Source organism: Sarcophilus harrisii, chromosome 4 (assembly GCF_902635505.1).
Source record: "Sarcophilus harrisii chromosome 4, mSarHar1.11, whole genome shotgun sequence".
Taxonomy (NCBI): domain Eukaryota; kingdom Metazoa; phylum Chordata; class Mammalia; order Dasyuromorphia; family Dasyuridae; genus Sarcophilus; species Sarcophilus harrisii.
In genome coordinates this window covers 362634756-362706844 of record NC_045429.1, presented here as the reverse complement: position 1 = coordinate 362706844, position 72089 = coordinate 362634756, and the positions used below count along the sequence as shown (strand labels likewise).

Here is a 72089-nt window from a genome sequence, read left to right as displayed (position 1 = left end):
CTCGATGTCCACTAGCAGAAGTGAGAAGTTGCCGCTGTCCCCTTGTTCCAGTGGCTGGATCTGCAGGCTGAGGTTGCTATGCAGCTGGATCCTGCCCAGGAATCGTGAGTCATACAGGATCTCTGGTTCCCCATGGAAGAATGTGGCCATAAGTTTTTCTGAAGGCGACAGGGACCTCCAGATGGCATCACGTACTTGGAAACCAGGGGGTATTTCTGCTTTCAGCAACACAGAGCCCCCCATCAGCCCCTGAACCTGGGCCCAGACAGCTGGGAGCAACACTGAAGGGAAGAACAGTATCATCAGGTTAGGAGGATCCCTCTTTCTTCCTCAGGATCATAGAACATTAGAGTGCAAAAAATCTTGGAAATCAACATTCAGACTTTCCCTTCCTCCATTTAACAAGTAAGAAAGCTATGGGTCAGAAATATTATGATTTGTCCAAAGTCACATAGCATACAGGTATCAGAGCAAGGAGTTAATCCAAGGCTTCTGATTCCACATATAGTGCTTTTTATTTTTTGATATAGCACAAAGACTTTATTTTAGACCAGAATGAAATATGGCCTTGACTTAACAGAATGTAGATAGATGATAGATAATGCTTATATAGTATGTTAAGATTTGCAAAAAAAAAAGTGCTTAGTAAATTTTGTCTTATTTCAACCTCATAACAACTTTTGGATGCAGGTTGCTATTATTATTCCCATTTTACAGGTGAAGAAATTGAGGCACACAGAGGTTAAGTGAATTGCTCAGGCCTTCCTGACTTCAGGTCCTTGCTCCATCCTTTGAGGAACATAATCCACAATGGGGTACATAATAGATGATGATGATGATGATGATGATGATGACAATAATGACAATGAATAATCAGCATTTATGTAGCACTTAAGGTTTGTTTCAAAGCACTTTATATGTGCTACCTCAGGTATATTGAGAATTTGATATTTGGTTATATTAATAAATGATAATTGCACTTACTTCAAAGGGTTGTTCTAAGGATTAGAACAACTTTTTGAAATAAGTGCAATTATCATGTCTACTTTACCCATGAGGAAACTGAGGGTATGAAAGACTAAGGTCATAAAGCAAATAAGAATTCCAACTCACAGCTTCCTGACTCTAAATGCAACATTGTGCAACTTATCTGAATAGTAGAATATAATCTGTCCCCTGCAAGCAAAACAAATTTGCAGCTTTCTTATTCCAAAGAACATCTCTCTTTACCTTATAAGAGAGTCTACAGATTACAGCAGTTAATATTGACAAGAAGGGAAGAGCCTTCTATTAATGAATAAATTTCTTTTATTGAGCACTAACTGTGCACCTAAGTCTGTTCTAAATTGCTCGGGATTTAAATAAAAAAAATTAGGCAGCCCCTAATGTCAGCAATATTTGCAAGGAGTATTGACAACAAAGAATAGTGGGAACCAGATTTGCTCCGAATGACATGGATACCAGCCTTCTTCTGTATGTTTTTATACCCCTGCCCTCATCTTCACCAAGCCTGAGCTCTCTCACCTCTGTTACTCATTTGGATTTTCAATTAGGCCCACAGTGGAGAGGTCTGCCTAATTCAAGAATTTGTTTTCTTCAATTTCTCCAGACCCATGATGGCCAGTGACCACTCATCTGGCTCAAAGTTAGAAAATTATGGGATTCCCTATATTTAGGAAAACAGGTTGCTAGGCTATGTCTGAGATCTCAGACTGCTCAATTTAATTGAACAGACATTAAGAGGCCTACTAAATGGCAAAGGCAGATAGATATAGCATGTATTCTGCTCTTAAGAAATCTGTTACTTGTTGGGGGGTAGGTGGTAGCAGAAGGTAAGAAGGAAATAGTACAATGACAAGTTTGGGATCTTGGGTAAATAACTTCCCATTCCAAGCTTCAGTTTCCTTATCTATAAAATGAGAGTTAGATTAGATCATTCCTAAGGTATCCTCTGGCTTTAAATTTCTATAATCCTCTAAGGGAGAAAGGAGACAGTGAATAAGACCCAAAAATGCTGAACTGGCTGGATTTGAAGGAAAGTTAGATGATTGTATCAACTGGAATAGAAGGCAGAGGCTATCTAGCCTGAATCCCTCAGGTAAGGAACCAACAGACCCAGGATTTGAATCCAGATGCTTAGATGTAAATCCATTCTTCTATGAGATATGTAGAATATTACTTCTTGGTTGTGCATCTGTGTGTGTCTGGGAGTGTGAGTATGGGAATCTGAGTGGATGAGTAAATGTGTATGAGTATGAGTGTGAATGCATATATATGTGTATGTGTGAGTATGTTAGAGTCTCAGTGAGTAAAATGTGTATGAGTGTGAGTGTACGAATATGTGAGTGAGTATGTATGTGTAAGTGTGAGTAGGAGTGATTTAGTGTATGAGTAAATGTCTGAGTGTATGAATATATGTGTCTATGAGTGTATGAGTATATGAGTATCTGAATAAATATGTGAATGAGCATCTGAGTAAATGTATGTGAGTGTGATTGTAGGAATTTACATATATGTCTGAATATATGAGTGTGTATTGCTGTATCAAAGTATGAGCGTGTGTGTGTGTGTGTGTGTGTGAGTGAATGTATATGTGACTTTGAGTCTGTGTCATTGAGGCACAGTTAAGTGATAGAGCAGAAAAAGTCCTAAGCTGATAGTTAGGAAGACCTGAGTTCAAATTTATCCTCTGACATTTGCTAATTGTATTACCCTGATCAAATAATTTAACCTGTTTGCCTAGTTTCCAGTTTCCCCACCTGTACTTCTCAACATAGTTGTGAAAGTCAAATCAGATAATAGATATAAATCACCTCACAAACTTTAAGGTACTAAATAAATGACTTTTATTATTATTATTATTAATCTCTGGCCACTACGTCTGGTGATAACTTCATTTTCTGAGCCTTCTAGTGCAGTCCTATTGAGCTCAAACAATGTTTAAAGAGCAAAACAGGGGTACGCTGTAGGCTTAAGCTATTAAATTTAATCTGTTTTATGAACACTTTTAAAAGTCTAAACAATCATCAAAACAAGCCCTGATTTGTAGTGTTTTCCAATCTTTGAGGTGTAAAAGCTCACACTGAAAATTTATCAGTCTCTTGGCTAGCTGTTTAGAGCGGGTTCCAGCACACCCCTGACATCATTGGAAGTTAAAAGGAAAGAAGTTAGAGCCCCAAACCAGAAATTTGAAAGATTGGAAGAGAGAACAAAAAAGAAAATTGTTTCTTCTTTTAAGCCTTACAAATGGGCGACCCTTCCTGGCTGCGGGGCTAGTCCTTTTAGGTACATATCCTAATTCTTGTCTCAGGAAGCAAATAGTCAATCAGGAGGTTCTAGAGGCATGTGTGTCATAAGAAGGGACCAGGGTATATGCTCAGTCCCTTTGTATTTCCCCTTCTCCAATGCCCCCAAACTTCATGGGCTCTAACAGGCCAACCAAGAACCTCTGGCCAAGCACAAGAGACCAGTGATATATCCATCCCCGTACTCCATGGACATACCTGTTATACCTGCAAGATGAGATCACTAAACAAGACATCTTTTCCAGCTCTAAATCCTATGATAAAGGCTTAAGATGTGTTTCTCCCAGAAATCATTTGCATTTTTGAAAAGAAGTTTCTGTTTTAAGAACAGAAATGTCTTAACTTTCCTTCAGGGAGTAAATAAAAGCTTGGCAAGCTATCCCTGAAAATTTGCCAACCTCTAATCAAAACTCTTTTGGAATCCTGCTATATTTTCCAGTCAGTGCTACAGCTCAGGATAACAAGTGTTATAAAATATACTAAGTTCTAAGGGCACACTAGGATCATCTGGGATCATAGGCTTTAGATTTGGAAAGAGATTTATGAGTACTCAAACTAATTCATTTTACAAATAAGGAAAGCGTGGCCTAGAATAGGCCCAGGATCATGACATTTTATTATTCTTCCTAAAAGTCCCTCTTGCTCCAACTATGAGATGATCAATGCCAGTTCCAATGATCTTGTGATGAAAGAAGCCATCTACACCCAGAGAGAGGACTGTGGGAACTGAGTGTGGATCACAACATAGCATTTTCACTCTTTTTGTTGTGGTTTGCTTGAATTTTATTTTCTTAATTTTTTTCCTTTTTGATCTGATTTTTCTTGTGCAGCAAGATAATTGTATAAATATGTTTATACATATTTGATTTAACATATATTTTTAACATGTATAACATATATGGGATTGCTTGCTATCTAGGGGAGAGGGTAGGGGGAAGGAGGGGAAAATGTGAAACACAAGGCTATGCAAGGGTCAATGTTGAAATTATTGATCTTTATTGTTGATTATTGTTGAAAAATTACCCGTGCATCTGTTTTGAAAATAAAAAGCTTTAAAAATAAAGAGATTTGAAGGTTGCTTGTTAGTTATAGGAGATATTGGGCACATCTGTATTCACCTTTAGCAGTCAGTCATCTCTTTTTAGTTCTTATATTTCCACAGTAAGGAAGGCTAATCTGTTGGTTTCTAGCTAAAAGTAAATGGAAGTTATATTGTCTAAGCAAACATCAACTGTCCATGAGCTGAGGCAGGAAACTGACCTAAATTAGCCATTTTCCATGGACAAACTACAAAATGGATGTGTCACATGTCAGTAAATGAGAATTGATTAGAATCACCAATTCTACCATCTCCTGATTCTCAATTTCTGACTCTCACTGTGGGTTCCTGATTGGAGCAATAATGTATCCTCCCCTCCTTCATGTTCCCAAGCTTAAAAACTCAGTCTATCTTGGTTTTTTTTTCAGAAAAAACTAAATGAATGTTAAAAAGTAGATTTTTTTAAAAAAAAGATTATATTTGGTGCATTGGAAAGAATGATGGATTTGGAATAGTTCAAAGTGTAGTTCTTGGATTGTCCTTAGCTAAGTCACTTACTTTTTCCAGGCTTCTCTTTTCTCAACTATAAAATACTACATGTATACTCAGACTAGATGGACCAGATGGTCTCCATGGTTCCAATTGTCTCTCAATCTATGATTCTATTATACTATGAAAAAGAAATTCCATCCTGGCTTTGGAGGTGAGATATATTTGTGTATATACCATATTTCTAAGAGTTACTACTTTGTCAATGTAGGCAACTCCTTCTAGCAATTAAGTTTTTGACTACCCTTCTGTGAGTTGGTAGATGATTTAAGAATGGCTTTGGTCAAAGTAAGTCATTACCATTGACCAAACTTAGCTAGAGTGGATTCATAGATGGCACACGTATAGGCAAAAGCCAAGCACATTTCCAAAGCCTTTTCATCTATCAAAAGCTGCCAAAATTTCTGTTCCATTGGTTTAGATTTTAACATTGAGAGATTACTTATCCTCATGATGAGGCACTGAAACAGACTTTATTGGAAAAGTTGAAATACAATAAAGTTTAAAACAAAAAACTTTTGCTCAACAAAATGGAATAGCTTAAGCATGAAAAGGAAACCAATAACTTGAGAAAAATACAAATGACCACCATCACCCATCCAAAAGCTTCCCATCAAAAATAACATGAAGAACTAACAAATACAAAAAAGGAGTCAATGACCAGATCCTCTTTGAGGAATGTCAAAAGGGTAAATAGGCATTAGGAAATCAATTTTCTCTACTGAATAGAATGATGACCATGAGTTCAGGAAGACATGGATTTGAATTCTGATTCTGAAAACTACTAGCTATGTAGTTCTGGGCAAGTCATTTGATTTCTCTAAGCCTTTCCTCATCTGTTAAATGAAGGGATTGGAGTTGGTAGCTTTAATGTTCCTTCCAACTCTAAAGTTATCCACTGACTCTATGAATTATTGTTATTATGAATTAATCTGTGATTGTTCTAAGGCCTTGAGATGCTATGATGAGGACTCTAATCTTCTAAACCTATGCCAGTGAATCACCAACTCGGTAAAATACTGTGACAATGGAAAAGTTTGAATCTGGAGACAGACTATTTGTCACCCAAGGACCAACCTTAATGTGTTCAGAGAGGCTCATCAATAGAAAGCTGGAGGGAGGGAGGATCAATAAAGGCATGAAGGCTGTGTTCTAATGTATAGTGAGTCACCCACACAGAAGAAAGCACCAAGCTTTGGAAGTACTAGAAGAAGGTAATGTAATAATGATTCATATTTGTATAGTATTTTAAGGTTAACAAAACACTTTATTCTTTCCAAGGTTACTTTCACACATTATGCCATTGTTCTTAACAAAATTGTATGGTTACTGATACTATAATATCAGGATTTGACTTTCCCTTTTGAGGTTTTGGTATATCATAGTTAGGCATAAAAAATTGAATGGGATTTTTTGGGGAGTTTTGGGGAAGCTACAGAGATACCCAACGACAGCAGATGACACAGGAAAAGTTTAGAAACTCAAAAACACATAAACATATGTGGATAATTAATATTGATATGTATATGATATCAACCCAGATTTTACAGTTAGAAACTGTAAACACTCCATAAAGAAAAAGAAAAAAATCAGATTTCTTTTCTGGTAGGAAAGGAGGGCCAAACAATTTTACACAGATTTTCCAGATCGAGGTGAGAGGGGGCACCTACCTCTTCTAGCCTCCGTGATGTAGGAGAGATAACTATATTGTTAAATTAGTTTGAGCAAACTCTAGGATATTAAAAATATAGAAAAGTATGTGTCAAAGAGTATGTGAATCAGAATCTCAACCACAAAATCTTTAAAACTGGAAGAAAATGTAAGGATTATTGAGTTCAACCCTTTTATTTAAGCATGGACAAATAGACCCAAAATGATGATGAGACTTTTTTAAACTCACACATCAAAGATTAAATTGGAAAAAAGTTCCATCAATTAACAAAGTAAGTAGATGGCAGATAAGTCTAAATGCCATTACAGATCTGTGCCCTTGAGATCTATTAAGAGTTTGGGTTTGACACTCAATATACAAAAAATCTGAGGATCTGAGTTTGAATCTCAGATTCTGCTAGATTCCAGTTGTGATCATGGCACCTCATTCTAATACCATGAGTCTCAGTTTCCTATAGGATCCTTTCCAGATTTAAACCTATGATTCTTTGACTATCAGTTTAGAGAACTTGCAATAAAGAAACTCCTTTCCCCTAGGCAGATTGCAATCTAGGTAGCTGCCCAGCTGGCTAACTAAATATTGCTTTTAAGTAAATCGCTATAACTTTGTAAAAATAACACATTTACTAAGATTTTTTTTAAAGGAGAACTTGTTGATAGTTCCTTTTTCTTTGTAAAGTTGTGTAAATTCTGATTATGTTAAAGGAACTCTATAATAAACACCATGATCAAGTTTTTGTCCCTTGAAGATAAAAGAGGAACCGTGGGTCACTAATCACTTGGATTGTATGAACTTCCCAAACATTGGGGTTTTTGGTTAAAAAAGTTAGTAGTCTCATGTTGTCAATTCACCCTAAAGGAAATAGGTGAAATCTTTACTCTTTCAAAGAAACTTCTCTCATCCCAATAAGACAGTTAGATAACACAGTGAACAAAGTGCTACACTTGGAATAGAGGAAAGACCTGAATTCAAATCCTCCTCAGATACTTACTAGCTTGGTGGGCTGGGCAAGTCACTCTGTTTGCCTCAGTTTCCTCAACTGTAATGGAGATAATAAAAGCATCTATCTCTCAAAATTTTTGTGAAGATCAAATGAGATGATCTCTGTAAGATGCACAGCATCTGGTATATAATAGATACTATGAAAGTGTTAGCTATTATTATTACTACTAACACATATTCCCATCCTAACTTAAATCTTCCATTATTCTATGACTATAGACAAAGATGTTAAATACACAGAGCTGAGCAAAGAATAGCTGTTGATCATGTGGTGGCCAAGAGAAGACAAAATGGAGGATTCCACACCGGCTTTAAAAATTCACAGATGACCTTCTTTTCATAACAACCTTGTGGAACAGGTAGCACAAGTGTTACATTTGTTTTACAGAACAAGCTCAGGAAGTGAAGTTATTTATCTATAATCACATAGTTTGTGTTCCAGCTGGCATTCAAACATTGGGCTCCTACCTCCAAATGCCCTCAGAATGATAGCATTCCTCATACCACTTAGGTGTCTAAATAGATCATACACTGGACTTGAAATCAAGAAGACCTGACCCAAATTATGCTTCTGACTCTTATTAACCATGTCACCCATGATTTCTATGGTCTTCACTTTCCTCATCTGGAAAAATGATGATGTTAGTCTTGATGGCCTATTTTTATTCAAAACACTATATTGGAATAAACATAGTTCCTGACTTCGAGGAGATTGCCTTCTGAGTGTAGGGATGAAGGAAATACAATATGTATAGAGATAATTAACCACAAAATATGAACAAAGTTATATAAAGATATAACAAACAGCAGTTAAGAGATATAGTGGTTAGAATACTGGATCTGGGTCAGAAAGTCTTAAGTTCAAATTCTGCCTTAAGTACTTGCTAACGTTGTGACTGTGGACAAGTAATTTAACATTTTTCCTCCTAAGTAAAATGAGGATAATAATATTACCTACTTCTCAGGGCTGTTGTGAAAAACAAATAAGATAATAATTGCAAAATGTTTTGTAAAACTTAAAATGTTAGAAATGTTAGTTGTTGTTGTTATTGTTATTCATAAAGGTGATGAAATCTAAGCTGTGCTTTGAAGGAATAATAAATATTGGAGACACAGAGGACAGAGAACAGAGATTACATTAAAGGCAGTAACAACAAAATAAGATTAAAGAAGGTAGGTGGGAGCCAGACTTTGGGGGTTTTAAAATTCCAGCCAGGCTAGGGATTTTCCATTTTATTCCAGTTGCAATAAGAAGCCATGAATATTTTTTTTAGTATGGAGTGACCTGGTCAAATCAATGTTTTTGGAATATCAATTTGACAGCTGTGGGCAAAGAGTATATTGAAGTAGGGAGATGCTAAGAAGCAGGGAGACCAATTAGAAGGCTATTGCAATAGTCTGGGTGAGAGATAAGGGTATGAACCAGGGTAGAGGCTATGTGAGTGGAGATAAGCAGACAGATTGTGAGAGATGTATCGAAGAAGAATGTACAAGTCTTGGTAAATGATTGGATGTGGGGGTAAAAGAGAGCAATAAGTCAATGATAAAACCAAGGTTATGAACAGGAGTGACTGAAAAATATGGTATCACCGTCCACAGAAAGAAAAAAAATATGGCACGTAGATGCATTTAGGAGAAAGTAAAATGATCCATATGAGATCTTGAGCCTGAGAGGGGGATGTCAGTGGTGCTAGAGGACTAGGACAGGAGGGTGGCCACAGCCATAAACATAATTTTTGTTTTTTTTTTGCTTTAGAAGATAGAATTGTTTCAGTAATCTTTTCCATTCTATATTCTCTTCTTACCCCAACGCAGAAATCACTAAAATGGAAAACTATGGAAAAACTTTCCCCAATACTAGGCAAATCTACATGCAGGGCTATCTCCAGTCATCCTGATCTATACCTTGCTACTAACCCAGATGACTCTGGAAGAGAAAATGAGGCTTTTGACTTTGCACAGCCTTTCTTCACTTAAATTCAATTTACTTGGGTATCATGGCATCATCTCCCTGAGGTCATGGTCCTCTTCAAGAAGGATAAACAACAACAGGCAAATACCCCTTTTACCCTCTGGGGAGCTTTCATCCTTCTCTCCAAACTATTTTTAGAAATAAAATATTTTTGAGCTGTCTACATGTCCTCACTGCTCTTACATCATCTCTGTTCAAAGGTGACCACTATATCCTTTTGACATTGACCCCAAAGAGTGCTCTTGCAGCATTAGCTCCCCCTGGTACCCTCTCCATCTTCCCCCCATATTTCTTTATTAGTGTTTTCTCTTAGTGCTACTTTGCAATTAAACCCTGAGACCATCTTGGCTTTGGTAGCTCTTCCCCATCTGCCTTCAATCTCTCCTTGGTCCTTCAGATGCAAACTCAATTAATCATGGTTTGCCTAGATTTATTTGATGGGAAGTCCCATAGCTAATTGATATTCCACCTTCTGCTCAGTCCTCTTGGATCCTTCTCCCTACCCCCAAACTCCTCATACCTTCCCAGAGAAGGAGACTCTGAAATGTCCACACAGCCATCTTGCTTCAAAGTGGGTGAAGAAAGGACCCAAGGAATGAGTGTTTGGGGTGTGTGTGTGTGTGTGTGTGTGTGTGTTTTCCTTATACAGGAAACAGTTCAATAAGAAACTAGCCAACTGGAAACTGGAACATCCTAGGCTAAGAGGATGTGGGGAAACTCACTTTGTCAAATAATGGAAAACCCCATCCCAAAAAGGAGGAATCTTGACTCAGAACGAGATGCCCTGAAAACAAAAACACCCCTAAATAAAGTAGAAGTTGGCTTAGACCAGAGTGGACTATTTTAGGAACAGATTCTTATAAATCAGTCCCTTTCATACGCTTCCATTCTGCTAATGTAATCATGGCAATTTCCTGGAAATGTTATTGGGAAATATAATCGTTCATCTCAAAGCGTTGTCTCTTTATCTTTAATGTACTGGAACAACGTTCTACAAGTAGCTACTCTGTGCTGGTCAGCGCTAATAGAGGAAACCAGACTGCAAAAGGTTAAAGGGAATAGTTAGAAAAGAATATTTCAACGAGCTTTTTCTTGAAGTTTGGCATTGTGGGGAAGGAAAGAGATGGGCTAGAGGGGTCAAAGGTGTTTTTACAGGCTGATCCGAAGGAGTTGGTGGTGGGTGGGAGATCAAAGGCTGAAGGTGCAGACGGAGGGGCTGCCTGCCTGTTGGAGCAAGATTCGGGAGAGATGACCGAGCTAGTGGCAGGGAAGGGTTAAGTCTGCGGTTGGTCCTCCAAAGCTTCTAATCGCTGGTACACAGCACTGCTCATTACCCAGCCACAGGGGGGAGTTCACTCAGGTAAATTAGTTGCGGAGTTCAAAGGGGCCACTCCCAGCACTCCCTAATTAAGACAGCAGCTTGCAGTCGGAGCTTCCAGCTCCCAGCTCTCTATTCCTCAGGGCTTTTGGGGGAAGCTAAATGTCTGCTACAAATGCAAGCTCAGTAGCTCCATCTGCCACCCTCAACAGACTGGCTGCAGTTAAAAATGACTTTTTTTATTTTAGAGCAAACTGATGCGCAGAGGCTGGAGGAGGGGAGACCTTTGTAAACAGAGTCCTCGGACCACCCTCCTTGGCCACATCCTTCGATCATTAACCCTTTTGCCTTGCTTTCTGGGATTTAGAATAGTAAAGAATTTGTGATTACCCAGTTCAATTTCCTCATTTAATAGAAAGGGAAACAGACTAAGAGGGAGGGAAACTGTCTTGCTGTAATCATTAGTCAAAGTCAAGATTCAAACCCAAGGCTTGTAGTGTCAAGTAGCCTATTTACCAATACTTCAGAAACACTAATCTCTCAGACCCAGTGGTAATGTTTAATAACTGCCTTTGGGACCCCCCCAAAAAAAACCCCCAGATAATATACTATCATATTTAATTTTCATCATTAACATTTTCCTTATCGTTTTCTGAAGTCTAGACAATTAAAAAAAATCTACGGAGACTTCATTTAAAGCATTTGCTGATTTCCAGTTATAAATGAACACACTAAAAATTTACAATTCCTTTCTAGCTAACTAGGATTTGCTGGCTCCAGCAGATCCCTGCTTATACTTCCCAATGAGTACAATAGAACTCTATTAATCAATATTTGCAAACAATTCAAATATTAGCCCCCTTAAGAACACACCACCAACCTGCTTCTCAGAGGTCCCAGAGAAAGAATTTTACACTGATGCGCAGCTAGGGCCTATTATGTATCTCCCTCCACGGTGGGTGTCTAGCAGATCTTCATTAATCAGCCTTCCCAGAAAGAATTCTAGCATCTGAGTCTCAAATTTGTATACAAAGGTATCTGTCCCAGGAGCAGGCTAACAGCTTGAGTCTCCAGTGGATTTCTTATAGTTCTAGCTATAGGTGTTCCTAATTTGCTTACCACATAATTTGATTGTCTAGTCCATTATATAAATAATTTTAACATTTTTGCATTGATGATATTATTATGGGAGAAATATCTCCTCTCTGAGGTCATATGATAGGTAACTGCTGCCAAAATATATTTAACACAATGTAAAAATTATAGAGGTAAAAACCTAGGCTTTATTATTATGCTCAAGCATCGTTTCAGACTTCAGAGAAAACAATAAACCTGAACAACTATTAGAATTCTAGCAAGTCCTGTTATAGATTATTATATGATAAATTATATCAGAGTGACAGAGAAATAATTCTTTTACATAGTACAAACTTGTACATTCCTCTTAGACTATAAAAGAAAACGTGGAATTATAATCTTATGCTTCTTTCAATGTCATAAAAGTTAAACAAATTTGATTAAACAGTCATAATCTCATATATAAACAAAATTAGTTAAAAACAACTTTATTGGTAAACTAAGTCACATAAAACTACACCTAGAGGGTTCACAAATAGCCTGGTTGAGGGAAAAGTTTACATGTTGAAAAAGAGTCAGGGAAAATTAAGATTCTTCCTCTGGCTTCTAATCTAAGGAATGTTTAAGTCATTAAGTATATGTTACCATCCTATGGAACAAATTTGGTCTGTGAGGTTAATATTAACAGAAGACAGGTTTTCAGTTAACCAAAAATTCCAGGAGGAATGAAAGGAAGAAAACCCCAAATTCCCTTTACAATATGTTCTATCAGAAGTCCACATATGTTTATTAATGCTTTTTTTTTAACTAGACCATATGACACCAATGCTTATCTTGTTATTGACAAACAACCTATGTGTACATTTATAGCAATTCTTTTTGTGATGGCAAAGAATTGGAAATTAAAAAGATGTCTAAATGGGAACTAGGATTTCCTAGTTGGGGAATAATTGAACATGTTGTGGTATGTGATTGTAAAGAAATACAATTGTGCTATAAGAAATAATGAAAGGAATGATTTCGGAAAGACCTGTCTCAGTGAATAGAGTACCAGCCCTGAAGTCAGGAAGACCTGAGTTCCAGTTTGACTTCAGACACTTAATACTTCCTAGCTGTGTGATTTTAGGCAAGTCACTTAATCCTAATTGCCTCAGACAAAAAAAAAGACCTGGGAAGACATATATAAATTTATACAAAGTAAAGTGAGAGACTTAGAAGAACATTGTATATATAATAACAGCAATATTGTAAAGATGGCCAACTATAAAAGACTTAGCTATGCAGAATTCCAAAGAACTAATGATGAAAAATGCTATCCATTTGCAGAGACAAACTCCAAGTGCAGATTAAAGTATATTTACTTTCACTTTATTTTTCTTGCTTTTTGTTTGTAACATGGCTAACTTATAAATATGTTTTGCATCACTTCATATGTATAATAGATATAGTATTTCTTGCCTTCTCAATGGGGCAAGGGGTTGGAGGGAGAGAGAAATTTGGAACGGAAAATAAAAAGAAAAAAAGAAAAATAATTTGTAGGAAAAAACTTAAAAAACAACTCAATCACAAAATGGAAATTTAAAGCAAAATGCAAAAGACTTAAAATTTTGTAATGCTGACAAACTTATTCCTACTATTTTACTAAGTTATTAAACTTATTCTTACTACAGAGATATTCTCCATTACAACAGTCAGCCAATAAAGATTTGTTGAGTGTTTTTACAATTTTCTGGTCATGGTGCTCAGCACAGGGATGCAAAAGCCATGTTTCTAATTTCAGGGAGCTCAAACTTTTGATTACTATAGGGAAATCTAAGAAATCGAGTTCTGAGAGAAAACTTGATAAAATCCTGAGTGTTACAGGACAGCTAGTGAAGAGCAGCTCTCATTCTTTCTTTGGGGATATCTGGAGGTACAAAGTAGATACTGAAGGGTTGAGCAAGATGAAACAATTTGGTTTGCCTTGATTTTTATCCTGGGTATGTGCCCCCTAGTTGTGGTGGTTGGAAGAAAAGAGGAAAGTGGTGGGGGTGGCAGGGAGTAAAAAACAAATAACCAGGACTGGACTGGATTTGTCTCTCCAAACTTAACTCTTAAGTATGTGTATGTATAATGGGAGGCAGGCTGTGTAGTCCAATGTATCCTTTGCTTCAAGGGCCTTTTCCCCCCAAAGTCAGATGCCATTGGCTCTGACTTTTGAAAACAACATTGAGTCTGAGAGTAAGGAGGTGTACAATGGCCTTTGTCTCAAATTCTAGTCCAATAACGTGTTCATTGCTGGGTACCACAGTTTAAGAGCAACATTGATAACTACCCTCAGAAGAGGGTAACTACGACAGTAAAAAGCTTCAAGAATGTGACATGTGAGGACATGTTGAAAGGGCTGGAATATTTAGCTTTCAAAAATAAATCTTAGAGGTGATGGGATTAGCATTTCTCAAATATTTGAAAAACTATGGAAGCGGTAATTGACTCCAGCTCCAGAGGGAAGAATGGATAGGTAATTTTAAACTTTATTTTGGGAAAAATTTCCCAAAAATTAAAGCCATCCAGATGGCAAATCTGGGGATCTTCAAGCAGAGGTGTGTTGCAGAGGGCATTCTTGTTCAGATGTGGGTTGAACTAGATTAGATGGAATCTAAGATGCTTTTCCATCCTGAGATGCTATAATTCTGTCCATATGACTGGTTTCTAGACGGCAACTAGATATGGTTATTAGAACTTCCTAGCATAAAGGCAATTGTCTAAATACCACATCAAATTATGGCTACTTTTTAACACAGAAAGAAGACAACTCTCTAGTCATGTCAGGTTTATCAGAAAAATTCAGAAAGATGAAAAAGAATAAGAAAGTCTTTGGTCAGAAGCTGTGTGATCACTTGTTGGGATAGTGCTGTACAAATGTTAAAATGTTATATAAATGCTAGCTATTATTTTTATAATCTTCTAACCATGTCACTCTCTTGACCAAAAATCTTCAATGGCTTCTCATTATATTTAGGATAAAACACAAACTCATTAGCCTGCTTAAATTTAAACCATTGATTTAACCTACTTTTTTGGGTTTACTCCACATAATTCTTTTTCTCACACTGTGTTTCAGCAAACTGGGTTATTGGATGGTCTAGGATCTCCTCTCCTTTCCCATTTGTATTTCTAGCTCCTGTTTCCATCAACATCTGTGGAAATTCTTTTCTTTCTTCAAAGTCAATATCAGACATCTGCTTCTTAGAGTCGAAGGACCACACAGTAGATTAAGGGGTAAATTTAGGAGCTGGAAGACTCTTAATATATTAGCTGTCTGACCATGATGAGTCACTCTTAGCTTGTTTCTCATTTTAAAATGAGGAATTGGACTAGATGTCCTTAAAAGTCCTTCCTGCTCTGAATATATCATCTCAGAAACATTCTCTGAATTGCTTAGCTTATCTTTTCTCCATCAAAATTTTCTAAATCTTTCTTTTCCCTCCATCATCCCATTTTACATCATACCTACCTATTCAGAAATTATATTTTCTCCTACTAGATTGCAAATTTCTTGAAGACAGGATCTGTGCCATAATCATCTTTTTACTTGTAACAGAATAAATGCTTAATAAATGTTTGTTGAAGAGAACAAGCATTCATTAAGTACTTACTATGTGCTATGATCACAGTTGATCCTCACAACAACCCTACAGGAATGGTATTGCCATTGTCCCCATTTTATAGTTGAGGAAATTGAGACAGGTTAAGTAACTTGTCCAGGGTGACACAATTATTAAGAGTCTGTGGTTGGATGTGAATTTTGGTCTTCCTGACTCCAGGATAAATAATTTATCTCCTCTATCTAGCTTCCTAAGTGACAGATATATTAGAAGGGATAAGAAATGATGACATCTAGAGAAGAAACTTGATTTTGATGGTAAGAGGGGACTTTTCTCAGTGACTTGAAGGAAGGAGAAATGGGGATATGTTGAGGTGAAGTGAGTACATCTGGCAAAGCTCATTACTGCTTGACCCTTTTCAGCTTCTCATCTATCAATTCAATAAGTGAGGACTGATATCACCTATCATGTTCCTAACATTAAGCCTATAGGGAAAAGAAAGTTCAATAAGAGCCCATTTTGTGAAAGAGCTACTGGGTACAAAATACAAAAGGTGTAAACATCTGACGGTCAAACATTCATTTTTCATTCATGGCCACAGAATCAGTGATCACAGAGTGTGAAGGACAGAGTTATTTTTAACAAACAATTATTTCAAAAAATTGGAAATAAAACAGTCCTAGCAAAGCTGGAAATAATAATAAGAAGAATACAAATGGTGTGCCTGCTCTCTTTTTGCTCCAGCATGAATGAAATATGCTTCACTGCTGTCGTCCGTAACTAAATTGTAATTCCCCAGTGGGCAAGAACTGAGTCTATCATTCCATCTTGCGCTTGCTTTTGTGACAGCAGATGCTCAGTGAGAGAGATAATAGAAGTGTAGGCAAAAGCTGAGTTTCTGAAATACCCAGTGGGGTCATAAGGGGCCAGCCCTGAGGATATTTGGTCTCATTTTTCAGCCAGGGCTCAACAAAACAGCTCCCTTGCTATCTCATAACAGAGACAATGTGCCCAACCGAGGATATGCTGACATCACCAAAGAGCAATGGTACCTCAGCAGCACCTGAGAGGTGTTAAGTTGTAAAGGTCCTTTCTGTGGATAATATCCATGTATAATTTCTGGTCACACATGTCCCCTAAACGTGTCCCCTCCAGGAATATTTCCTGACCATGGGTGTTCTATTCATATGCCATCTATTTGTGTTCTTTGGTTTTTCTGTGTGTCTTTTTCCACTGATGATATGGTATCATGGATGTGATCCTCATCTTCCTACATATTCAATCTTAACTCCTCTCTCCCCTTTATCCTCAAAAATAATCTACTGCCAAGAAATACTGATTCTATTCTCCCATATTTCTTACCTTCAGATAAAAGATTATCTTCTCCTTTAGGCCTTCTTCTCTTCTTACCTAGGTTATTTTAATAGTTTTTTGACTGGTTTCCCTCCCTCCAATCTTTTTCTTCCAATTTGTCCTTGGCACTGCTAATAGAGTAATTTCTTAGTGTATAGATGTAATCATGACATCCTCCCTCTCCTATTCAAAAGCCTTCACTGGCTTCCTCTTATCTACCCAGTAAGAGATTAATTTCTCAGCTTCATTATCAAGGCCCACTGTAATCTGATTTTAACCCATTTTACAGCCTGATTTTATACTCTTCTTTGTGTGAATGTTTGTTGGGCAAGATTTACCAGTTTATATCTGAGATTTCTTGCATCGCTAACTACTTTGATCCTACCATTCTTCACAAAATAACAGAATTTGAGAGTTAAAAGGGATACTGATACTGAATCCTCACTATAATATACCCTACAAGTGGCCATCCATTTGAAGACCTTAAAGGAGAGGAACCCCTTACTTCTTGAGGCAGTTCATTCCATATCAGTTCTATATGGTCTACTTCTCATTCCCTGTTTTTATCTCAGGCCTTTGTGAGTACCATTCTCTTCAACATATCTTTGCCTAACGACATTTTTCTTTCCTTTGAGGTCCAGTTCAGGATCTACTTCCTTCATGAAACTTCCTGGTGCCCTGATCACCTCATCCAGATGGGATTCCTTCTTTCTCAAATCTTTCTTCTTTCAGAATTTCCTTATGCACTTCTTTTTCAATCATATCTGACTCTGTGATCCCATTTGGGATTTTCTTGGCAAAGTCACTGGAGCCTTGATATTTCTTCCTCCAGCTCACCTTAAAGGTGAGGAAGATGAGGCAAACAGGATTAAGTGACTTGTCCAGGGTCACACAAGTAGCAAGTATCTGAGGATGGATTTGACCTCAGGAAGAAGAGACTTCCTGATTCCGGGCCTGGTATTCTGTCCACTGGACCACCTAGCTAGCCACTCTTATGCACTAATCATAGTTTAATTTGTATTATAGTTATTTGTTTATAAATCTAACTCCCTTAAGAAATTGTAAACTATTAGAGGGCTGGGCTTGTGTCCTATTTATCTTTATACTCCCAGTACTTACAGAGTTTGGCACTAGTCAAATTATGTTGAATGGAGGCAAGTTTATGATGTTGTAAAGGTTATGCTTATATCCTGCCTCTTGGCATAGAGATAAATGAAGACTGAGCATGCAGTGACTCAAGAGACAGAATGGGTTTTTCCCTCATCCTTCTCGTCATATTTTTTCTTTAGTGCACAATTTGAGAAATGGAAGAAATAAGAGGCCCTATTTTATACTGGTTTTTAAAAAATCACTTCTGACAAATGTTGATTTGAAGTTTCTTGCAGTGTTGATATAGAGGATAAAGGGCCTTGGATGTCACATGGCTATAAACTTGGTCTTGACTTGGCCTTCTAGCCAAATCTTACATGAAGGATTTGCTTCATTGAGGTTGTTTAGGATATATAACCAGATGAGGTAGGGAGAATTTGAGAACTTGGAGAAGGAGACAGAACCTCCCTGGCTAATTAATTTTATGCATGCTTGATTCATTGCAAAATGGCTTATTTGCTATTTCCTAGTATTGCATAGGCTTCCCTCAATGCCTGATAAGTTCTCTCTTTCCCCTTCCTTTTAGAGTCTTTAGCTTCATTCAAAGCTCAGATTAACTCACCATACCTTTCCTAATCTTTCTAGTCATTAGTGTTCTTTCCTCAAATTGTTTTGTATGTAATTATTTCCTTGAAGCTTTCTCAGCATGGCTCTATTTTATTTCATCTCTACCCAGCAGAACCTTGAAATATATTCTTGAGTTTCCTTTCTCTGATAGGTGAGTTTTTCTGCCTCCCAACTTCTTTCTTTCCATGGCTCTACCCTCCATCCCAAAGTACATTTGGACTCCCCTTCCCCCTTTTCAACACACCTTGATGTGCTGTATTTTCTCACTGGAATATCAGTTTCTTGAAGGCAAGGACTCTCTGGCTTGTTGTGTATTGCTAGCACTTACCATAGAGCATGGCATAAGATCACGTTGGCAGTTTGTCTGTACTTCCTATTTATCATCTGTTTGTTTATATTTCCCTAAAGAATGTCCTCTCTGTCCTTACCCCTATCTTTTGGAATCCCTTCAAGGATCATCTAAAGGGCCATCATTTACAAAAGGTCTTTCCTTGTTTCCCCAGTTATTAGTCTCCATCCCCCTTAAAAATTGATTAGTATTTGCAAGAAGGAGGAGGTTTTCAGTGGCCAGAAGACAGCACCAAGACTGATAAATATGTATAATAAAGGCAGGAATACAAGATATGTAGTTGGAAATAGATCTTACCTCCTTTATTTACCTTTTGCTTTGGCTCAAATTCATTTATATCCCAAGTCAGAGAAGATCTCAGTAATATCCAATCCTAAATAACTTAGTTTTCAGTATGAGAAAACTTTGATCTTCTCTGGAAGTAGAGATAAAAAAGAAAAGACAGTCCTAGCCTGGAGAATATCTGTCTGGCTTATTATTTTTTTTTTCTTTTTAACTAGGCATGGCAGATAAAGCAGGGAGATATTCTAGCTGCTATATCCTAGCAGACTGCTTGCAAGGGCTCGTCTAGTTCTGAAAAAACAAACAAACAAACAAACAAACCTAGAAGCTATTTTTGGAAGCAATGATCTGCAAAGGTCACACACTTAGAAATCATCAGAGAAACACTTAGAGGATACCATGTGCTTAGTGGTCACCATGAGACCATCAGAGATGCCATGAAAGTAGACAGAAATGTGCCAGTGGAGACTACATACCCAGTACTCACCACAGATCAACAGAGATATCACTCCGGCATCCAGCAGGCTCAATGAGGGTAGTATGCTAATATCACCAGAAGATGTCTCTTTTTCTTCAGCAATGCATGCTTTTCTTTCTATTTATGTGCCCTGGCCACACCTAGAACCTCTATATGTGCTCCAGATTCACAATGCTTTTGCATGCTAATTATCTCACCCATGGGATGAGGATTAGGGGGGATAGTGAACCTTAGGCTTATGGGGGCAATGTTTTATTGTGAACTTTCTTATCATACAATTTTTTGAGTGCCTTTGCTTTTAATTAATCATGTGCTCTGGCTGGCTTGAGAAGAGATAAAAATATCAGCAGAGGACTTATGTTTTGTGTAGATCCTATACCTACACAAATAGGATATCAGGATATAGCCTACCTTTAACTTGGGATAGCTATTCTAGGGGCTCCATGTACATAATCCAGGGGCTACATACTTATTTAGCATTTATTGATCTGTATATATGTTGTTTTCCTCCAATACCTGTATATGCCTTAAGTATACAAATTTTATTTTATTTTTTACCATAGTGCTGAGATTTAGGACCTGGGTCTCTGCTTTCACTATTTTCCAGATAAGAAAACTCCCCCAGTGAAAGTTAGCACTCAATTTTAAAGAAAAAATAATGCAAAGCTAAGTATCTTTTTTCATTACTTTTTAAGGTCCAGATAATCAATAAAACAATCAATGAGTGCTGATTTGAGTCAACATGGTAAATTAGACAGGAGACATGGATTTAGTTTAGGAGAACCCTGGCTTAGTTAGCTGTGTTACCCTGTGATAGTGCAGAGAGGATTGGGCATCATGTCTGTCATCAACACACTCCTGAAGGAAATGGGGATATTTAGTTTGAGAAGAGAATATTTAGGAAGTCCAAGATCATTTTTGTGCATGTTATCTTGTCGACAAGGATGTTAGACTTGGTTTTCTGAGTCCCTGAGGTCTCTTGGGAGAGAAGTTACAAAGAGGCAGGTTGAGTATGATATAAAAACTTCCTAATTATCAGAGCCATCCAATAGTGGAATGGGCTACCTTGAAGAAGGTGGTGGGAGAAGAGAATAAGCATTTATGTAGCAACTACCAAGTGCCAGACACTGCTCGGTACCTTCTCATTTGATCCTTACAACAATCCTGAAAGGTAAGTGCTATTATCATTCCCTTTTACAGTTGAGGAAACAGGTATTAAGTGTCTGAGGCTGGATTTGAACTCTTTTTAAAATTTCAAGCCCATTTCTCTATTCACTCTGCTACCAGCTGTCTCCTTGAGAGACCATGTTGGGTTTGACATTCCTATGGGACATCTAGCTTCTCAGCTATGTCCCCTAAGAGGAAATTGCATATTGAGGATTCTATACATCATAAGACTAGCAAAGCTGGTCTGTTGAGTCCTGGTGAATTTCTTTGTTAAGCTTTCTCAGCAAAGCCTCAAAGGCCAAAGCAACTTGAAGCTCTGAGATAGAATGATAGAACACTAGGGTCCTTAAGGAGAGCGTCCAAGCTGTCCCAGGATACAGATGAGAAAGCAAAATTACTCAGAAGTGAAATGGTTTGCCTAAAGATGTACCACAACACAGTTAATAGAGTGCTAAATTGGAATCAGTAATATCTTAATTCAGAGCCTGTTTTAGACACTAAATCAAGTCATTTGACCTCTGAGTTTCCTCCCACATAAAATGGGTATATCAGTAGCACCTGCTTCACAGGGTTATTGTGAGGATTAATGAGACAACCTATCTCAAATGCATAACAAACTTCATAGAATTATGTAAATGTTTTTATTATTTTTGTTTGGTTTGGAGCATATAACTGCTTTTATTCTTGGCACAGAATCAATAAGCAAAATAAACAGTATATGAAAATGATGAAACGATGGATAACAAAATAATTATGAAGTGACTGGGTAATTACTTCTCTTGGACTCTGAGATTCTCAAACAGTACAGAAGTTACGTTCAACCCAGGATTTCTAGGAAATGTAAGTTGGGTGGGCAAAATAATGTACACAGTTAAAAATTCAATGTATGACTCACATTCTGTAGGATCAGTCATCAGGTCAGAACTCAGAGAATCACCTCTGAAGTTCTTTTCCAAGGGATGCAGAACTGAGCTGCCTTCCATCTTACAAATTAGAACACAACAAGGAGCCTCTCACCTGGCTATACTTCAGGATAAGGTAATAACATCCAGGGACAAATACTATTCTTGCCCAACACAGATACAGAGGGAAAAAAGCAGATAAGACTAGCTCTTAACTAGAATGAAAGAAGATAACATTATTTCCATCTTGGCCAAGGAGATTGCTATGACCCATTCTCAACTCTAGTTGCTTATCTTCTGGGAAATCTACCATGTTTCAGTCAATGATTCAGTGGTGGGTGAATGGCCAGGGACTCCTGTACTCTTTACAGAGGGAAAAAAGGCTCATTTTCATCTTCTGGTTTGCAGGAAAATGGCTCCCTTGTTGGAGGTGGTCTTTTTCCAGGTTCTCTGAAGAACATCATGACATAGAGGGTTGATGGTGGTGGTGGTGTGGGGAATTGGGGATCACCAAAGTAGAATTGTCATCATTCCTTGTATGTGCCTGGTGGGCTGGGTCTCCTATATTTATTCCCTTATGCAGGTGAGAGTTTCTGATTCTGTGGCAACCTCATCTTGGAATAGATGACAGAGAAGTCCTATAGAGAAAGTAACTTCATCAGAAGAAGGGAATAGGGAAATGGAGCAAATGAAAATACTGGGGAGCTATACTTACCTCTTTCCTTGGGGATGGGTCTTGGGAGATAGCTATGAAATGAAAGGAAAGTGCAGGGTCAGGCATTAAACCTCATTTGCTCATCCCCTTCACACATTATCCCTTGCTGTCCAGCTTGAGGGTGAATGAGACTACTGTAGAAAACAATGGAAAGTAGGATGACCCCAGGGGCATTAGGAGATTGACTTCTAATTTATAACATGTCATTGCCAACCACCCTTTTCCCCCAATGCTCTGTCCTTCCCTGATTTCTATGACATTACATTATTATCCTTCTTCCTTATGAACTACTCCATCGTATTTTCTGGCTATTTTCCCTTTCCCCTCTATAACTGGCTCTATCCTTGGTTTTCTTTTCTCCTTCCATTCTCTTTCTTGTGATATCTAAGACTTTTAAAAAATCAATATCTCCAGTCCTGACCCCTTCCCTGGGCCTTTGGACAACCTTGCTATAACTGTTTGTGAGACATCTTTATCTCGATCAAATTTCCACCTGCTTTTTAAGCTTTTCAAGCTCAAAATGCTGCTGCTCCCATCTCAAACCTGCTCTTTATGTTGTTGTCACAAGAATTTCCTTCTCTTCTTTAGTTCCATTGTCTGACCTTGGGTCAAATCCAAAGCCCTATCCCCTTGTTTTTGGTTATATCAGTTCATGATTTTGTGTGTATTTTATCCATTCCAGAGTAAGAATACACAGAAATCTTTCATCTGTAACTGTAAAACCAATTAAATTTCCTCTCTTTTGGTGCCCACTTAATTCTTCAAATCACAAAGTCTCTTTCCCAATATCCTCATATGAAAGTTAAGCTCTGAGAAGTCATGTTTCATTTATACTTTTGTATCCCTAGCACCTGACTTAGTACTATGTACTTAATAGGTATTTAATTTTTTAAAAAAATTGAATGTCTCATCACTACTGGTCATAGAGCAGGATAGAATTTGGAGTAGGAAGGGTGGATATGCAGAAAAAATCCTTCATTGAGTCACCCAATGTATTTGGTTCTTCAATGTTTATATCTTTATTGTGTCTCTTCAACAATCACCCATTAAATAATGGGTTGAATAAGGTTTAAGTTCCTTTGTCTGACATCCAACCTCTTTTACAGTCTGATGCCTCCCTGCCTTACCAGCCTATTTTATCTCATAGTGTTCAGTTCAATAAACATTTGTGCTAAATAAATGTTTATTGAACTGATATTAAACTGGGCAACTTACTTAATTCTGTTTGCCTCAGTTCCTCATCTGTAAAATAAGCTAGATAAGACAATGGCAAATCCCTTCAGTATCCTTGCCAAGAAACTCAAATGGGAGCAAGAAAAATCAGCTATGACTAAATAGCAACAAATGTGTTAGATGTTATACATACAAAAGCAAAAATGAGAGTCCCTGCCCTCAAGGAGATTATATTCTACTGGCATATGTAATACATACCTAATAAGAAATACTAAGTACCTATTATGTAATACAAAGTGATCTCAAAAGAGTGAGAGAATGAGGTGGGGGAAGGAATTAGGAAAAATCTGAAGCTAAAGATTCTAAGAGAAAGAGAGGAAGGTGGAGGGAATACATTGCAGACAAAGGCCAAAAATGGAGGAGGGAAGTGTATTATTATGTAAAATATAGAGCTTATGAAGGGAACTAGTCGGTCAGTGAACAAGCATTTATTAAATACCTATTATGTGCTAGGTGCTGAGGTAAGCTTTAGGGATAAAAAATAGGCAAAAAGAAAGACTGTCTATGTCCTTGAGGACATATAGTAATGGAGGAAGACAGTACACAAGAAGGAAGCTGCAAAGGTGTGTGTGGGGGAGTGCTGAGGTAGAAAGGCAAGGGCACAGTGGTTTATGTCAGGGAATCAAGGATAGCTGGTCTGGGCCCTTCCAGAAATGGAGATTCTAGGAAGGCTTACCATTGGGTGAAAAGGCCAGCAGGAGCAGAATCAGGAGACAGGTAATTCCAGAGAAAGAGAACAATTGCAGTTGTAAGATTGGAGAACATAAGAAAGGTTAGAGTTGGGTAAGTATTTCTGAATATTATCAGAATGGAAATTATAATTGAATCCATGGGAGTTGATGAGATAAACTAATTGAAAGAGTACAGAGGGAGATTTAAGAAGGCCCAGAACAGAGCTTTGGGGGATAACCACTGTTAGTGCACATGACCTGAATGAAGATCCAGCAAAGGAGACTGGAAGGGTCCATCAACAGGTATAAAAATCAGGAGGGAGCAGTGTCATGAAAACCTGGACTAATATGAAATAGTGCCGGAAAGGTGGCAACTAGATAACAAAGGGCTTTAAATGCCAGGTTGAGGATTTTGCATTTTAGTACTAGAGGTTGAAAAGACAATTGAAGATTTTTGTCCGACCGAATAAGAGGGTGCCTCAGTTTTCTCATCTGTAAAATGAGTTAAAGAAAAAAAATGAGCAAGTACTCCAGTGTCTTTGCCAGAAAAACACCAAATGGGCTCACCAAGAATCAGACATAGTTGAAATGATTGAAGACAACAATAGGGTTAAAGGGGAGTGACTGGTCACTGTTTTAGGAATATCTATTTGGTAGCTGTGTGGAGCAAAGAGTGAGGAGGGAAGAAATTGGAAGCAGACAAACTAATTAATAGGATATTGTAATACTAGAGTAGGGACTAATGAGTAAGGAATGGGGGAAAAGAGGTTAAGGCAGAATCAACTAAACTTCTTAACAGACTGGCTTGAGGGGCTGAGGAAAAATAGAATCAAGAATAATTTCAAGGTTGTGAACCTCAGTGTCTGTTGAGGACATCTTCAACAGAAAAGGGAAAGTTTGGAGGAGGTGGGTTTTGGGGGAAAATATAATGAATTTCATTTTGGACAAGTTGTGTTTCAGGTACCTAGGCCAATGATAATGTAGGGCTGGTGGTAAGGAGAGAGGTTAAGAGGTTACATATATTTAGGAGTCATCTTCATAGAGATAATCACTGAACCCTTGGGAACTGATGAAACCGTACAGGAAGAGGTTACATGGAGAGAAATGCTCATTCACTGGGCAGCAGGAATAGGATGGTCCAGGCAAAAGAGTGGCCAGACAGGTAGAAAATCCAGAAAGAACAGAGTGATGGAAGATAAGAGAGGAATGGAGGGGTTGGTTAACATTGTCAAAAATTGCAGAAATCAAGAAAGTTAAGAGCCAAGGAAAAATTTCTGAATTTTGCACTTTAGAGATTGCTTGCCATCCTGTGTATATTCATACTTTTTTTTAGTTGTCTATTAAATTTTTACCTATTTTTAATTGTTAAAATTAAATTTTTTACCTATTCTTTAAACTCCAACATAAATGTCACTTTCTCTCTTCCCTCTCCCCATAAGTGACATGATACAGAGGGAAAAGAATTGAATATAAAATCAGAGATTCTAGATTCAAATTCTGGCCCTATTACTCTAAACTTGTGGAGCTGGTCAGATTTACTAAGTCTCTTTGGCCCTTTGGTTTTCTCATCTTTAATATATATATATATATGTATATATATATATATATATATATATATATATATACATATAGTGTGTGTGTGTGTGTGTTAGAATGGATAGCTTCCAAAGTCTCTTTAAGAGCTAAATCCAATGACAATTGAGTGCTATGTTTTGCATTTCTTTCCTGTGCTTAGGATTATAAAATGGATAACTGGAAGGGACCAGAGTAAAAGCCTGCATGTTACAGATGAGAGAACAGAGGCCCAGAGAGGTTTTGTAGATAGTCCAGTGATTTGGTTGTTAGGTTAACAGGAGTGACGAGTCAGACAAAGGTTGTCAGCTCTAAGCTTCTTGGTTTTTGTTCCTGATCTGGTGATGTGCATGAACTCAGGCTAGAGACCAAGGAACCTGATTCAATTAAATTCAAAAAGCATTTATTAAACACTTACTAAATGCCAGTAGGGGAAGCTAGATGGTGCCATAGTGCTCAGAGTGCTGAGCCTGATTCATCCTGAGTAGCCTCAGACACCTACTTAGCTTTGTGATCTGGGGCAAGTCACCTGGCCCTGTTTACCTTGGTTCCTCATCTGTAAAAATGAGTAGGAAATGGCCGACCACTCCAGTATCTCTGTCAGGAACACCTCAAACGGTGTCACAAAGTCACTACTGAAACTAATAACAACCACAGCAATGGGCTAAGCTCTGGGAATACAGAAAGAAAAATAAAATCATTTTTATCCTCAAGGAATTTATGTTCTATGGAAGGCTGGAGGCTAGCGTCATATGCACAGGTATGCAAATGCAAAATGTATGTGAATAATACAGAATAAAATGTTTTCAGTGTGGAAGGAAATATTATCAACCACTAAAAGAACTGTCAAATTCTCTTGTATGAAGCAGCTATTGAGCTGAGCCTCAAAGGGAGACAAGGAGTCTAGAAATCAAGGAATCACTAGCTCCTGTGCAGTTTTGCTAAGCAGAACTTCTGGGAACCCAAGAGAACAATTAGAAGCATGATGGGATTAAAAGAAAGGAATTGATCACAAGTCACATACAAATTTTGTTAGGAGATCCTGAGCCCCAGAAGAGGAATCGAGTTTTAAAAAGACAGCCTTCATCTAAGCTTGATAACTTGGGTTTTATTTTTCTGGCTGCCTGACTGAGCGAGCTGCAACAACTCCGGAGGCTACGGCTAACAGAGTGGAGACGTCTTCCTGCAGGGCAGCGGCCCCAAATAGCAGCTGCAATTCAGGGCACAGATGGCCAAAAATTAAAAAAAAAATGTAGTCAAGGACTGAGAGAGAATGCCTAAGTATGTGAAGGCCAGAAGATGGTAGCAGAGAGCAGCTTAGAAGCAGCAAGGCAAGGACTGCAAGGGAGAAAGCAGCTCCCAGTTGGAAGCCGGGGCCAGCGGATGAGGGTGACATCATCGGCTCTGAGAGCAGCATTGGAGGGATGGAGTTTGGACTCCATCCTGCAAGAAGGAGTTTCGTGGCCATCTGCGGCGCAGTGGAGGGAGAGCACAGAACCTGGAGTCAGGAGGATCTGAGCTCGACCGGAGCCTCCGACAGCCGGGTGACTGCGCAAATCCCTTCACCCCGCCTGCCTCAGTTTCCTTATTTGTAAAATGGTCTGGAAAAGGAAATGGCAAACCAGGGTCTTTGCCAAGAAAACCTTTATAGGATTACAGAGTTGGACGCGACTGAAACTATTTAACAACATACTATACCACCCTTGTAGAATCCAGCTACTTGTGAGTCTGTCCAGGTGTCTTCCCTGGTTATTTATTCTCTCATGTGTGTGTTCCTTGGCTACATGCTTCAGACACCTATATTTCAAGGAGATATTTTATCTATTCCCTTTCCCTGCCATGTATATTTCCTGTATGTATATTCCTTTTACCTAGTGGTATGGTCTTACCTAGCCTTAATCACTGAATGGGTGATTAAACTGTTAGAGACCTTAAAAAAGCCAAGGTCTCCCATTGCATCCAGGGCCATCTCCAGTCCTCCTGGTTTCTCTCTGGCCACTGCACCCAGATGGCTCTGGAGGGGAAAGTGAGGCAGGGGACCTTGCACAGTCCTCCCTTATTTAAATCCCACTCGCTCGCACATCATGACATCATCTCCCCGATGTTACATTCCTCTTCAGGAACGAAGGACAAACAACAACAGTGGTATGGTAATCTGTGGGAAAATAGAACCCTATTTATATGAAGAAATCACTTATTTTGCTGGGCTGTTTAGTTGAATGGGTTTGTTGTTGTTTTGTTTTTTTGCTTTGAGCTATTGTGTCTTGTGATTAGCTATTAAAATAGAATATTGGTGGGGATTAGTGAGCTGCGATTCTGAGGAGATGCTCTCTTACCACAATGTACCTCAGACCTGGGGTGGCACTCCAAGCCATCCCAAATAATTTACTAGGGCACCAAGATAATGTGTCAAGCTTGGAATTTGAGGCTGGGTCCTCAGGCTTTAAATCCATTATACCACAGGTGAGATCTTAAAGTTGTTTTGAGTCTGTGGAGAATATATGCTCCAAGAATGCAGGCACTGTCTTATTTAGCTTTGTAAGGTTCCCAGAACAATGCTCTGCCCAAATAAGGTGCTTTGTAAATCTGTCAAATTGAACTGAACCAGAATTTGGAAAGGTTTGGAATAAGATGGATGTCATTTTATTTCTTTCTTAAGAGAAGGTCTTGAACTAGCCCTGCTACCTAGATCTAGGTTAAAGCTCCATCTATGATACTTCCTTATTTTTCATATTGCAACATATATAGCAGACCACTTCCCTTTTCCCTCTCCTTGCCAATCCCTGATGGTAACTGTTCTCACAATGGGCCTTTATCCAGTGTCCTACAGGCCCCATTCCTTCCACTCTGTGCCCTAGCACAGTGCCCTCCCAACTTGGCACCCTAGGCAGTAACCACCTACCTTTTGGTGGGGTGGGTAATCCGGCTCTATCTTATGTGCACCCTACCGGCTCTTCACCCAGATGGTTCAGTGAATTAGGAGGCAGTAAGGCCCCTCCCCCATTCTCAGAGACAGCGAAGATTTGCTTCCTACTCACATAGCAAGGCTAAGGGAGAGACCTCAGATTTTTCAGTTCCTAAATCTGTCATATTACAGCTCTGACAGCTAAAACTAGAGTCTGTGTGCTTCTTCTTCAATATTAATTTATTTTGCCTTATTTTGACCACAGGTTTCTTGATGTCAGGAATCAGATTCCCCTTTTTTCTTTTGCCTCTTGATAGGGCGTTGGCAGAGGTGAGCATTTGCAGCCTGCTCTTTTCAATTCTGTTCAATTTGATGCATATTTAGTTATCATCTTCTATGGGCAAGGCGGTAGGACAGCTAGGTGGTATAGCGCACAGAGGGCCAGGGCCTGGAGTCCGAGATCTATCTTCCTGAATTTAAATTTTTCCCCCACACACTTACTGCTGCTGTGACCATATTAACCCTGCTTGCCTCAGTTCCTCATCTGTAAAATGAACTGGAGAAGGAAATGGCAAACCACTCCAGCATTTCTGCCAAGAAAAGCCCAAATGGGGTCATTGAAAATTCAGACAGGACTGAACATGGGCAAAGCTCTATGCTATATACTGAGGTTACAAAGAATAATAAAGTTCCAGGAACTTATGTCTAATGGGAAGGATGAAAGATGTGCACAAATAAGTATGACATGAGAAAAATGTAAGAAGGGAAAATGAAGAGTAAAGACAAAGTACTTTAAGAGAATTTTAGGATCATTCTGGAGAGCGATGTGGAACTATGCCCAAAGAGCTATCCAATTGTACATACCCTTTAATCCGTCAGTGTCTCCACTGGGCCTGTATCCCAAAGACATCATAAAAAAAGGGAAAAGGAGCCACATGCAAAAACTGTAGCAGCTCTTTTTTGGTAATGGCTAGGAACTGAAAACTGAGTAGATGTCTATAAGTTGGAGAATGGCTGAATAAGTTATAACATACGAACGTAATTCATATTATTTTTCGATAAGAAATGATCAGCAGGATGATTTTAGAGAGATCTGGAGAGATTTATATGAACTGATGCTAATTGATGTGAGTAGAACCAAGAGAACATTGTACACAACAACACGATCAACTGTGCTCATTATATGATGATCTAATTATGATAGATTTGTTTTTTCCAACAATGAGATGATTCAGGCCACTTCCAAGAGATTTGTGATGGAGCAAGCCATCTGAATCCAGGGAGAGGAATATGGGAACTGAATGTGGATCATAACATAGCATTTTCACCTTTTTTTTGTTGTTGTTTTTTGCTTACTTGTTTTTTTTTCTTCATAATTTTTCCCTTTTTGATCTGATTTTTCTTGTGCAGCGTGATAAATTGTGGAGATATGTTTAGAAGAATTGCATATGTTTAATCTATACTTGTATGGGGAAGGAGGAGAGAAGAGGGAGGGAGAAAAATTTGCATCACAAGGTTTTGCAAGGGTCAATATTGAAAACTATCTTTTCATGTATTTAAAAATAAAAAAGTTATAAAAAGAATTTGAGGAAAGTAAGGTAATTCTTAGTGGGATGGGTCAGCAATGGCTTTATGGAGGAAGTATTGAAGAATGAAGAAGCTTTCAAGGGGTCTGAGAGTTGTGGAGGGAATGGATTTTAGCCTTTATGAAAGTACTGTGTTAAAATAGGGCATGATAAGATCAGGAACCACTCCTGGTCCACTGTTTCTGGCATATAGAATGCGTGAAGGAAACAGAGAGGAGTAATGCAAGAAGAGCAGTTTGTAGACTTCCTGGAATGATAATGATATGAAAGATCCTAAAGCAGCCCAGCTCTCTTGCCAAACATCTCAGCAGAAATGTAAAGGGTATTTAATGAAATAAATAATGGTCAAGTTGGCAAAAGAGAAACAGTAGTAAGCACTTCCATCTAACCCAGATTGTGCAAAGTAGCCAGAGATCTGTGAACTCCTGGAGATTGGAATAAAGAACAAAAAAAGTTTAGTTCACAGGATCTGAAGTCAATGAGATCTTGGCCCTGGCCTAAGGTCTCAGCATGGGACAGAGTTAGTTTCTGATAAGCTATTACATAACGAGAGGGACTGGACATTTTGTACAAAAATAAGGACTTTTCAAGAGACCAACGTTCCCTGAGACACAATGGGATACAAAGTTCCTGAAAAGCTTGAATCTGGGGGAGGTACACTCCAGAAAGCTTGAGACCACTGAGATCTCTGATATCTGGTTGGAGCCTGGAAGAACTAGTGATGGAACCAGCTCCCAGTAGGTTACTGGGCAGGGAGCTGTTCTGGGCAGTGTTTGCATGCTAGGAGATTCTCTAAAACTACTGGATCCAGGGCTGCTCCCCTGAAGCATGAAGCAGAGCCAACTAAGCTTCAGGATTTCTATTTTGAAGGAGAGGGAAGGGGTGCCCTGCAGGGGCTTGTTCCATTTTAAGAAGAGAAACAACTCCAAGGGGATAAGGAATTCAAAAACAGGGAACAGGGTGAGGTTTACTATAGGGCTAAAATAAGGAAGAGAAAAAAGTGCAATCAGGACAGGGGTCAGAGCAGAAGAGGAAGGGAAAGTATTAAAGGAGGGATGATGAGTCAAAGGGAGAGATAGAATAATAGGAAGCTTTATTGTTGTTCAGTCATTTAAGTTTTGTTCAACTCTTAATGACCTCTTTTGGTGTGGGTTTTTTTTTGGTAGTTTTGTCATTTTCTTTTCCAGTTCATTTTATCAATTAGGAAATGGATATAACCAGGTTTAGATGACTTGCCTGGGGTCACATAGCTAGTAAGTGTCTTAGGCCCAATTTGAACTCAGGAACATGAGTCTTCCTGGCTACTAGCCTGTATACTTTCTATTATTTTTCTATCCTATTCTATCTAGCTGCCTTGATAGGATGTTACAGTCTAATGCCAGAGTTTTTGGTCAAAGAAGAGGAATGTGTAGGAAATGGGATCCCTGTGGACAACTGAAGTGGAATGGAGAAATAGGCCATGAAATATGAAGAAGCTGAGGGACAGAAAGTTGGGGTATTTGTGGGAACATCACCATGAATGTTGACATCCCCAAAATATAAGGGTAGGTGTTGGGGTAGAGAATAAGATAGTGAGCTAAGTGCTGAATTCCTTAAGAAAGGAGGGAGAATGACCCAGAGCTGGGGATAGATGTGTATGAGGAAGGAGGGAACAATATACAATAGTCCCCATTATCTGTAGAGGGTAAAAGGTTTTAATAGAGTGAACTTCAAAATGGGGAAAGGTTGCTCAAAAGGAGAGCCTGGAAATGACAGTGGGGGACAAGGAGTGTTCTGAGTCCCCCTTTAGGAGTGTTGCATTGGGGAATACCGAAGGAGGGATGGCCACAGATGGAGAGCACAGCCAGGGATTCAGTGTTGTCTGGGTTAAGTTAGTGTAAGAGAAATGTGAGAGGAAGAGATCCTGATATAAGGGAAATTTGTTCTTTATGGATGGGAAACCCAGCGGGCACATCCCCATGGGATAGGTGGATCCCCAAGTCATAGGGGAAATAGGATTGAGGATGAAGATGAGAAAATAGAATTTAGGGGATGTTTATCATATATTGAAATTTTGATGTTCATTAAATCTCATGATTAAAAAAAAAAGAACCTTTAAATAGGTTGGAACTAACTTATGGAAAGCTTTAAATGCTGGTTAAAGAGTTTATTTTACTTTATTTTATAGAGTAATTGGAAGCCAGTGAAGTTTTTTGAGCAAACCTGAGCTATGAGTTGGAGAAAGAAGTCTTGGGGAAGGGGAAGAGTGCAAACAGTTTCCCTTGCTCCTGACCTTCCCCAATGTCATCCACTCCTAGTTACTCACCTTTCTTTTTCTGTTCCCTGAAAAATACCTCAGAATAGACAATATTTTCATTCTTCTCATCCAGAGGATTCACTAGAAGGAGAAATGAGATTTTAAAAATGAGCCACCCAATCCAAGACCATGAATTCCTCCTCTGTCTTCCATCCCAGGCATGGAGTCACCGGGGTTAGCTGAGGGCACTTTTAAAGGGAAGGAAACTATATATTTTCATAGCAAGGGGCACAGTAGTGGGAGAGGGGTAAAGAGACTTGCTTTGGAAAATACGGGGCCAAAGACGCTAAAAATACCCTGTAGAGTGCCAAGGTCAGAAGGGAACCTACTTCTCCCCTAGTCAACCCTCTCATTTTTGTCAGAATTGAAATGGAGGTCCAGATACCCATAGCCAGGGTCTAAAATCCAGCCTCTTTAGATTCTTAGTCCTTTATTCATTCCCCTATACTCTCAAGCCATTTAGTTCAATTCACCATTTTATAGATTAGGAAACCAAGGCTACCCAAGAGAATATAACCTTGTTCATGGTTATACTTAGAGCAAGTGGCAGTCAGGACTAGAAAGAACTGGGGTGTGCAGACAGCCAGTTCAGCACTTTGCACAATAGCAGACAGATTGTGATGATCAGGCCTTCAGAGGTAACCAAGGATAGGAATTGGGTCACAGATGGTTTCTTTAGCTTTAGGTGGCCTAGAAGATAGCGCATTAGACCAGGAGTCAGGAAGATCTGAATTTAAATGTAACCTTAGACACTTAAGTCTGCTGTATGACTTGGCAAGCCACTTAATCTCTGTTTCAGTTTCCTTAACTAGAAAATGGGGAAAATAATAGAATCTCCCTCCCAAACTATGAAGATTAAATGAAATATTTGTAAAGCATTAGGCACATGGTAGGCACTATAAAATACTAGCTATTATTATTGTTATTGTCAACAATGAAAGCTCTGCTCTTTTGCTGCCTTCTGTTTTTCTCCTTCTCTATTACTAGTTCTGCCATGTCCACTCTTACTGCTCTCTGTTTACTTCTTATTGGCAAAAGAGAAGGAAAGACCTTGATCTACCGGTGTGATATCTTTGAGTCTCATTCCTTACTCTTATAAATGGGAATAATTATGCGAATACTACCTAATATAAATGTTTTTTGGGAGGAGATGTTCTGTAAGCATTAAAATAAAATGTGAGTTAGTTATTGATTTGTTATTTCTGACTCTTTATGACCCCATTTGGAGTTTTCTTGGCAAAAAATACTGGATTGGGCTGCTATTTCCTTCTCTAGCTCATTTTACAGATGGGGAAACTGAGGCAAACAGGCTTAAGTGACTTGCCCAGAGTCACTTAGCTAGTGTCTGAGGCCAGATTTGAACTCAGAAGATAACTCTTCCTGACCCTAGGCCCAGGGTTCTATCTGCTGTTCCATCTGGTTGCCCCTTTGTGAGTTAATATTTATTATTATTATTATTAATATTAATATTGTCCTCCCAGATGTGTCCGAGGAAGCTCTGAAGCCCATGACTTCTTCATCCTCTTTTTCAAAGAGGTCTTTCTCTGTCTCCAGTGGACAGAACAGTCCAGCAGAGCAGCTTGACCCTTACCATTGACATACACTGGACAAGACTCCAGGTCTGGTGATGAGGAGGCTTTAGGGGTTTCTGGAGTACCTGGGAAGAATGCACCCCTAAGAAACACAGAGAATAATGCAAATGAACATTGAGGAAAGGTAACTCTATAAAACAAATTGTGGATTCTGGGCTGGGCTGGGAGAAGGGGACTAGCAATTCATAATAGACTTAGGGCACTGTTCTTTTTGTGGGGGGTTAACCCATAGGGCTGTACAGCTAACTTTTTTGAGATGATTTCTCCTAAAACTATCCTGAGAGATGATATAATCTAAGAAGAATCCTAAACCACGAGAAACATAGACAGTAGAGAACGAAAACTCATGTCAGACTACCGAAGAAAATCAATAACCCCGAAGCTTTTTCAAGAAGGACCAGCGATGGAGCCATAACAAGGATTTCTGAAATTCATCTAAGTTGGGTTGAGGCTAGAATATAAAGTATAACCATTTCTCTGTGTAGCTATTGTAGACTGAAGACAGAGATCAGGAGAATTGAGGAAGATAAATATTTAGAAAGACAATTTAAAAGGGAGCAGGGATTGAAGTGAAGAAGATTATAAGGTAAATAGTGAACTTATTGGGGAGAAAGGAGAATGATCTGAAAGTCTCTGGATGGCAACAACTAGAATCTGGACAGGTAATTTTAAGGAGAAAAGGTGGTTTTGCTGAGTGATAATGGCAGTGGAGAACAAGGAGTATATTAAATCTCTTCCCAGGCCCTAATGTGTCAGAAGGTGTGAGAAAAAGAATATATTGTCACAAAAGGAGTGCCAAGTGATATGGGATCTTCAAAAGAAAGCTAGTTTGCACGGGGACAAATCTTGAAAAAAGAGATTTAGGATGAAGGAATATTTGCTAACCATGAAGGAGCATCCCAAAGGGAAGAGTGGAAAGGAGGACAAATAAAGGATTAGGAAAGACTGAGTTAGACAGACTTGAGAGTATGTATTTTGAAGGTGGTGGAGACAGCAGGTTAGCCTTGTGTTTGGATGCTGTCCTTGGAAATGGCTCATTCCCATTCTTCCCTAATGTCCTTTACCAGCAGTTATGTTTTCTTGACTTTTCCCAGGTGACCTCCTCAAGATACAATAGCAATGGTAATGGAAGAAAGGGCAGCCTGTTTTTCCTTCTTTTCTCACTCTGCCACCATTGACCCTGCCTTTTCACTCTTTCCTGAGACTGCCTTCCTGTCTAAACCCCACAGGGCATAAGCAAGACAAAAACTATATGATTTATTGGGTCAGCTGTGTATTAACTTTGGTGAGGAAGGTTCTCACCAAGGGCAGGGATTGGGTCTTGGGGTGTCTATACTACTTGGGCCACTGTTGGTATCTAAGGAATAATCAATAACTTTTATAACATGAAGACAGCAGACTCACCTGGCAGGATCTGGGGTAGCAGCTCCTGTAAAATCAAGTACGTATAAAAATAACTAACAGGAATCCAGTAGATATTTCACATTGTGCTTTTGCCACATTTGTGTGTCCATGTTTCCATGGGAATGATTAGTCATAGAGAAGTTATGGAGTGGGGGCACATAGTAGCTATCTTCAAATATTTGAAATCCTGTCTTACATAAGAGAAATTAGGCTTGTTCTGCTTAGTTCCTGAGTTTAGAACCAGGAGAAGTTGTTTGTAAGTTGCAGAGAGACAGATTTTTGGTTTGATTTAAGGATAAAATTCCTAACAATGAATCATCAGAAATGGAAAGAGCTGCTTCTGTAGCTGATGAATTCTCCATCACTGAAGATTAAATGGAGGCTGATTTCTCTGTTTCCTTTCCTCCCCTTGAAACTAGGAAAACCTCGATTCAGAGCTCATCTCTGACAATGCTGACTCTCCTGAGTCATTTGACCTCTCAGTACTTGGGCATCTCTCTGGAACTATAAATTGCAGGGTAGGTGCCAGCCAGCCTGCATTGGCAGAGAAGTTTCCCTCATTTAGGAGTACCCTATAACAACAAAATCACAGGTCAATCCTTATCTCTATTCCTGTTCCTCCTTATCACTGAAGAATTTGGACAACTTCTCTTGGGACTGGTAGAAACTAAAGGGAGGGGCCAACGGTATAAGGAGAAGGTTCTGAAAAGGAGACAACTAGTTAGCACAGGAGAGGGTGAGGGTTCTCTGGGATTTCCTGGAGACAAAGGCATTTGGGGTTACATGCAGCAGTTCATGGACCCCTTTTGGCAATCTGTTGAAACCTATGGACCCCTTCTCAGAATAGTGCTTTTAAATGCACAGAATAAAATCTATAGTATTACAGAGAAAGTCAATTATATTAAGAACAATTATTGAAATATTCAAACAAATAAACATGGACCTCAGATTAAGAATCCCTATAAGTGGGAGAGACATAACTATCCCTAGAGGGATGTACTGAGGATTGAATGAAACATATATAGGTAAAGTGCTTTTTAAACTGTAACACTCAGGAAAAAAGAAACCTATTATTGTAGTTATTATTGATAAAAACAAGGTACTATACACATTTTGAATGGGGATCCCTACATGTTTGCATGGGCTTGAGAGTTTGAAGTATTATTCCTCAGACCTCATTCCTTTTTCTGTCTTCTACTCTCATCACTTGAGTTTAGGATTGCTAGACAATCACTTGGGAAATTATTTAACCTCACCTACAAAATAAATGGACTGAACTTGATGGTCTGTGAGGTCCGTTTCAACTCTACATCACTGGTCCTATTAGAGAGTCCCAAGACCTTAGCTGGAGTTTCAGTTCTGGCATTTACCAGCCATGTAAGTCCCCGTGGGAAAGTCACTTTGCCATTCTAAGGTTTGATTGCTCATCTGTAATGTGGAGATCATACTTGTCCTGCCTTACAAAGTTGTCAATCTGTATATCTTAAAATGCTCTAGAAATGTAAACTAATAATATTGTGATTATCTGTCTTTTCAACCATAATCACACCCACACAGAGTTCCCCTTTTCAGAAGCAGTATTTCCAAACATGGTCAGCAATGATTTAAAAGTTTTTAAACTATTTACTGCTCCTTCCCAGAGCTGCCTACTGGCTTATCTTAACTGCTTAGCCAAGGTTTTGTCACTGAAGCAGGCTGCTTCTTACTAATGTGCTATTAAAGCCAGTTTTTTTTCATTTTTTTAAGTTTTGATTTTTACAGTCCTATTCCCCCCTCAGGTCCAGAGTATTCTTTGAGTATATGAAATGTCAGAGTGCCCCCTTCTGAGGGGTGAGAAGAGAGGGTGAGTTTTCGGGTGCATGGTAAAGGTTCGTTTTGGGATTGTAGCCAGGATTTTCACCAGAGGATGCCAAAAAAAGATACTGACCTGTTTTCTTCAAGACCCTGAAATAAAGTAGAAAGGATGCACTGATGCCAGTCATGACAAACAAGACCAGAATCCCCAGAACCAGCTGGCTCCTCCTGTGCCCCAAGGGGATAGATGTAGAGCCCTAAATGAGAAACACTTGGTTGCTAAGATTTTCCTAAGCTATTTTGAGGGATAGGATAGGGAAGCCTAACCTAACAAGTTGTGAAACTGAAAAGTCCCTGGGCTCCCTGGTTTCTGTACCTCTGCAGGGAAAGAGAGATTGAGAACAATGAATGGATCAGCTCAGTTCCAGGAGCAATGTATGAGAGAAGTTTTAATTTATAGAGAAGTCTCATCATTTCCCCATTAAGTTGAGATATTTCAGGAATGGGATTAGAAGCAGAGGAAAGGAGCATTTACTGAGCTGCTAACATTAGCCTAGGACTGTGTTGGGCAGTGGGGTACAGAGCTTAATAAGTCCTGATCTCAGATATAGTCCATTTGGGGAGACTGTATTCTCTCTATAGAAATCTAGTTGTAATCTCACTTTTTAAATTGGGAGTTATTTTCAAGATAATTCGCTGCATCCCCCTTTAATATCACAGAGAAGAGGAAGGAGGAACAAGTCTTTTGTGATCATTTGAACTTGTTACCAAGGATTTCCCCTTGTGAGAAAATTGGTACAGGACTGCAGGCAGAGCACCTTTACTTGTCACCCTGAAGTTGTACCATGTCCCCTCCTATGACACTGTCAGGTGAAGATGAGATAATGGAATCGAAAGGACAGATGAGTTACAGAGTCTGATGGGCTCTGGATGCCTTCTGTCCTCCTATGGGGCATTGCCAGTTTTATATTAATAGCAAAGGTCATTCTTTCCTTTCATCTTTAGAGCTGTTACTCTCCTAGCTTCACTTAAATTCACACTTTCCAGACTCGACAGGCAGCCTTTCTCCACTATTTCCCCAGGTTGGTTCCCACTCCCACCCCCCTTTCTCACTCACTTGAATTTCCAGCTCGAGGCTCTGTTTCTGGACTTGGTCATGCTCCGTGGCTGCCACACACCAGTAAAACCCAGTCCCTGCTATTATGGTGGCTGGAATGCGGTATTCTGGGGACTCGTCTCTGCCTCGTATGGTCCTATTATCCTTGTAGAAGGAGAAGTAGAGCCGGGAGGCGGACCTCTGAGGGGGTAGTTGTGTCTCACAGCTCAAGTTCACTGAGCTCCCCACCATGGCTTCCGTGGAATTTTTGATTCTTAGTTTAGGTCGAGGGAACAACTCTGGGGAGAAGTCAGATTTAGTGTCAAGAAAGAATGGAGGAGTGTTGGGGGGGGGGGCTGGGAGTTAAGGGCTAGAAAAGCAGGAGGAAACTGAGCACTAGTTCATCATAGCTAGATGATACACTGTCCCGGAGTCATGAAACCTTGAGTTCAAATCTAGCTTCAGACATTTATTAGCTGTGGGACCCAAGGCAAGTAATTTAATATTTGTCTGTTTTAGTTTTTTGAACTGTAAAAAAGGGATAATGACAATATTTAACTCACAGAGTTATTGTGAGGATCAAAGGAGATAATATTTGTTTGTGTCTGACTCTTTGTGACACCATTTCTTGGTAAAGAGACTGGAATAATTTGCCATCTTTTCTAGTTCATTTTACAGATAAGAAAACTGAGGCAAACAAAAGTAAGTGACTTGCCCAGAGTCACACAGTAAATGTCTAAGGCCAAGTTTGAACTCAGGAAGATGAGCTTTCCTGACTCCAGGCCCTGCACTCCATCCAAAAGCACACTAGTTGTCCCTGGCACATAATTGGCTCTGTATAAATGCTTATTATTTCCCCTTCTCTATTCCTTATCCACAGTGGGACTCCCAATCCCCAGATCTAGGAACTCAATAGCCTTAATATAAGACTATGATTTATCCACCAGGACTTGTTTTCCTTTCCTCCATCAGCCTGCTCTAGAATGTTTTTGAGAAGCAGCCCTTCTAGCTAGAGGTCATAGAGGACCTCAAAGGATGGGGTCCTATTCTGAGACTTCATGATATCCAATGGTGTCATCCTTGACAGTCTCCACCCCATGGCCAAGTGATCTTACCTTGGACTTGAAGGATGACAAGGGTAGATCTTTGCTCTTTTTTTTGATTTTCCACATATGCACTACAACTGTACTGACCACTATCTTCTTTCCTTGCTGCTTTGATGGACAGAGCTTTGTTTTCTTCAGTGAAATAAATGGATTTTTTCCACTTGTGAAATGTAACCCGGGATAACTTAGATTTCTTCCATCCTTGGCATTGTAAAATCACAGCATCTCCTTCAAAAACAGAATAAGGAGCCTGGAGGACCAGCCATCCTGTAACATATAGGAAGATAAATCTAAGATTGTTTCTATCTGCCTTTATTTTTTCTTCTCCAGTGTTTCTAGACATATGGCTTCTGATACAGAAATCCTATCCATCCTTACATCATAGTTTAGATGCTACCTGAAGTCTTTTCTGATCCCATCACTCTGACTGACTAGCAAAATAAACACATTGGTGGGGAATTGTGAGCTTGGTTTTGAGTGGGTGTAAAACTGGGATAACCTGTTGAAGGCTTCATATATTGAAGAGAGATGTCCCAGGAGCATAATAATAATAACCAATAATTATGTGAGAATGATACTATATCATATCCAGAAAGGGGAGAGATTATTGCTGGCTTGGGAGTATTAGGGAAGAATTTTTGGATGAGGTGGCTAGCTTTAAAAGGATCACTTAAATGGCAGAAAAAGAAGGTAGGAGGATATTCCAAGCATTCCAGGTAGTAAAATATAGGGTATATGCAGTGATTGGTGAATAGCTTAATTGGGCTAGAGTATCCATCCAGTGTTTTTTTCCCATACTCTTCTGCTATCTACATGTCTACTTCATTCTTTAAAACAGAATAAAACAACCCCCCACAAAGAAAAATGTCACTTGACTCTGACAACTTCAGACTATTAGTTGTATCTTTCTTTCCTTTCACAATTTTCAAAAAGCCATCTACATTTAGTGTCTCTTCCTTCCTATCCCCTGCTGCTCTTTTTACTCTGAGAGTTTCTGATTCCCTCACTTGACTAAAGTATTTTCTCCAAGATTTCCCATTTTCTGAAACATTTAGACCAACAATATTTTTCTCAATCTTCATTATAATTGATCTCTTTAGATAGCATCCTTCTGGATGGGAGAGAGCTTCCTGCCTGGGTTTTTTTTTTTGTGACATTCCTCTTGCCTGGCTTTTCTCTTACCTATGTGATTGAATCTTCTTAGTTGATGAAATTCTTCATTTTGATGAATTCTGACATATGTTGTATCCCCAAGGTTCTGTCCTGGATCCTTTTCTCTCTATATACTATCTGTTGTGGATCTTAATGGCTCTTTTGGGTTAAAATATCATCAATGTGTATCTAAATCTATGTATTCATCCCTCATCTTGCTCTTGAACTCCAATCTTGCATAGCTATCTCTCTGCTGTACATCTCTAGTTGAATATCTCACAACTACCTCAAACTTATAATGTCCAAAATGGAACTTCTTGTCTCTTCAAGTTTCCCTCTCTCCCTAACTTCTCATTTCTATTGAGGGCACTTCCAGGCTTTCAGTCATCCAGATTTACAACCTGGGTGGCATCCTAGTTTCTGTTTCTCCTTTACCTCCCATATTCAATCAGTTACCAAGTCTTTTTAATTCTGTATTCACTATATTTCTCAAATCTATCCTGTTCTCTCCATTCAATATCACCTAGTTCAAAGACTCACCATGTCTCATTCAGACTACTGCTCTTGTCTCCTAATGAGACAACACATCTCCAGTCTCTTCTCTCTTTAAGCTATTCTCCATGTTGTTGTTCAGTTGTGTCCAGATCTTCATGACCCCATTTGCGTTTTCTTGGCAAGAATACTGGAGTGGTTTGTCATTTCCTTCTCTAGCTCATTTTTGCAGATGAGGAAACTGAGGCAGAGTGAATTGACTTGCCCAGTGTCAGACAATAAGTATCTGAGGCCAGATTTGAAGGGAGATGAGTCTTCGTGACTTTAGGTCCTGTACTCTATATACATTGCCAGCTAGCTACCCCCCATCTTCCACACACAGCAATTGAATTGATATTTCTGGAACATAGGCTTATTATCCCCTTTCTCTAAAAGTACCAGGGACTATTTATTGTCTTTAGTATAAAAAAGAAACTACACACATAGGCAATAGCATTTCAAACTCATTATCCCTTCAGGTCCAACTGGAGGGCTGGCTCATCACGAGAGTTTTTCTATCTCCTGACTCTAGATAGATTTCTGTGGAGACTGTTTCTCATGCTTTTCTCCTCTTCTTCCTCCTTTTCCTCTTCTTCTTCTTCCTAGGGGAGTCATACCCTTACGTGTGGAAAGCTTAGAGGAAGGCAAAATAGGGCATCTTTTGCCTCCATTCATACCCAGCCTTTAATCACTGAATGGGCACTGCCTCTGACAAACTGAGACCTGGGAAAGACCTTATCTTAAAAAGGATAAAGTCTCCTACTGCATCCAGTCATATTGACCTATGCCTTGCCACTGGACTTTGATGATTCTGGAGCCTGATATCTTTGTACAGATTTGCCTCACTTAAATACAACTCACTTGCAAGTTAAGACATCACCTTTGTCATTGGTACTCTTCAAGAACAAAGGAGAAATAGCAGTTTTCATCCCTGAAATATATCCCCTTTTCCTCTGTTTCTGGAATTCCTTAGTTCCATTCAAGGCTCAGATCAAATGGCACTTTCTATATGATACCTTTCCTAAATTGTTAGAAGTTGTTCTTGCAAAATAATAGATTTCCTTAGTATATATTGTCTATGTTCTTATCTGTGTATACCCTACTTTTAAAAGTAAAATGTAAGCTCTTTGAGGGAAGAGATTGTTTTATTTTTTACTCTATCTCTAGCACTAAGTGCAGTGTCTGGCACATAATGGACTCTCAATACATTCTTGTTTTTTGTTTTTGTTTTTTAAATGTTATTTTACTTTAATTGAAATGGAGGAGATTCACATGAGATATGACTGAAAAGCTAGGGATGGTGCCAGATTGTAGAAGGACAGAAATAAAACAAATGAGTTTTAATTTTACTCAGGAGGCAGTAGGAAATCATTGAAAATTTTTGAGCTAAGAAAATGGCATAACAAGATCTAGGCCCAATACAAGTTTGGCAGGGGTGTGAAGGATAAATATGAGTGGGGAGGGGGACAATATAAATGGGAGGACCAACTAGATGGTTTTTGATATAGGTGTATTAGCATTTTGTGCTTTCTCTTTTTATCCCAAACACTTCTTCTAGTACCTGGCATATATTAAGTGTTTAATAAATGCTTGTTGGTTGGTTGATTAATAAGGACTGGTACAAGGATATTGGCAATGGGAATAGACAAATAGGGTCAGATATGAGATATTGAAGATGAAAGATTCAGGTGTAAAGGAGAGGAGAGAGTTAAAAAGTAATGCAGACATTTCAAACTGTATGGATTATGTTATGAATGAAATAGTGAAATCAGAGGGAGAAGGTTTGGAATGGAAAATAATATTTGCTTTGAATATGTGTTTGAGATGTCAGTGGGAAATCTGGGTGGAGCTATCAGATTGTTGGAGACAAATCTGAAACTTGGAAAATAGGTGCAGTTTTGTGTGTTGTCTGAATAGAGATGATAATGAACTTGGGGCTATGAATGAGATAATGTAGAGAAAAAAAAGGAAAGGATCAAGGAGAGGAACTTAGGAAAGATCGACCTAAAGGGGTCAGAAAGCGGAGGAAAACAGTAGTAGGGACAAATAAAAAACATTTTAGAGTGTTAGAAAGAGAACCAGGAGTATGTGGTGTCTTAGAATCTAAGAGAATAAAGAGTATTTAGAAGGGCTTTTTTTTTGTATCTTAAGAACTGAAGTACTTAGAATATAAATTGAAGCTATTTTCTCTCTTGCTTTTTGGACATGGTTATGGTTAATGTGGGAAATTGTTTTGTATGATTATACATTATTTGTCAAGAGTATTTACTCCCTCCTCCTTCCCCCGCCCCCGTTTTTTCAATGGGTGGGAGAGGAGAAGGGAGGAAGAGAATTTGGAAATGAAAATAAAATAAAATAGAATTAATTTTTTTTAATATTTTCCCTGATATCTAGCACAGTACATTTCAAATGCTAAGTACTTAATGAATGATATTATAATTGATAGATGCCTATCATAATGAGGAATGGCTAAAACATTATGGTAAATGAATGTAATTGAATATTATAAGAAATGATAAATGGAATGGATACAGAGAAGCATGGAAAGACTTATATGAACTGATGCATAATTAAAGAGTCAAGAAAATAATATACATTATTACCACAATGAAAATGAAAAGAACAACCACAAAAAACTGAAAATGAATGTTATAAAATTACAAAGAACAAGCTTGATTTGAAAAAAAAAAAGGAAACATTTTTCATCACTACTTTGCAGAGTGTGTGTGTGTGCATATGTGCATGCACAATCTGTGACTTAACTATAGTTAGGGTTTGTGGGTTGTTTTTTGATATGTTGATGAATTTTACAGTTTTATTTTTTTCTTCTTCCTTCTTTTCTTTAATAGAAAATCTTTGTCACATGGGATGGCTCTCTGGGAAAAGACACAAAGGGGAAATTTAGGGAATTTAAAAACAAAGGATATCAATAAAAAGTTGTTTTAAAAACAATTTCATCAGTAAATATTTGTTGACTATTTGAATAATCTTAATGTCATTCATCAATGTTACATCAATCATAACATGATTTTCTGAGTCATTTAGAACCCCACTCATGATACTTCTTCCTTCTGTCTCCCCTCTCCAAGCTTACATACTGGTCCCTCGGCATGTTCCTCAGTAATCCCAAGGTGACATCCTTTCTTCTCAGTGAGAGTTCTTCACTTGGTGCCAGGGTCCAGGGGCTATGGAATAACATTTTTCTTCTTCCTATCTTTCTTTTCTTTGTCTTTTCCTTTTCCCCCTCTCCTTCTCCTTTTTACCTTTTTTTTTCTGTCCCTTCATTCCTCCTCCTCTTTCCCTCCCTCCCTTTCTGCCTCTTTCTTTTTCAATATTTTTCATTCGAGAGGAAACCTGCCCCTGTGGATAGTTGGGTGCTCTCAGAATTGGGCTGAGCTGGACTTATGTTTCATCTATGACATATCCTGGCTGTGTGATTCTGGCCAAGTCACTTAACTTTTTAGTATTCCTAGACAACTCTGATTATAAATAGAACTCTGCAATAGTAGATATTTCTTATTGGATCTCTATAATAGTTTAATCATAGAAAAACTCTTCATAACTCATTTAAAAAATCCTCCTTACCTCCCTTTCCATTCCTGATTCTGAGTTCCCTTATAAGGTTAGAACAAATGGACAGTTATTACTGCCAAAAGCATCTCCATCACTTGAGTCACTAGTACCTGTCTCCATTGATCTCCCCAAGATTTTATCTCTTCTTCAAATTCTAGATATAGACTAGGCTTCTGCTAGTTCCTAGAAAGAATATGGGATGCCAGGGGAAAGAAGACCCCCAAAGTTGAGTCCCCAATACATCCTCTTGGGATTTGTAAATGATAAATGTGACATGACTTTCTGGAGTGATACAATGTCCTTTTCTCACCCTTCGAGAATGTGATGGTTACAGGGTCACTAAGGGCAGAATCCTCATTCCCACAGCTGTACTGTCCACTTTCCAAGATTATAATGGTGTTTGTAGAGGTTTTGTGAAACTTCTTTCCCTGTTTGTACCATTGGATGTTTCCTAATCCGATGAGATCCAGATGCTCACAAGTCAGATTTACTTTCTCATGAAAAAAGAAAGTGGTCCATGGAGGTTGAAGAGACAGGATGGGCTTTGCGATGACATCTGAGATGTAAAAAGAGAAAGATATGCAGATAACAGGGACTAGTAGCTCAGGTTTCTGAAAGAAGAGGGAGAGTAAGGTCTAGAGGCCCATACTGGAAGTAAGGGAAATTTAGGGCCCTTAATCTGAGATTTAGTATCGTTGGTGCAATAGTGAACCTCCAGTCTCAGAGGGCGGAAGGTTCAGGGTGCTCTATGAGATGGAAATGATATTCACATGCTGCTCAGTGATGGGAAGTGAGAGTCGGGGTTCTCAGTGAAAGGAGAATAAGGCTCAAAATAACTCTTAGTGAGGAAAAAGTAGGATCAGAGTAAGAGTGGGAAGAGGCGAAGCTCAGGGATATCAGGAAAGGGTCCTTAATAGGAGAAAGGGAGCCTCAAGACCCTCACTGAGTAGAGTATTAGCCCCATAATTTCTAGTGAGGATTAAAAGATAGATATATATATGTGTGTGTGTGTGTGTGTGTGTGTGTAGTGGGGGGGGGGAATAAAGCCCAGAGTCTTTGGTGAGGTGAAAGAAAGTTGCTCTGGACCTTTCCCTCTAGATTCCAGAGAGGAAGTTGTTCTGGACCTTCCCTCTAGATCCCAGAGAGGAAGTTGTTCTGGACCTCTCCCTCTAGGTCCCAGATAGCACAGAAGGGATTAGTGGGCAAGCTAAAAAGTAGTGGAACAAGGACAATTCATGCTGGCTCCAGCTCTGAAGTGAGGGGGCATTAGATTAGTGTAAAATTTGTGTTCTTTTCACAGTCCTTCAATCACTGTCACAAAAAGCTCTGGAGAATGAAGGGATTCCCCCTCAAACAGATACCTAGATTGCTGAGGAATCAGGGCTGAGACACAGTGGCAGAATGTAGGCCTGAAGGCAGACACAAGGTAGATGGGACTCACCAAACTTTCCAATGAATAGAGCTGTAAGAGAGCAGAAAGAGGAAGATTAGGTGAGACCCCAGAAAGGGCTTTCTTATAGGTAGGAGGGGTTAAAATTTAGTGCAATTGTAGGAAAAGTTTTTGTTGAGTGCTCACTGTGGGTATCAGGTGCTAAGAAATGAGGTCTTATTTTGGAGCAGGAAATAAAAGGGACAGAAAGAAGATAGTTTCCTCCTGCCCTAAAGGATATGACACTATAGCTAGAGAGACAAGATATACACATAGGAGAGCAAAATGAGTCAAAGAATTAAAAATCTCCACTAATAACAGTAGTCTGTATTTAGGTACTAGTCTGCCAGGGGAAAAAAATTGTTTAATTTAAGATTATTCTAACTGCAAGTCATTACTGATTCAGAGGAATCAGAGGACACCCAGAGGGGTGTCCCAAATAGTAAAGTATCCCCATGTCTTCCAACATGTCTGCCACAAGATTGTTTTAGGTAATATTTATAGGAATCATAAACAACTTGGCAGTGGGAGAAGTATTGGATTGGGTCACTTGTTAGCATGTTAGTAATCCTAGCAAGATAGTATTGATTAGGTTGGGCTGAGTCAGACCTTGAGTCCCATCTTGAAATCCTGTCTTGTAGCGGAATCTGGTCTTTGTCCCCTTCCACTGAAATAAATAGCATGAAGGGTGAAACAACCAAAATAAAGTGGTTCTCCTTGCGCTGATTGCTGAGGGTGGCTGGGGTCTCATGACCAGGCCTGCTTGCTATCCCATAATGTCTCCTCCACCTCTCATTCTAAAAATATAAGAAGCTTTTTTCGTGGGTCTTAGAATTGGAAAATCCATTGGATGTCCCCAGTGGTGGCAGATTCCTACCCTGTTATCTCAATTAAAGACACTTTTTTCTTCAACTCATGATTTTCTTTGATTTATTTCAAGACTTGACTGCACTTACTAACTGTGTGAACTCTGGATCTATATCCATATCTAGATCTATATCTATGTCTATGTCTATATCTATGTCTTTATCTATATCTATAAAGTGGGTATATAACATCTGAAAAATGGAAATAATAACAGCATAAGGTAACTTCATAAGGTTGTTGTGAGGATCAAATGGAATAAAATATGAAAGTGTTTTGCAAACTTTAAAATACCATATAAATATTGTTATCAGATAATCTGGGTTTGAACCTGGCTGTGTCACTGACTATCTGTATAAATAACAACTTCTTTGGGCCTTCGTTTCCTCATCTGCAAAGTGAGGGAATTGAACTAGATCAATGTTGACAAATAGCTAGAGACAAAAGCCATTAAATCCAACATAAGGATCATTGCTGGCTGTATATTTACTTAGAAAATAGCATTAACATATCAGTGTTTTATTGTATTTTTATTTGTTTTGTTAAATGTCCAAATTACATTTTAATCTGATTCAAGCCACTCTTGAGAGAGTAGTGAACTATATGTAGACCTGGATTCCTCTGTTCTTCTAAAATCTCTTCTATTTTCCTTAATCTATGATTCTATATGATTCTATGATCCTATGACAGCTGTGTTCATATTTTTAAGAGACTATCATATGGAGAGGGATTAGATTTACTTTGCTTTGTCTTACAGGGGGAAATGGGTGGAAGTTGCAAAAAGGCAAAGTTAGGATCAACAAATCAATCAAAATTTCCTAAAGGATTTATCCAAATAGATTAGGTTACTTTTTAAGGTAGTAGACTTTTCATCAGTCAGTCAGTAAGACAGTCAAAAAATGTTTATTAAGCACCTATTATGTGCCAAGCAAGCATAGTGCTAAGTACTAAGGATACAAAAAAAATGGCAAAAGATAGTCCTTTCCCTTAAGGAGTTTACAATCTAATAGGTGAGATAACCTGCAAATAATCTTGTCCAAACAAGATATATAAAGGATAAATTATAAATAATGAACAGAGGGGAGATTCTAGCATTAAGGGGAATTGGAGAAGGCTTCTGGTATATGATAGGAATTTAGCTGTGATTTGAAGGATGCCAGGAGGTAGAGATGAGGAAGAAGAGTATTCCAAACATGAGAGGGACAACTAGTGAAAAATTTCCTGAGTCAAAAGATGATGTGTCCTACTGAGCAATAGCAAGAAGTACAGTAACACAAGGCTGAAGAGTATTAATTTTTTTTAACGAGGACTAAGACTGGAAAGGTAGAAGGGGGCCAGATTCTGAAGGGTTTTGATCACCAAAGGAAAGAATTTATTTTTGATCCTAGAAGCAAAAGGGAGCCAGAGAGTTTTGTTGAATGGGGAAGTGATGTAGTTATATAAGTACTTTAAGATCAGGTTGAGAACTGAGTGGAAGATGAATTGGAATGGATAGAGACAAAGCAGGCTGACCAACTAGCAGGCTGAGGTCCATAGACTCCCAAGGATCAGTGGACACATGTCGAGGGTGTTTAAACACAAATGGAAAAAAAATCTTCATCTTAATTTCAATATCAATGTCCTTTAATATCTTATATATTTTGTTTTATGCATTTAAAAACAATATTCTGGGAAGTCCATTAGGTTTCCTCAGATAGCCAAAGACTTGGGTAGGCAAGGAATATGTGATTTTCATGTTAGGCAGCAGAAATAACTTAAGGCAGGGACTAGATAATAAAAGTTGATCCACCTCTTGGAAGTAATGAAAGGATGAAATAAAAGCAAATTATGAACTTTTGAATGCTACCCTGAAGGACAGGAAGGCAGGGTTTTCAACCAATAAGCCCTAGGAGTAAATGGAGAAGAGGAATCAGATTTGCAAAGCCACGATCTAGTACAGAACAGAAAGACTATAAATGGTTCAGTAGGCACAATGGTCAGGCACAATCAGAATGGACACAGAGTCCCTGTGGGAATCCCTATGGGAGAATTATAAAGATAGCTTGCATTTATATTGCACTTTATTCTTACAAAGTATCCTATCTGATACTTATAACCCTATCAAGTAGGCTATGAAAGTATTAATTCTCCCATCTTATTCATAAAATTTGCATTGACATATTTTGTTTTTACATAATGTTCATTTCTAAAGATATCCCTCTCCCTGTCCCCACCCAGCAAGCCATTCTTCATCTTTACTTTAAAGAGGAGGCCTCAAGACAGTCTCTCACAACTCTTATTTTCTTTTTTTTTTTTCACTTTCATTTTGACAGGAGATTCTGCCTAGCCTCTGGTATTCTATTAGGAACTTACACAAGACAAATTTTTAGTACTTTGTGTGAAACTTACAATTTGTGTAAAGTATAGTGGAAAAAATGCTGTATTTGGAACTAAATAACCCATGTTTAAACCTTTGGCTCTATTGCTAATTACCTATATAATTTTGGGCAAGTCACTTCCCCTCCTTAAGGCCTGAGTTTCCTCATTTTTAAAATGAAAGATTTGGAAAACATATCTAAAATTATTCCCAACTCTAAAAACCTATGTAACAGTGACCATCCTGTAGAGCCTGGTTCCTTTTGGTTAGCCTCTTGATAAAAAGGACATATATAACCAGAGGTTTCTGGTTGTCCCCATATGTTCCTCCACCCCACAATGGGAATAGATTGAACAGGAAGAATCTCTCATCCAGGGGATGTTAGAAGGAGAAACGTCTTATATTCCTGTTCTCTTCTGAGTATGTGGTATTGAATGCTAACAGTTCTTCTTTGAAGGAAGTCCCCACCTCTGCCCTGGTGGCTTTTGTGTGTGGGGAAAATAGGAACCATAATTATTTTGCATCTTCTTGATGGAATAACAATGTAGAAATCCCTTAGCCACCTGGTGACCTATTATTAGAAATTTTCCAATCTCTACTCAAGGACACAGTAAAGCAGGTGGTCTCATCCGTAGTTGTAACAACTACTTTCTGTCTTTGGATAAGAGACCCTGTAGTTATGTCTAAAAGGACTGTTTCACAATTTTAAAACTGTTTAGTTGCTTTCTCTTGTTTCCTGACCTTGAACAGGGGATATTTTCTCATTTTAATAATTTATCCTACCACTTGCATTCCAAGTATTCCTCTTTTCTTTCTTGACTATTTCCCTAACTCCTTTTCTATTCCTCACTCTTCTGTCATATGCTTTACATCATCCTAAATTGCTACAATGCACAGCTAGTTGGCCCAGTGGATTGAGTGCAGGGGTGAAGTCAGGAAGACTCATCTTCCTCAGTTCAAATCAAGCCTCAGATGCTTACTGGCTGCGTAATTTTGTCACTTAAAACTCCGTTTGTCTCAGCTTCCTCATCTGTGAAATGAGCTAGAGAAGGAAATGGCAAATCACTCTCCAATTGATGATGTTTGTTTTTTGAAGAGGATTAATATATCTTATAGTGATATCTTTAATTACCCATGAATTGGATTTAAGGGAGACCAACTTGCACCAAGAAAATCTCAAATGGGATCTGGAAGAGTTGGAGATGACTGAAACAACTGAACAATAATTAAAAAATGACTACCAAAATGCTGTTGATTGGCTCTGTACTCAAAGCAGACCTGAAAGGTCATAAAAATAGAACCTGTACCCCAGGAATCTAACTTTGCTATCAGTGACAACAGATTTGTTACTTTACTAATGGAGCTCTTTACTTTCAGTTTAGCCTCCTAAATTTGACCCATAGTCATTGGAAGCATGCTGACAGTTACGGGTTTCCCAAGAGATTGAAAGAATTCCTCAACACTATTCACAGAAGTAAGAACATGAGCTACTGCAAATGAATTTAAAACTGAATTTTAAAGCCCCACCTATCTCTTATGCTCTTTTGGATACAGGAGATTGAACAGCTCTCTTGAGATGCATAGTAGGTTGACTTAGGAGCAATTCTATGAGTTTGAAAGATTGAGAATTCCTGAGTTCTGAGGTGGCATTTTCAAAAGCTTCTTGAAGGAGATGACCAAGTTTACAAGGATGAGCCTAAACCATATCCTGGCTTGCCAGAAGATGTGGCCCTTGAGTCAGAACCAAAATAAAGGTGATATGCTAATTCAGCAATCCTATGAAATGTTTTGTGTTTTAATGTTCATTTCCCAGGAGAGTACCACAAGGATGTTAGTTATTATATTGTACTTTATATATTAGTCAATTCATAATTATGAATCTATAGTTGCCCTATTTCTGATCCATTTTGTATATCAGATAAGATAATATTTTAAAGAATCACTTGAGGAAGTACTAGGGAGTAAAATGGATAGAATGCTGGGCATGGAGTCAGGGAAGACTTGAATTCAAATCTATCTCAGATGCTAATGGCTTTATGATCCTGGACAAGTCACTTAGCCTCAGTTTTCTTAACTATAAAATGGGAAAAAAACACAGTATCTGCATACCAGAGTTGTGAAGAGGATCAAATGAGATAATACCTATAGAGTGCTCAGGATAATACTTAGTGCATAGGAGGCATTTAATTAATGTTTATTCTCATTTCCTTGCCTTATATCCAGTACTTTTTAAGAAGAGATTCTGTTTATCCATTTTGGTAGCCTGTAGATATGAACCAAATCTAAACTTTAAGAGATTTTTCCCAGAATTCTGGGATAAGAATGTAATGAGTCAGAGAGTCAGACAAGCCTGATTTCTCACTTTTAGAAGTCAGATTCCTCTGGGATGGAACCTTATTCTTCATGGACTCAGAACCAAGGGTCCCTTAGTAGGGAAGGATATTCTTCTTTCTGGTTCATAGAGAGGTAGTCATCGATAAAGGCCATAGAATAATTGATTTAGAGCTGGGATTACCTTAAACTCATCCCCCCTTCTATATGATGCCTCTCCTGATGCCCCCAGTTGTTATCTCCCTCTTGAAATGACCCTGTATTTATTTTGTTTGTCTTTATATCTGGATACATGCACGTTGTCTTTGTTGACAGAATGAAAGATCCTTGAGAGCAGGGGACTCTCAAATTTGTCTCTATCTCTAGTGTTTAACATGATGACTGGCATATAGTAGATGCTTAATCAACACTTATTGAATGATAGATTGATCTTGAAATCATTCAATTCATTCACAAATAGTTTCCTTATAATCTCTCAATAGTTATTTAGTCTCTTCTTAAAGATTTCAAGGGAGGGGAAAATAACTATGTATTCATATTGAAACAATACAGTGGAATGGGAAAAAAACACCATCCACATGGAATCAGGGGACACTTCTCAAAGGCCGATAACCAAGTTTCTCATGATGTCCTCAAAAACCTAATGAAGGGATGTAAGCTGGACCTTATGTGGAGGTGGATTTATAGCTGATCGAATAGCTCTACTAAAAGTATGAATTTACCCCATTTCTAACCATATCTTCTTCAAATGTTAAGTTTTTTTAAAAAATCAATGACTAATTATTATTTATGTAGGACACAAAACTAGGAGTGATAAGTAATACTTTGGATTAACAAATTAAGAATCAAGAAGATTATAGGATTTAAAGCCGCAAGAACATTAAAGGAAGAGAATAAGCATTTATAGAGAATCTAGTTTGTGCCAGACACTGTGCCATAAGGAAAATATTTTAATTTAAAAATATTATCTCAATTAATTCCCTCAACGCCAAGGTAGGTACTGTATTATTATTTTCTTTAAGGAAATTGAGACAGAGGTTAAATGACTTGACCGGGGTCACACAGCTAGTAAATATCTGAAGCTAGATTTGAATTTAGGAATTCTGATTACATGCTCAGGACTCTAGCTATTATATCATCAGCTGCCTCATAAAAAGATCATCTATTTCGACTCCTTCAAGTTAGGTTGCCCTAAGAAGTGTTCAGTATTCAAATTTTAGGGAATTTAGGGAATAACTTAGCCCACCTCTAACACCTATTAATTGTGGCTGTAGGTCAGGAACTTAATCTTCACTAGAAAATATCAGCATTCCCACCAGTAGAGCCTCACAATGAATAGGAAGCCATGCAGTAGGAGGAAGGAAATTAGATCTGCACTTTGGCATCCAGTACTGATTTTATCGCCTTCCTTTCTTTGCCAGTTGAAGGAGTTTTCCTGTTTGCCAAGTTAGACAAAAGGAGGTAAAATCACAGCTTTTAGACTAAAACTATGGGTGTGGCCTTCTACAGACACTTTCTCTTCCAGGTTCAAACCCTGCCCATGGAAATGACCCAATATGATCTGGAGACTGGAGATCAGAGCAACTAACTAAATCAGGGTAGGGAGATCGGCAGCTGCTGTGACTCCTTTCATATCGATGAGAAAAGGGGGAAGACATCTCTCTCCCTGTACTTCTTCTGCTCTCTTCTGCTTACAGTTACAATTCTGATCCCTAGGTAGATCCTACATGCAATACTTTTCTTTGTTTTTTTCCCCTATAGCTTGGGTGGTATAGGAAAGGTTTGGGATAATCCCTGCAGAAACTAGGAGGGCAACCAGGAGGAGGTTTGGGGGTATGGCTGGTGTCAGAACTCCCATGTAGAAGGGCTGAAACCTTGTCCCTGGCATTTTTGTTATATTAAATAAATCAAGTAGTTCTAGCAATTGTCACATTTGCTGATTGCCAGAACCTTGTGGATTTGGGGAGGCAGGAAAATTCAAATGTAATGTTGAAGGCTGGTTTTAAACATGTGCTTTCATATGAATAATATTCAATTATTTACTCATCTAAATTCAGAACTAGTCCAGTAAGAGTTTTAAACTTGCCTAATCATCAGTGCCATACAGTTTCCTGGTATGGGAAACGCTGAGAGTCCCTCTCAGGTTTGACCTCTCAGTTTGTGGGCTTGAGTATATTGCCACCTAGTGAACACATTAGATATTATATTCCCTCTTTGGATAATTAATGTAGTGACATGCTACCTTACTATGTATTTAAGGAAGGTAGCCAATAAATGAATTTCTGCTGCAGTAAGTACCAACAGAACTTTTAAGTGCTGCCAAATTTTCCATAAAATCGTGTCTCTTTAGTTCTAGACTTCATTTAGTAATGCATATAAATGCAATTTAGGATTATTGTAACTTCCCTAAGTGCAATGTTGTAACTTCTTTCTTAAACCTCAGTGAACTGAAATTGCTTGCTAGAGAATGTATACATGTATATGTAGCTATGTTGATATACTGAAACCTTTTTCCTCCTTAATTTTAGAATTCATGTTAAGTTTTCCCTTACCATTCAAATGATATTTATTGAGGTTAAAATTCATATGTAACATTTAAGGTGAAAGCTGCTATTCCTTCCAACTAAGGCTAAATTGTACTCTCTGAAGCCATTCCCCTGCACTACTGTCAAACAAGTGAGTGATCACACATATGCAGTTCCTTAGAGTGATTATTCTTATTTTCAGCTACCTATGCAATTTCGCTATTTTGACTTACATCCCAAAACTGTGGAGAAGATCTCTTCCTGTTTTCAAAACTGTGATATGTTCAGTTTAGCCAAAGTGAAGTAGATTTTTTTGTTTTTTCTTTTACTAAAAGATTCTCTTAGCCTAAGCAAAGATAAGGATAAATCTTATGAGCCCTCCCTTCCCATTCCATTCCATTCATAGAATGGCTTAAAGTCCTCAGAAGAAAATTAAATCATCTGGAATATGTGTCTGAGATGTAACCTTAAAAAATAAAAAGGAAAGCTACCTCTTATCTCTCTGACATCCCCCTCTCCACCAGGACTATCTTTGGTATTAACGCCCAGAAAAAGTTGTTCCCTTTAATTCTAGCACCCACCTGAGCTTAGGCTGTCATCATTCTCCCAACTGTGTTTCATATAGAAATCCTCCTTTGAATGTTTAGGAGGATTCCCATTTTCTCTTTTCCTAATAGCCACTTTGCCTTCCTTTTTTTTGTCCCCCACTGGTGGTCATTTTGGACAGTTAGTGGAGACCAATTGATGACACAGATATAAGGAATACTTAGTGTTATTTCTATCTGTTTTGAGGCTTCTATTGACTTTATTCAATAAACTTTTCTCTTGAATTTCTTGGATTTCATTTATGCCTGTGTTCTATTTCTTTTTTCCTGAGTTGTAGTGGTTAGTTCATTGTAAAATGACTCACTTAAAGGACAATTTTGCTAATAATGTGAAATAATGTTAATAAGATGATTTGATCAATCCTTCCTTCCAATGACTTTCTTCAGATCCCAAGAGTAACTAATCCTGAATTATTCAGAAAAAGGAGTAGGACTCAAAAACAAATTCCCCAAAGGGTCACTTGGGGCATCCACTGAGGACTGAGGACACACACCTATACCTTAAGTATCATGATATCACAATAGTGATGCTTAAATTTCAGAAGAGGTATAAAGTGGAAGAAAAAACAGATTCAGCTGTTATTCTAAGCAGGACTTCTTAAACTTTCTTCTCTCACAATTCATTTTTACCTGAGAAATTTTTATGTAACCCTAGATATATGTTATATAAAATAAGTATACAAATCAAACATTTATTGATAATCAAATCATTTATTGAACCATAATTTTGTGACGCCTACCTTCAGTTACAAGTCTCTATATGGGGTCATCAACCACAGTTTAAGAAGCTGAGCTCTGGAGGACACATCCAATACATTTGGATAGAAATTACAAGGGTGTGGAACAGTTCTCAGATCCACTTAAGAATTAAATTTCTGGGCAAAGACTCCTGACCCGTTGAATGTCTAACTGTACTTCTGTAATCCAGGACATGACTGCAAGGTAGTTTGTGAAAAGGATTCCCTTTCAGCTGTTGTCAAGTCCCCGATGTAGTTGATAGAGAGCAAGACCTGGGTCAGCAAGACTAGTTCAATTCCTTCCTCTGTCTAGTTGTGTAATCTTGGGCAAGTTAATGGGCTTTTATGTGCCTCAGTACTCTCATTGGCAAAGTGAGAGGGTTAGAATGGATGGACTCCAACATCTTTTTTAGCTCTAAACATATGATAGCCCTTCCATACCAAGGCAAGTAGTTAAACTGGTCCTCCCATGACCACACTTCACACCTTCCTTTGGGCTGCTCTATTTTGTGATTTCTTTCTTTTTTTTCACCTTCCAAGATTTTCCCTGATATATATTACAACCTGACTTGCTTGGGGTAAAAATGTTGGTAGAGGTTGCAAAGAAGAAACAAGATTTAGGATTTACTATGACTTGACCTTGGTTACATACTTCCCTATGGGAAGTTGATGAGATCTCTGTACCTCCACATAGATTCCTTTTAATAAATCCCATTTTTTCCTCCTTTATGAAACTGTTTATAAAAATGGAAAATAAGTTAAGAGTTCAATCAATCAACCTGCAAGGTGGTCAATTTGAAATATATTTTATGAACCCTTACATTTCATAAAATACTGGGATAATAGATGCTTGAGAGGAACACAAAAATATGAGTCAGCTGTCCCACAGCTGAAGGATTCAGCTCCTTCTGTTTGGTGCCAGAGACAGTGGGAGCAATGTGTGGAAGCTGTAGAGGTATATTTGGCTACATATAAAGAAAAATGTCAGGCCACATGAAAAGTATTGTTTTCAGTTGTGATCTGTACAGTTTATTAGGGAAATTGATAAAGGAAAAAAGTTTTTTTTTCTTTAACAAAACTGACCCAAAGTAGAATCAGCTACTTTAGAAGGGTATGGGTATTCTGGAATTCTTCAAGCAAAAGGTAGTAGGGGATATTATAGAGAGAATTCTCATTCTGACTTGGCTTGGATTAGATGGTTTCTGAGATCCTTTTCAACTCTGAAGTTCTTGGATTCTCATTTTCTCTAATCACCCTGCCAGATTTGGCTGGATTGGGGAAATGAAACTATTGCACTTTCCTTACTCTCTCCTATTTCTAGCTCCAAAAGTTGGATGAGAAAAATCCAAGCTCCCAGATTTCCCATTCTGAAATTCCTGTCCCGGGAGATTTAGGAGGCTCCCCTGGAGCTTACTTACCCAAGAGCAGCAGAGCCACTTTCAGCAGCATGGGGCCCAGGAGGAAAGGGGTAGTAGGTACAAGTTCTTCAATAGAAGGTAGGTCAGACTGGAGGTGGATACATATGAGTTGGTTGTCCTTTGTGACTGGGTTATATGGGCCCCAAGGGCATTAGGCTGGAGTAGGTATAGAGGAAGTGGAATATTCTAATTTCAGGCAATTGTTTCCTTTCAATATAAGGAAGTAGATACAGAACTGAGTTTTCTTCAGTATACTCTTCTCTAAATATCTATTTGGTTTAGTAGAAATGGGGATAGTATGGGAAAGGAATATAGAGTATGACTAGTGAAATTGCATCACTCATGGGAATCTCAAAAAACTCAGATTTGGGCCTTTGGAGATTAAAAGAATGGTAAACATGGCCAGAAATAATTATGATGATGATGATGATAACTAGCATTTATATAGTACTTTAAAGATTAAGTATTTTTTATTTATTATTAAATATTATTGTTATTATTAACATATCTAATTTTATACTCATTAACAACTCTGGAAAGTAGGTACTACTATCACCTCCATTTTATAGATAAGGAAAGTGAGACAGACAGATTAAGTGACTTGCCAAGAATCATATCATTTGTAAATGCTTACGACTAGATTTGAACTTTGAGCTTTCTGTTTCCAGGAACAGTGCTCCTGGTCACTCTGTAATCTGGTTAGAATAGTCAAAGGGAGCAGACATGATCCATTTTAAAAAATAATCCCAATCTAAATTTATTCTAATGGAGCCCTCTAACTCTGACCACAAATAAAGTTATGGTAAATAACCTTGTGTTCATAGAACACAATGAGTCATAGTGTTCAGTCCCAACCCTCAAGAGAGATCAGGAAAAAAATCAGATGGCTGGGACACTTAAAAGTCTCCTGGTATATCTTGGAGTCAACCTGATCCTGTCCTGCTGTGCTGATATGTAGAATGAGCCACCTCCCCCTACTCTATATGTCAGTCATAGGACTGTGAAACCTGGAGTGTTGGTTTAAAGTCTCGATTGAAGGAAGCTATTTAAACTGGACTACATAAGGAAAATGATCCTAATGATTAGAACTGTTCTAAAATGTCCACTTACTATTTGAGAAAGAGTTGGTTGTCATTCCCTGGAATTTGGCAAGCAAAGACTGGACAATCAGTTATCAGGGGTATTGTGGAGAAAATTCCTATTGAACTGCAGGGTTAGACCAAATGTTTTCTGAGATTCTTTCCAACTCTTAAGATTATGTGCTTATTCCCATTTCACAGATGAGGAGATTGAATCTAGAATCGCATGGCTAGTAAATGATAGAGTCAGGATTCTAATCCAGACTTGTTCAGAGTTCAAATACAGAACTTAGATCTAATTTCTCTTCTCTGAGAAATTGTGATGTATAAAACTAGATTTAAAAAGCAGACAAGCTAAAGCACAAAAGAATAGGAAGGAAAGATAGGATGCTACAAAGGAAGTTGGGCCAAGAGGGGGAGATGTTCCAGAATGAGATTTTGGAGCCTTAAATATCAGTTCTTCCCTGGGGCAGCAAGAAAATGACAATTTGCAGGTAGGGTAATGCAATACAAAAAAACTGGAAATCTTTCCTTCCCCATCACAGTTTCTCCCAATACTATTTGATAAGCAGTGCTGGGAACAATGAATAACTGAGTCAACATTTTTATAAACAGTTTCATAAAGGAGGAAAAAATGGGATTTATTAAAAGGAATCTATGTGGAGGTACAGAGATCTCATCAACCAACTAAAATTTTTTAAAGATTAATGTCCAGAAGATAGAAGCAAGGCCAGGTAACAAGATGGCTGTAAGAATATATATCAAGAATGATAAATCTGTGAATGAGGTAAATCTGTTGATGAAAACTAAGGGCAATAAAAGTGGTCATTTATCAAAGATGAAATTGGATCTTGGCTTAGAACAAATAGGACAATGATAACTTCTAACAAAAAGCAGGTAGAGGTACTCAAAACATTTTTCTTCTTTTCTTTTCCAGAGAGCATTGTCTTTGCCATTATAGTAATAGAAATGATGAGATAAAAAATGGCTAATAAGGATTTGATATCCAAGGGAGATAGTAAAAGTACATAAGTTATCCTTGAGGAATTCAAATGACCTTGTCCAGATGAACAGTTGAAAGAAAAATTCTTCATTTGGGCTTTCACTTTGATTAATAAGACAAAATTCATGATGAAGAGAATTAAAAGGTTTTTTTTTTTAAATATTATAAGTACCTCAAGGTAACAACATCTTGATCACTTGCTCACTGAAGATCACCAATGGCTTCAAGAAAGGAACAGATTTTATAGATAACTTTGAAATAATTCAGATAAATCCACCTCAGCAAAAGAGGTGGAGCTCTTAGATATCAGTTCTTCCTTAGGGCCGCAAGAAAACGACAATTTGAAGGTCCTTACTTGTATGTGACAAAAAGCATATGATTCCAAAAAACTGGAGATGATGTTTCTTTCGCCATCACAGCTTCCCCCGATACTGTTTGATAATCAGGACTGGGAACAATGGATAACTAAGTCAACATAATTTTCAACATAATTATATCCTCAGTTGCTAAAAAAACTAAGATATATAGCTGAGCATCTGACAATGATATTTGAAAGATCACTGAAAACAGGAAAGGCACCACAAGATTGGACAAGGAAAAATGTCTCAATTAAGAAAAAGAGAACAGTCTTTAAACTATGGGCCAGTGAACTTAACTTCAATGCCTGGGGAAATTTGAGATGGCTAGTGAACATCTAGAAAGGAAAGTGATGATTACAAAGAGTTAGCAAGCCTTCATCAAGAATAGGTCACGCCAGACTAACCTCATTTCCATTTTTGACAGGATTATTAACTAGTAAATGAAGGAAATGATATGGGTTTTGGCAATGATTTGCTAAAGTATCTCATTATTATTGTAAAGAAGATGGAGATATATGGATTTATACACAGTTAGATGGATTCAGAAATGATTGCTTAGCAGGATTCAAAGAAGAGTTGTTTGTTAAATGGGTCAATGTCAATTTGACAGAGGGTTTCTTCTGGGGACCCCTGGGATCTGTATTTGGCCTTATGCTGTTCAACAATTTCATTAATGATATAAACAAACGTCTAGATGACATTCTCATAAAATTTGCAAATGATACAAAACTGAGAACAGCTAACTCACTGAATGGTTGATAGTCAGGATCCAGAGAATGAGAATGAATCTAATGAAATAAAATTGAGTAGGAATAAATGTAAACCTGTACATTTAGGTGCAAAAATTCATTTTCACAAGTACAAAATGGAGGAGACATGGTTAGGCAGTAGTTTGTTGGGAAAAGATCACTATGTTTTAGTGACTGCAAATTTGATATGAATCAGTATATATAATTAGTAGAAGAAATTATGTTCATAAATGTCCATCTTTTCTTTACTTCCTTATAAATTGTTCTTTTGTTCTCTGATTGCAGACTTTTAACTTAATTTTTCCCCCTTTCATCGTCCCTTCCAGCAGGCTATAATTAAGAAGCTATATATTTGTGCATACATATTTAGATATATACATACACACACATAGCCCTTCCCACACAAACACACTTCTTTCTTTCTTTTTTTTTTTTTTTTTTTTAAATTTATTTATTTATTTTTTAATAGCCTTTTATTTACAGGATATATGAATGGGTAACTTTACAGCATTAACAATTGCCAAACCTCTTGTTCCAATTTTTCACTTCTTATCCCCCCACCCCCTCCTCTAGATGGCAGGATGACCAGTAGATGTTAAATATATTAAAATATAAATTAGATACACAATAAGTATACATGACCAAAACGTTATTTTGCTGTACAAAAAGAATCAGACTCTGAAATATTGTACAATTAGCTTATGAAGGAAATCAAAAATGCAGGTAACACACTTCTTTCCTATCCCTGCTGACTCTTTGCTTTAATTCTTCGTTTGCTACTACTTAACCTCCCCCCACCCATAGATCCCTTTTCCTGAACCCATTGATTCCTCCCCTATTCATCCCTTGCCCCCTTGTTTCTTTATAGGTTTTAGAGAATGCTAAACCCTTTGTGGTACACACACACACACACACACACACACACATATATATCTTCTGTATCTTTCTATCAAGGAAACCTGAACTTAATAGGAAAATTTAACATATAAGAGCCAATATCAAAGATCAGTTTCAAGGAACTCAACATGGGACAAATTGTTTGTGGTTTTTTTACATAGGAAATCTTATACCATATGTTTAAGATTGACATTAATAATAGGCTAGCTCAAAAGAAAGACTGGAGCTGTTAAGGTAAAAGTAATTGTTATACAAATGAGATGCAGAGGAAAAATAGACACAGAGGCATTAGGGGAGGACGGAAGGCTCATAGTTCTGAAAATCTACTCACATCAGGAATAGGTTAAATAGGAAACACTATATATATATATATATATATTTTCTCTTCTTGATTTATTCTCCAAATATGTGGTTTTTATTATGTTTTACATTCTGTCCTATTTTTTCATTTATTAGAATCTGTTTTGTTATTTCTTGGTCTCTCATAGCTTCACCGGCTTATCCTTGCCCAATTCTAATTTTCAAAGTGTTATTTTCATCTTTGAGACTCTGTATCTCCTTTTTCAAGTGGTTAACTACTCTCCCCCACCATAATCTTCTTGTTTTTCTTGTGTAGTTTTCATTTTTTTTTGTTTTTCCTCAATGTTTCTCATTTGATTTTTAAATTCTTTCTTGAGTTCTATAAATTCTCTCTGGACAGGAAGCCATTTCACATAACTCTTTGGGATAGAAGTATTTTTTACATCACTGTCCTCCTCTGAAAATGATCCTGGTCTTCCCTGTTCCCATAGCTGGGTTTCTATGGTGGTGTTCTTTCTTCTTTGCCAATACATTTTTTTTTTTTAATAATTGGGAATTATAAGCACCTCTAATCATGGGGTAAGAGAATGGTGACTCTAACTTCACTTGAGCTCTCTCCTCTGACCTGGAAGAACTCCACCCTCCAGCAAGTCCTGCAGCCAGCAACAGCCCTGCCCACCTGCCTCTGCACTCATGCATTTGTTGGTTCTTTCTCTTCCAGGGCCATATTCCTGCAGCACAGCTGGGTCTGTTGTTCCAAATTAGGCGAGGTTCACCCAATCTTCCCAGACTCAAACCCTGACTCCACATGTAGTCTAGGAAGTGAAAATTTCTGTGGTTCTTGCAGAGTCTCCAGCTAATCCCAGGTAGCCCCAGGGCTCCCCACCTGGTTCTTTTGCTGAGCTAGCTGGGAGGTTTTTGCATTTCACACAGGCTAATACATGACCCTGGATGGGTCTTCAGACCTTCTCAGGTTGTATCCAGAAAACCCCTGCTCTGCCCCGTCTTTTTGATTTTTCAACTCTCTCTGTTTGCCTTTAGGCACAAATTTGTTCTATTTGTGGGGGAAATCTGGAGAGCTTGAAATTTACCAGGCTACTCTGCCATCTTCCTGAATCCTCCCCTCTCTCAGCTAATTTCATTAAGCTTGGGCTGATTTCTTGGTTCCCACTGCAAGATGATGATGCCCTCTGATCTTTATATCCCAGTCCTGCTTTATCTTCCTTTTGTGTATTATTTTCCCCCATTAAATAATAAATTCTTAAAAGACAGGGATTGCCTTTCTTTTTTTTGTTTCCTGGCAATTAGTAGAAGCTCAACATATATTTATTGACTATTCATTAACAAATAGAGCTAAACAAAAGTGGAAGGAACTTTGAATGGATTTTCTTGTGATATGGTGGGTAAACATTTTTGGAGGTCTTCATGAAGAGGCTGTCACACATTGGGGATTCCTTTCATATATTTGGGTTCTGATTGACTCAGGTTGTATGTAAATAGCAGTTATTTCTGCTTTGGCTAGAAGCCCTGAAGGTTTTCTCCTCACAGATCTATTTATTCAGGTTTATCTGTTTATTCATACATTCATTTATTCTATTAATTTTTTGTTTGTTTATTTATTTAGATTTATTTTTTAGAGTAGGCAAAAGAGGAGATACTTTACCAAGTTGCAACCGAGCCTATTCACTGAATGGGTGTAGCCTCAGTCAAACTGAGACCTGTTGAAGACCTTAGCTTAAAAAGGCCAAGGTCTCCTACAGCATCCAGGATCATCTCCAGTCAGCCTGATCTATATCTTGCCATTGGACTTTGAAGGCTCTGGAGGGAAAGTGAGGCAGGTGACCTTGCCCTCACTGAATCCAAATCACTTTTCATGGCATCCCATCCCTGATGTCATCGTTCTCTTTGAGAATGAAGGACAAAAAACAATAATGGATTGGATAAGATGGACACTGAAGTACTGCCCAATCTTCAGTTCTTGGCTTTATTAAACAATTAATTGAAAGATTGTATGTGTGTGTGTGTGTGTGTGTGTGTGTGTGTGTGTGTGTCTCAGTGTGTCTGTAAAACAGACTGAGCTCTCCCTAGTGAACTTTAAAGCAGTGCCTAGAAGCAGGTTTTACAGAATTATATTTTTGAAAGTTTAATTGATATGCAGCTATTTAAGGAACTCAAGCAAGAACTTAGCACATACACTTTCTAGATTGAGGAACCTTTTAACATGCTGAGAAATGGCAAATGCTAAATTCATTTGTACAGATTAAGTTCTGTGAACCCCACCAGTCTTAAGGTGAGCTTATGGCAGAGTAATACTGGCCATACTCTCAGCATGATGTTGCTTATATCACAGGATAGCTCTGCTTCCCAGAACTCCCTCTACCTTACAGGTTTTATTAAGAGCTATATCAAAGGGAGAGCTTCTCTAACAGGAGACTATAGTTCAGTTCTTGAGAGGAGCACTGAAAAAATCTGTTTAGGGTTTCTTTAGAGATAAGAAGGACTGGTTGGGAGGTCACTGGGGTATGTGTTCCAGGTGATGATGGGCCCTCAGAAGCTAGAAAAGAGATAATCCAGCAATCCAGGTACCATGGTTATGAGAAATTATTATCAAGAAAATTTAGGGACTATTCAAGGTCCTTTACTATCTTGTGATACAGAAAGCAGAGTTAAAAATTATGAGAGAGGGAAGGGACAAATGGATAAGTGCTTACTAAGAGGGTATCTGTGAGGGATGGAGAGGTATCATGCAGTTCAGGGACAGGGAATATAAGGAGGAATTGTGGGAGGATGGCAGCATGTTAAAATTTAGAGAAATCCAATACAATTCTAAAATTTAAATAAAATAATAGAACAGTTATAAGAAAAAAACCAAGAATAATTAGTTATAAATCCCTTCATCCAGTCAAGGTCTACATAAAAGTCTTCCAGGATCCTGTAGAAACCCTGAAATGAATAGACTGCTGGACTTGGAGTCAGGAAGAGCTTTAAATCCTATCCCAGTCACTTAATCTCTGGTGGTCTCAGTTTCCTTATCTATAAAGTGGGAATAATAACAATACCTCATAAGGTTATTATGAGGGTGGAATGAAACAGAATTTGTAAAGTGCTCATATAAGGATAAGGAAACTGAAGTTGCCAGAAATCATTTTAATTTTATTTCATGGTTTTTGGAGAAGATAGGGAATTATGGTGGAGAAGAAAGGAGACTTATTATCTGACATGATAGGTATACATGAAATGGAAAAATATGCAAACATATTTGAAAAAAGGGAGAATAGGTCATCCTTTCATTTGATTTAGACAAAGGAAAGTTGAACACATACATACAAACATACAAAATTGTGGTATAGAAATACATTCGTTTTACTAGGTAGGGTTGAGAAGAAGGCATGGAGATTTCAGAGGGAGAGAAGCATAGGTGAGGGAATAATCATAAACAAAACAAACGTCAGTATTTGAGGGGAGAAATCTGAGATTAAAAGTAAATAAGATAAGCATAAAAAACTGTGATCAGGGGCCAGGCAAGGGGAAGAGAAGAGGAGCAACAGAGTAGAAACAGAAAACTTCCGTTATAGATCACAAGTTTGAAGCAAAGTCCTCTTTCTCTATGTTCTATGTAAAAAGGGGAAGTTGGAGAAAAGAGAAAAAGTATAAGTGGTTGGGATTGAGGGAAATATACAACTAGCAGTCATAACCTTCAATATGAATAGGAATTCATAAAACAGAAGAGGATAGTATAGTCCAACAATACCTTGTTTATAAGAAACACATCTGAAATATAAAAATTCACGTAGAGTTAAAATAAGTGGCTGGCCAAAATCTATTATGTTTCAGACAAATTTCAAAACAACAGTAACAAACTCCTCCCAAACCAGGAACAGCAATCACAGTTTCAAAGATATAATAAAAGTAGACAAAAGCAAAGAGATAAAGAAAATTATATAGTATTACCCATGGAACCATAGATAATACTTAAAATATAGGAACCAACTAGCAATACCGTACAAATATTTAGAGGAAAAGTTAATCAAAATGCAGGGAGAATTAGATAATTACAAGAGTGAAAGACCTCAGTGTATTGCTTTTATATCAAGACAACATTACCCAACAGATAAATAAGAAGGAAGTTAAGGATATAAATAAAATTTAGAAAAACTAGAGACAATATATCCTTTGCTATTACCAAATGGGAACAGAATGATTTTATGTATTTCTAAACTGCACATGGAACCTTTATAATATTGAACATGTTTTGAGGCCTATCAAATACAGAAAAACCAAACATATTTTACTGATCACAATGCAATAAAATTATAGTTAATAAAGGATTCACAGGTTGCACCAGCATTGCCAGGTCAAAGAGTAAGCATAGTTTTACAGCAATTTTGGCATAATTAATATGCTCCAGAATTGTTAGACCAGTACATAACTCTACCAATACCACATTAGTGTCCTTACTTTTCACATCCTCTTTAGAATTTGTCATTTTTTATTTTCTGTAATATTAGCCAATCTGATAGGGTGAGATGAGAGTTGTTTTAATGTGAATTTAAATCAATAGTAATTCAGAGCATTTTTTTTCATATAGCTATTGACAATTTTGATTCCTACTGAAAATTGTCTATATCCTTTGACCATTTATCAATTGGGACATGACACTTATTTTTATATATTTGACACAGTTCTCTATAAATTTGAAAAGTGACACCTTAATCCCCACTCCTACTAGTTATCTGCTTTATTTCTAATTTTGGCTGCATTGGTTTTGCTTGTGCATATCCTTTTTAATTTCATGTAATCAAAATTACCCATTTTACCTCTTGTGATCTTCTTTATCTCTTGTTTAGTTATAAATTCTTCTCATCCATATATGTCAAATAATTTTTCTGGGCTTCCCCAATTTGTTTATAATATTGTCCTTTATGTCTAAGTCATATACCCATTTAGACCTTATCTTGATATATGATGTGAAATGTTGATCTATGCTGAACTTTAGGAAGATTAATCTGAAATCTTTAGTGGAGGATGGATTGGAGGGGGGAGAGACTTGAGGTAGGTATATGGAATGTTGTTGGTGAGTCATATTTCAGTTGTATCTGACTTTTTGTTATTCTATTTGGGGTTTCCTTGGCAAAGATACTAAAATGGTTTGTCTTTTTATTTTCCAGGTTATTTTACAGATGAGAAAATTGAGACAAATAGGATTAACTGATTTTTCTAGGGGCATACAACTGGTGAGTGTCTTAAGCTAGATTTGAACTTAAAAAGATGTGTATTCCTGAATCCAAGCTTAGCACTCTTTTGTGCTAATTAGCTTCCCTGATATGTACACAACTATAGAAATAAAAAAAAAGGCAGACCTAAATAATTAAAAAATATTAATTACCGATGGGTGGGCTATGCCTATACTAATATAGTAAAATTATATTACTATATAAATTTATTTATTGAATCCCATACCAATCAAACTACCTACAAATTGCTTTATAAGGCCAGAAAAATATAAAATTCATCTGGAGGAACAAATTGGTAAGAATCTCAGTAGAATTTGAGGGAAAAAAATACTCTGAAAGATTTGACAACTATGATCAATATATTGACCAACCACACTTCCAAGGGACTAAATGATGAAGCATGCTACTCACTTCTTGACAGAGAAGTGATGGTTCAAGATAAAGAATAAGTGAGAAAGAATCTATAGGTTCTACCAGATTGCCAAAGGGATTGATTCAAGGAAGGTTAATTTACTTTTGGACATAGGCAATGTGGGAATTTGTTTTGCTTGACTAATGTATTTTTCATAAGGACTTTTTTCTCTTTTTCTTTCTCCCCACTTTTTTTTTTATCCCAATGGCATAGTGGGAGGGTGAAGGAATAAAAGAAGCAGGTTAGTTAAAAGAAGATAAAAATCAAATAAGCAATTCAGAAAGAAAAAAGGAACAAAGGAAATGAAAAGAAAGAAAAACAAGAAAAAAGGAAAAAGAGGGGTATTGAGTTATTTTTTTAATTCAGAGAACAAAAGGAGAATTTATTATATATTGAAAAACAAAAGCAAAGCCATATGTAATAGCAATTCACAGTTTCATGTATAATGGAAGCTAACAATGGGGAAAGGAAGATAAACACACCGAAATGGGGACTAAAGCATTAGAGAAAGAAATGTTGTGCATTTTAGGTTTACCCCTGGAAACCTGAAGAGAAGAGGACTTAGCCTCATTTTGAAAGAATGAATCCAGAATCTCACAACATATGGAAAAGTGAACACAAAGTATTTTGTGAAGTGCAAATAAGGAGGGAATATATCCCCCAAATGGAGTATAACCTACAGAAAGGCACAGAGATCTGATTAAATATTTTTATACAATAAGGTTTTTTTTTTTTTAAACAAAAGAAGCTTCCAATTAACCACCAATGAGTAGTGCTCTAATTCCATTCAATCAATTAACATCAATATAATAAGATATTTACTGAGAAGACATAGCATGGACAGAAATACAAACTTTCCCCCACATTAAGATCTTGGAGAATCTTTTTCTTCTATGCTATCTCAGTCCCTAGGGAAAGTAGATTCAAAGTTAACACAGTTTCTACTAAGGACAAAAGAGATTTCCCATACTTTGGTCAATATAATTAATAAACTAATAAAGGTCAGGTAAGTTGGTAGCAGCAGGTAAGTTCACTTAACCTCTGTCTTGATCTCTATATCTGTAAAATGGATGTGATAAGACCTACCTCATAAAATTACTATTAGGATCAAAAGAATTAATAGATGTTGTTATTGAATAAGTTGTTCTCATGGTTCTGCTCCCTTCACTATGAGTCTCAGGTTTCTTTGTAACCACAATTCTTCATTTCTTACCACACAATAATATTCCATTATATTAATATAATTTGTTCAGCCATTCCCCTCCTCTTTACTAATTCAGAAAGAGTTGTTATAAATAGTTTTTAATATAGATCCTCTTCCTCTTTCTTTAATGTCTAAGTTTAGTGGTTATACTGTTAGTTCAAAGAATGTGTAAAGTTCCATATTGGTTTCCAGAGTGGCTCACCTAATTTCTTTCTCTTCCCACAGTGCATTAGTGTGTCTGTTTTCCTACAGTGTGTCACTTTTGTCATCTTTCCCAATTGATGGAATCTTAGAATTATTTTAATTTGCAATTTAATTATTAATTATATTTGGCACTTTAAATATGGTTTGTTGATAGCTTGGAATTGGAGGCCAACACAATTATATCTGATGCCTTTCTCCCACTATCAGAGATTTCTAATCTGGGGTCCTTGAATTTGTGTAATATTTTATCACATTATTCTATATATTATCCACTATAGACACCATTCCCCTATAATGTTACAGGGGTCTATGACATAAAGAAGGTGCAGAATCCTTGATTTATAACTAATTTCTTCCAAACTGTTTTCCAAACTTCTCTTAAGATTTTGTCAAACAGTAAATCATTATACCAGTCTTTAGGTATATCAGAAACTATGATATTATATTCATCTTTCTCTTTATGTCTGTTTCACTGATCAATGTTTCTTTTTAAAAGCAGTACCATATCATTTTGTAGTATAGTTTGATATCTGGTATTTCTAGGCTCAGGTCTCAAAAAGGTACATGAGAAGGCTAAAAATAAGTGACTGGGGAAAGGGGCTGGTATCCAAGGACAGCTGAGAATGCTGATTCATGTTAATTCCTATTATTGGACAGTGATGTATTTGGAGTCAGAAAAAACCTGAATTAGAAACCTGTCTCTCACGCTTAATGGCTGTGGAAGATCCTGGACAATTAACCTCTAATTGACAAGTTTCTTCATCTATAAAGGGGAGTAATGGGATCTATCATACAGGTGTGTTGTAAGGATCAAATATAAAGTGTTTTTCAAATCCTTAAGCTCTATGTAAATGCTAGCTACTGTTATTAAAAACTAATCAGAAGGATCACATGCTAATTTGGGTAAAAATGGTATTCCATCTTCAAACTCTATGCCTTTTGTCCTGGCTGGCTCCCATGCCTGGAATGCATTTTCTTTTCAACTCACCGAATCCCTCCTTTTCTTTAAGAAGTAGCTCAACTTCCATTTCCTATCTTTTCTGATCCCATCCCTTCAAATTGCTAATATCCTTCCTTTCTAACTACCTTGTTTTAACTACTTTATGTTTTTTTTAATATGCTTATATGTGTAATAGTCTCACTTGATAAAATTTCAACTCTTTGAGAGTAGGGATTGTTTCATTCTGAAATGTGAGCAAAGTCAGAAAAGATAAAAATACCAATAGGCAAGGAGGAATTTTTTTTTAATATATAAAAAGTTGGCACTCATTCCCTTTCTGAATACTCTTTTCTGGATGTAGTTCATTTGGCAATGTCTCCTTCAAAGGGTGGCACTAAGGGGGAATTGTGAAGAGATTAAATTCTTACACTGCTAGAGCAGAATCTTGCCTGGATTAGCCATTTCATCAGCTCTCCTACGCTGTTTACAACTCCACATGGATTGCTTGCCTAACCCCAGATGTAAGTACTGTCAGTGGGAGCAGAACCTGCCTCTAACCTATGGACCAGAACCAGCCTCTAACCTGTGGGTGGCTAGAACAGAACAAAGTAGGCTAGAGACAGGGAAATCAGGAATAAAGCAGAAGCTTAATTTCAAAGTGAGGGAAAGGTCTTGTAAGCAAGGACAAGGGCTGAGGTACTGCTCCTAGTGGGAGGGACCTGCTTTGATGTAGAACAATCTCAGTATGGCTACATAGTGAACCAAAGCCCTGACACTGAGGGATAACAGAAACAACATGATAAATCTGATTCATAGAAGATTCTCATGACCTGAAACAATAATGGGATTTTCTGGTGGCTGAGATCATCCAGAGATTGAGTGTGAAGGACTGTTATTATACTAAGCTCAGGGCATAGCCCACTTGCTGGGCCTTAGTTTTGGAAAACAGGGGATCCTAATATTTCCTCCTTTTGCCCAAAGAGAGGAGGTTTGAAAGAATCCTACCCTTACGGCCAATAAGGAAGAGGCACATTGAAGCTGAGATGCCGTGAGAGGCCAGGATGAGATATTGCCCAAGGAGTTACTTCCTTGAGGGGACCTACTGGGAAAGTGTCCCAATATCATTGACAGCCATTGTTTGCTTGCAAGCAAAAACGTGGGGCAAGAATATAGGGAAAGAAAATACTGATATACTTCAGGGTTTTGATAGTTAGACATATAACAAAGGGAAAAGGAAAAGAAAAAAATAAAACAATAAACCAGGACAACATATTTAGCCCTCATCCAGAATCTTGCCCATATGTCTCACATGGGTATTAGCTGCTTCTGGGTCCATACTATATGAATCTTGAGGTCTCTGGAGTGTTCTTCCATACTCAGGAGCGGGAGCTTTCTTCTGATTATCCAGGAGTCCATGTCCATAAGTTTGGCAGCTGTGGAAGTAGTCAGAAGGACCTGGTAGGGGCCCTTAGAGGACACATGGAGTCAGAAGGATCTGGCAGGGGCCCTTAGAGGACACATGGAGTCAGAAGGACCTGGCAGGGGCCCTTAGAGGACACATGGGTTAACAATTGTGAGAAAACTCTTTGTACCAACATTTAGATTTGAATTTCTGGTCAGCAGAAAGCAGGTTCTTAATTAAAGGTTTCTAAATAACATGTAGAGATGGTCCAATTTCCCAACCACGCAGGGCTAGGTTCAAACAATGCAGGAAAGTTTTCCCAATTCCCATAATACAAAATTATATTAAGTCAGGTACAGATCAAACAACTTAAGAGTGCTCACAATGGATTAGTTCTGAGAAGGGAGATTTACATGTCACCAAGGTAACCAAGAAAACTGAAAAATAAACATCTTAAAAGATTAAAGTAACACAATTGTTATCACCAATATTAACTGACATCAAGTCTCCTTGTATCCTAGTAACCCTTTCTCAATATCCATTTAAACAATACATTTTGAGTTCCAGATATCTCATGTAGTTATCTGATTTCTAAATAATTTTTCGTGAACAAATGGCTCTATTCTCAGGACAATTCTAAAGGGGTTTTGCTTCCAAATCTCAAGTTCCTAGATAATATCATTTAATACTTAGTTGTCCAATTCTGAAATTTTGGAGAATTCCAGTTTATATACTACTTGTTGTTTTTATTCTTACCTAAATCTTATACTTGATTTTAGATTCCTTTTTGAAAAATGTATGTACTTTTCTATTTTTTGGCTCCAGGTAGTTTTGATAATTATTGCCTCATAATATAGTTTAAAATCTGATACTGCTAAACCTCCTTTCTTTACATTTTTAAAATTAATTCTTTTAATATTCTGTAGAGATTCAGAATTCTGGAGAAGTATACTTGAAACAAGGTGTTAACTCAGCGGAATTGATGAGATAATGGTTCTCTAGTATACATATATTCAGTATACTATAATGATGTAATTGTAATAGGGT

General features: G+C 37.8%; 2 protein-coding genes across 2 annotated transcripts in view; both read right to left on the bottom strand.

The window, feature by feature from the left end:
- Positions 1 to 10145, bottom strand: part of SLAMF8 (SLAM family member 8) — a 17369-nt gene extending 7224 nt beyond the window's left edge. The window contains exons 1-2 of the mRNA XM_012547998.3: positions 10060 to 10145; positions 1 to 281 (exon numbers count right to left, since the gene is read on the bottom strand). The exon at positions 1 to 281 is cut by the window's left edge and continues 40 nt beyond it. Coding sequence (XP_012403452.1) covers positions 1 to 281; positions 10060 to 10099 — 321 coding nt within the window. The 5' untranslated portion in view covers positions 10100 to 10145. The remainder of the gene's footprint in view (positions 282 to 10059) is intronic.
- Positions 10146 to 21432: 11287 nt separating this feature from the next.
- FCRL6 (Fc receptor like 6) lies at positions 21433 to 57477 on the bottom strand. The gene is made up of 11 exons (XM_023502092.2): positions 57260 to 57477; positions 46436 to 46456; positions 45305 to 45550; positions 39748 to 40005; positions 38654 to 38931; positions 37670 to 37793; positions 35743 to 35767; positions 34338 to 34420; positions 32756 to 32827; positions 22484 to 22515; positions 21433 to 22406 (listed from the first exon to the last, which is right to left on the bottom strand). The coding sequence occupies exons 1-11, from the start codon at positions 57288 to 57290 to the stop codon at positions 22344 to 22346; spliced, it is 1233 nt and encodes a 410-aa protein (XP_023357860.1). The 5' UTR covers positions 57291 to 57477; the 3' UTR covers positions 21433 to 22343.
- Positions 57478 to 72089: the final 14612 nt, after the last annotated feature.

Excerpts from the sequence above, each read along its gene's own strand:
- FCRL6 (XM_023502092.2), bottom strand. The coding sequence starts at position 57,290 with ATGCTGCTGAAAGTGGCTCTGCTGCTCTTGG. Across the intron at positions 37,794-38,653 it reads GCCTCGAGCTGGAAATTCAA|GGCTCTACATCTATCCCCTT; the intron begins GTGAGTGAGAAA and ends TTTCTCATTTAG. Across the intron at positions 32,828-34,337 it reads TTGTCCAGTGTATGTCAATG|TGAATCCTCTGGATGAGAAG; the intron begins GTAAGGGTCAAG and ends TTCTCCTTCTAG.